The sequence below is a fragment of the Primulina eburnea genome, chromosome 3, assembly GCF_022965805.1.
Source record: "Primulina eburnea isolate SZY01 chromosome 3, ASM2296580v1, whole genome shotgun sequence".
Taxonomy (NCBI): Eukaryota; Viridiplantae; Streptophyta; class Magnoliopsida; order Lamiales; family Gesneriaceae; genus Primulina; species Primulina eburnea.
The window spans coordinates 12,042,933-12,103,880 of record NC_133103.1 but is presented as its reverse complement, the minus strand read 5'-3'; the positions used below and the strand labels follow the sequence as shown (position 1 = coordinate 12,103,880).

General features: G+C 34.0%; 8 protein-coding genes and 1 pseudogene across 9 annotated transcripts; 7 read left to right on the top strand and 2 right to left on the bottom strand.

The window, feature by feature from the left end:
• The first annotated feature begins 1,599 nt into the window (after nt 1–1,599).
• LOC140826462 (phototropic-responsive NPH3 family protein NPY4-like) lies at nt 1,600–5,510 on the top strand. The gene is made up of 5 exons (XM_073188770.1): nt 1,600–1,895; nt 2,360–2,703; nt 3,113–3,182; nt 3,282–4,457; nt 4,699–5,510. The coding sequence occupies exons 2-5, from the start codon at nt 2,642–2,644 to the stop codon at nt 5,080–5,082; spliced, it is 1,692 nt and encodes a 563-aa protein (XP_073044871.1). The 5' UTR covers nt 1,600–1,895; nt 2,360–2,641; the 3' UTR covers nt 5,083–5,510.
• A 1,136-nt stretch (nt 5,511–6,646) lies between these two features.
• LOC140826461 (uncharacterized) lies at nt 6,647–9,211 on the top strand. Its single transcript, XM_073188769.1, has 2 exons — nt 6,647–6,855; nt 7,019–9,211. Exon 2 carries the CDS (start codon nt 7,335–7,337, stop codon nt 8,394–8,396), a length of 1,062 nt encoding a protein of 353 aa, XP_073044870.1. The 5' UTR covers nt 6,647–6,855; nt 7,019–7,334; the 3' UTR covers nt 8,397–9,211.
• A 3,394-nt stretch (nt 9,212–12,605) lies between these two features.
• On the top strand, nt 12,606–13,574 carry LOC140828248 (uncharacterized). Its single transcript, XM_073191234.1, has 2 exons — nt 12,606–12,874; nt 12,943–13,574. The coding sequence occupies exons 1-2, from the start codon at nt 12,794–12,796 to the stop codon at nt 13,378–13,380; spliced, it is 519 nt and encodes a 172-aa protein (XP_073047335.1). The 5' UTR covers nt 12,606–12,793; the 3' UTR covers nt 13,381–13,574.
• Nucleotides 13,575–15,591: 2,017 nt separating this feature from the next.
• Nucleotides 15,592–18,908, bottom strand: LOC140826459 (BTB/POZ domain-containing protein SR1IP1). 2 transcript variants are annotated; one of them, XM_073188767.1, is made up of 6 exons: nt 18,520–18,908; nt 18,211–18,280; nt 17,272–17,886; nt 16,651–17,190; nt 16,387–16,530; nt 15,592–16,319 (listed from the first exon to the last, which is right to left on the bottom strand). In XM_073188767.1, exons 1-6 carry the CDS (start codon nt 18,609–18,611, stop codon nt 15,795–15,797), a joined length of 1,986 nt encoding a protein of 661 aa, XP_073044868.1. In that variant the 5' UTR covers nt 18,612–18,908; the 3' UTR covers nt 15,592–15,794. The 2 variants fall into 2 exon arrangements, with proteins under 2 accessions (XP_073044868.1, XP_073044869.1); XM_073188768.1 differs by lacking the exon at nt 16,387–16,530 and having other exon boundaries at nt 18,520–18,884.
• A 1,579-nt stretch (nt 18,909–20,487) lies between these two features.
• Nucleotides 20,488–31,417, top strand: LOC140826457 (casein kinase II subunit alpha-2). Its single transcript, XM_073188765.1, has 10 exons — nt 20,488–20,764; nt 26,300–26,429; nt 26,822–27,016; nt 28,257–28,414; nt 29,263–29,353; nt 29,431–29,496; nt 30,510–30,592; nt 30,835–30,898; nt 31,004–31,072; nt 31,160–31,417. Exons 1-10 carry the CDS (start codon nt 20,679–20,681, stop codon nt 31,217–31,219), a joined length of 1,002 nt encoding a protein of 333 aa, XP_073044866.1. The 5' UTR covers nt 20,488–20,678; the 3' UTR covers nt 31,220–31,417.
• Nucleotides 31,418–32,116: 699 nt separating this feature from the next.
• Nucleotides 32,117–34,370, bottom strand: LOC140826458 (uncharacterized protein At2g23090). The gene is made up of 3 exons (XM_073188766.1): nt 34,063–34,370; nt 33,928–33,968; nt 32,117–32,438 (listed from the first exon to the last, which is right to left on the bottom strand). The coding sequence occupies exons 1-3, from the start codon at nt 34,136–34,138 to the stop codon at nt 32,319–32,321; spliced, it is 237 nt and encodes a 78-aa protein (XP_073044867.1). The 5' UTR covers nt 34,139–34,370; the 3' UTR covers nt 32,117–32,318.
• A 1,830-nt stretch (nt 34,371–36,200) lies between these two features.
• On the top strand, nt 36,201–37,446 carry LOC140826456 (karrikin insensitive 2 receptor CA-like). Its single transcript, XM_073188764.1, has one exon. The coding sequence runs from the start codon at nt 36,446–36,448 to the stop codon at nt 37,259–37,261; it is 816 nt and encodes a 271-aa protein (XP_073044865.1). The 5' UTR covers nt 36,201–36,445; the 3' UTR covers nt 37,262–37,446.
• A 3,232-nt stretch (nt 37,447–40,678) lies between these two features.
• On the top strand, nt 40,679–53,775 carry LOC140826455 (suppressor of RPS4-RLD 1). Its single transcript, XM_073188763.1, has 23 exons — nt 40,679–40,942; nt 41,393–41,502; nt 42,267–42,958; nt 43,701–43,745; nt 43,897–43,998; nt 44,073–44,153; nt 45,478–45,544; nt 45,926–46,026; nt 46,126–46,233; nt 46,929–46,999; nt 47,489–47,545; nt 47,963–48,071; nt 48,194–48,274; nt 48,998–49,084; nt 49,571–49,777; nt 50,672–51,003; nt 51,372–51,458; nt 51,596–51,695; nt 52,149–52,240; nt 52,341–52,379; nt 52,505–52,595; nt 53,100–53,197; nt 53,278–53,775. Exons 1-23 carry the CDS (start codon nt 40,818–40,820, stop codon nt 53,564–53,566), a joined length of 3,171 nt encoding a protein of 1,056 aa, XP_073044864.1. The 5' UTR covers nt 40,679–40,817; the 3' UTR covers nt 53,567–53,775.
• A 6,584-nt stretch (nt 53,776–60,359) lies between these two features.
• LOC140826454 (uncharacterized) overlaps nt 60,360–60,948 on the top strand; it is a 1,364-nt pseudogene continuing 775 nt past the window's right edge.

The window sequence follows — 60,948 nt, the reverse complement described above, 5'->3', positions numbered from 1 at the left end:
CATCCATTAATAACTTAAATAATACACGACTAATAAATTTGAAAAGTCTAATAAAATTGTGTGAATTTACATATGTCCTTATTTTCATTAAATAATATTAATAAATACATGTCTTCTTTTGTTCGTTTTCAGGTATTAATGAATTTTATAATAATTGAAGAAAAATGAAATAAAATTTTTGGGAATGAAATTTACAGTTTTTTTTTTTAAAATTATATCTTTAATGAAATTTTAAATAAGCGACATAATGTCAGTAGTTTAACTCACGAAAACTTCACATGAGTCACTCATCCCAATACTACCCTCACTATTGCACACTTAACCTAACAAAAATGAATGATAATGAAAGATTTATCTTTTAGTTCGAATGTTGCTTAATCTTTATTTCAAAAGTTATATTTGTTACCCACGACGCAATATTTATTTCTTATAATTGTGATTTACCGTGCAAAGCTCTATACCAAGCAAATGGTGAACATAATGAGGATTGCATTGACGTGGATGTCAATTTTCCAAATTGTAAACCCTATGCATGACAAACACAAATAATTATTTGATACAATAAGAAAACACTTCAAAAGAATCAAAATGAGTTTAAATTAATTTTATGTGTAATAATTACTCTTATGTACATCAAATGGACAGAAAAAGAGAAATAAAAATGAATTCAAATCGTTTTTGTATAAAACAAATTACCAATACACAACCCAAGTTTTAAATCACACTAAAAAAAGGTATTCATTACTTTACTTCTTTATGTTAAAGGTATAAAATAACAATCACAATTGAAGATGAGAATGAGATGGCAAGAATAACATATTTGGAAAAGTTGCAGCGTCTTTTGTTGGATGTTCTATTGAAGATTTCATTCAAATTCATGACCAGGTATAAGATAGAACAAATAATGATTTATATCTACATAAATAATGCATCTAACAATAAAAATTTTCAATGCAGAATTTACTAAATAACCCATATAAAGATTCGCTAAATCAACCAAGCTCCAAGCTCCACACATTCTTGTTCAAGTTGGATAATTCAGTAGAAAAACGTGATGAAGTGTTAAAAATTGTGGCAGAAGCTATTGAGATACATGAAAATTATCCAACAACAAATGTCAATATCAAGAAATGGAGATCTCAGAAGATTATCAAGCCAACTAAACAAAGCAGTGTACCCCCAAAGGTAGAAAAATCAAATGAAATAAACATCAACAAAAATATGAAGATCCATGAAGACGAAGATGAAATATAGATTCCAGATGAAGAGCCAATTGCTGAGTACAAAAAAAGAGATAAAAAGATAAAAACCGACATGCACAAAAAGATTTCAAGAGGTCTTCAAATCAAAGAGTAAAAAATGTTATGATTTCATTTGTAACCAAATAATTAATTATTTATCTATTAAAAGTTATTCTAATTTAAAAAAAAATTGAACATATTTAAATAAAATAATCATATACAAATTATATCTATTTCTTAACGTGCAACGCACGTGTATTTATCTAGTATATATATATATATATATATATATATATATATATATATATATATATATATATATATATATATATATATATATATATATATATGTGCATATTTGTGTGCCTTGGAAAATGGGTATTTTGATCCTAGATGTTAAAAGTGAAAGCGAGGGGAGAAAAAAGGAGCGAGCCTGGGGGGCGGTGGTGCTGATTCGTAAGTGATATATAAACTGTGGGAACATTCTTAGCTTGGCCTTTTGTGAACATGGTGTTACGGTGGTGGCCGGCATAGTTTCGACACAGCGCATGTGTTTTTTCTCCTTTGGTTTTTTTGACAGTGGGTTTTCCTTTTCCTTTGCTCGTATTGTATAGCATTGTTTTGCTTCATTGGGCATGGAATCTTTGTATGGAGGTCAGTTCCGTTGAGTACACCAAACGTGGTCAGAGTTTTTTTGTTTCTTTACTTTTTCTTTCAATATCTTCTCGTGGGTGTTGGGTTTCTAGTACCTGAATGCATATGGGTTTTCGGGTTTTAGTTAGAATATGGTATTTCCTGATAGAAACTATGATAAAGATGTCACCTTACTGAGTTTATTCCATTTTCTACGTAGGTTTCTACTTTCTTGAATGAATGGATTCTTATCTAATTACGATGTTTATGTTTGTTCTTGTTTCTTGCAACTTTGATGATCATGTGATTTATTCTTAGGTATTATTAATTGTTTAGGAAATTTTGTTTCTTTAAACGCTGGAATTTCAGAGAACAAATGTGTTGGTTTTAGTGCTGGTTTGTTTTCATGTTTCAGTACATTCCAAATAATCTGCGATTTTGATTTTGGTCTTCCACTAATACCGAGATTATGTTGGCTTTTTCAGGTGTCCATTACTCCATTGGTGAAAGGAAAATCTTACCGAGTATTGTGGTTTCTTGGCCTTGACTTAGAAAAAATTAACTTGAGATTATCACGTCCTCAGAATAGAGATTATATAGTTTCGGAGATAATATTCCAAGGTTGTGTTTAGGTATTCCCTCTTTTGTTTTGGTTTGGGGCTATCCTGTTTTTGTTTTTCAACTTCGTTTTGAGGTTTAAGTTCTTGAAAAAAGTTGGGAATCGGGAGCTGAGATTCTTGAAGGTGAAAGGAAATTAGCCTGCCAGTATGAAGTTTATGAAGCTTGGATCCAAGCCTGATCAGTTTCAGACAGATGGGGACAATATCAGGTTTCTCAAAATTTCTTGTAATCTTAGTTTTACTGTGGAACTTGGTTTATTTTCCCAATATTCAGTATGTTCCCTATTCTTTTATTTTCTTTCTTTTTTAATGAAAAGTAAATTCACTATTCGGTATGGTTAGGTTTCGCGTTGAGATTTAAATGAATCATTTGATATTTGGTCACCATTTCTCCTCTTGCTGTTTTTCTTGTGAAACTTGGGACTTGGGAGCCCTAGAATTTCAAGCTGACAATGCCTTATGAGAGGACAGGAAGTTCATTATTTTCTTGTGCTTGATTTTGGTTGTTTTTCATCAATTCTGTGTACAGAGCCATTTCTTCAATGCCAAAGTATGATTTGGGAAGAGCAAGTATATCAATTTTGTTCTGAATATGATCCTTAGTAGCCTATTTTTCAGGTATGTGGCTACAGAATTGGCTACTGATATTGTCGTTAGTGTTGGAGATTTCAAGTTCCATCTCCACAAGGTATAATTAATCTCTTTGTACAGAAAATATGCTCCACGCAGCATTTGATGCTGCGCATTTCTGGTATTTATCTCAAATCTTTACTTCTCTGTTGTACAGTTTCCTCTTCTTTCCAAGAGTTCTCACCTTCAGAAGCTCGTATCCAGTACAAGCGATGAAACAAATGATGAAATTGACGTCCATGATATTCCAGGCGGACCTGCTGCGTTCGAAATTTGTGTTAAGTTTTGTTATGGCATGGTTGTAACACTAAATGCATATAACGTTGTATCAGCACGCTGTGCGGCAGAGTATCTAGAGATGTTCGAGATCGTTGAAAAAGGGAATCTTGTTTACAAGATCGATGTTTTTCTTACTTCCAGCATTTTCCGAAGCTGGAAAGACTCGATCATCGTACTTCAGACAACTAAATCTCTTCTTCCATGGTCCGAGGAATTGAAAATTGTTAACCACTGCTTAGATTCGATAGCTAATAGAGCTTCGACCAACCCTTCAAAAGTCGACTTTTCATATGATTTTAATCGTAAGAAGCTCCTGTCCGAAAATGAAATCACCCTCCATTGGAATGGTGTGAAAAAACAGCAAACTGTGCCGAAAGACTGGTGGGTGGAAGACCTCTGTGAGCTTCATATAGATTTGTATAAGCGAGTTATAACTATTATTAAAGCTAAAGGAAGAATATCTGCAGAGGGGATCGGAGAATCACTAAAACATTACATTTTAAGAAGGGTGCCAGGTTTCAATAAGGGTGTTATCCAAGGTGGTGATGCCTTGAAGTGCCGGTACTTGGTTGATACCATTATATGGTTGCTTCCCTTGGAAAAAAACTCCATCTCTTGCGGTTTTTTGCTCAAGTTATTACACATGTCTTTAGAGCTAAATTGTGGAGAAACTGGAAGATGCGAGCTGATGCAAAGAATTGCATGCCAACTTGAAGAGGCATCTGTGGCTGATTTTCTAGTTTGTTCACCAAGTGGTGAGAGGACCACATACGATATAAATGTAGTACACGAGCTAGTTGAAAAGTTTTTAATGCTAGAACATAGCTCGCAGAGCCATTTCACAAGTGATCACGGGTACCCAGAGACATTTACCGGATGTAACTCAGATGCATCAAAGATGAAGGTGGCTAGATTAGTTGATGGCTATCTGGCCGAAGCTGCGAAAGATTCGTCATTGTCATTGTCTAGATTTGTCAATCTTTTTGAAATTGTTTCGAGCTTTCCAAGATCAACCCATGATGGAATATACCGGGCTATTGACATATTCATGAAGGTTTATGGCTACAATCCTCTTGTACTCTGTGTTTTTCTCGATTCTCCTTCGTGCTAGCGTGAATAAAAGAATTCAGATGAGAGTGAGACTTGACGAGGGGATGAGAACGGAAAATTAAATAGATTTTGGGGAGGTCGAATCTAGCAGTTTTAGAAATTAAACAATAAACTTTTGTTTTTTATAGTTATGAGACGGGTCCTTCTGTTTGATTTAGGTGACTAATCGATATGTCTTGTTACAGGAACACCCGGGGTTGAGCAAAAGTGAGAAAAAGAACATTTGCAGGTTAATGGACTGCAAGAAACTATCAGCGGACGCGTGTGCGCATGCTGTGCAAAATGAGAGGCTTCCTCTTCGAGTAGTTGTGCAGGTTCTTTTCTTTGACCAAACCAGAGCCGCAGCAGCAGCATCTGGCGGAAGCAGCACACCTGATTTACCAGGCTCTAGTAGGACTTTGCTCCCTGGCGAATCATACGAGAGCTCTAGTAGATCTGCAACAACCAACACAGACGAGGATTGGGATGGTGACCAGATGACAAAGGAACTCAAGGCTCTAAAGGAACCAGGAACGAAAGTGGGCCAAGTAACGGTACAGATGCAGAAAAACTTGCTCCCAAGAAGGTGAAAAGGATATTTTCGAGACTCTAGGCGAACAAAGACAGACAAAGCGAAAACAGTAGCTAGGATACGTCGGAGAGCATTGCATCCACGACTGTCGAATAGAGAAGATCGACCTCTTCAAGAAACAGGAGACATCCCTCGTCTTAAAACGAGATTTTAAGACAATGCCTTAGCTTGTTGATTTAGGATGTTTGAATCCTTCTGAGTTCGGAAATCAGGCATGGGAATGATTTGTTAACGTAAGTATGTGTCTTTGGCGTTTTTCTTGGCCCAATGGTAAGTGTTAGCATTGGTAAGAGGCATGTTGATTTAAGTTGTAGGGTTCTCTTTACTTTATGGTTTATTTTTCCATTGCAGTAATAGATTAATTAGTGTATATGCAGTTTATACTTGACCAAAAATGCAAGCTAAACGTTCTAGCTGATGATGATTGTCACATTAATCGTTTGATAAAATTGAGAAATGATTCAAAATTTCAAATGAAGAGAGAGCCTTCCTTGCATGGTGATCCCAAACTTGTATTCAATGAAATACTTCATCAGGTTCGTATCACGTGTTTATATAATTTTTTTACGAAAATTTTACATTGGGTTTATTCAAATTTTATTACAAACTGACATATTATTGAGAATGGATTCTACAGTAAGGGATGATGTGCCAGAAATTTTTTTTTTTTAAGTTTTTATATATACTTTTTAATTATTATTTTTTCCATTTTTGGATTTTTTGTTTTAATCTTTCTTTTACTCCCACTCAAAATTTCCATTTTTAAATATTTTTTTTCTCTTTTTAGAATATATTATACTTCTATCTTTTTCCATCCAAAAACCCATAATAATTTGGAAGTCAAACAGAACCTTCACCCACACACAAACCTGTCAAAAGATGAATTCATTACATGACCAAATTACACGAGCACTATTCAACAACATACTTTAAAGTTCTTTTTTTAAAAAAAATAAAAATAAAAATAAATTTCCATTAATACAGTGTCATATCGTATTTTACATCTTTTGACAAAAACAAAGGGATTGCATCTCCGAACTACACATTACTCCTCATTTGCAAAAAAAATTCGTGTCAATTTATGTACAACATGATTTGCTGATCGTGCTCTAAAATCCATTTTAATGTATAAAGGATATTTAAATTTGAAATATTTTAATTATGTTACACGAAAATATAGTTTTACTCTATAATAAGTTCAATTGATCATATGTTAAGTTCGAACTCTATTGAATTGGTTCCATTTATTTCTCTTAAAATAGAGAATTTTTAATTCAAATTTATCTTAAATCATCGTATATTTATGATGTTTGAGTTTGATATGTAGATACATGAATTAGTAAAATCTATGAATTATAATTTATTTTTCCACATTATTTACTGACAAAAATTTATTTCTTAATTTTTATTTATAATTTAATCAGTTTAACAGTTATTATTTAATATAATGTACAATAAAATTTAATTTCAACATTAAATTTCAATTTAAATCGGATTATTAAAAAAAAAAAAACAGCGTATGAAACTGAAGTGAGTTCTATCTCATAATGAGGACACGTGCCTTTGACCATGGTATGACTTGAGAGAAGAAGCTTCCATGGCCAACGCTTACGTGCCCTAATCCTCTTTTCTCTCTCTAATTCCACCCTCGAAGCTCGATCACCACTGCGCCCCTCGCCCTATGTTTTCCAGTTTTAAATTCTGAACGGTTGTGAAGAAGAGCGAGTTAATCTTACCTCAGAATCGCAAGTGACTGCTTCGATTGAATCTGGTCAGTTTTGTTTTGATCTTTAAATGAAATGCTCCATTGGCTTTTATGGGTTCTTTGTTCTTCATAGATTGAGGTTTCTGGAGATGGTTTTTACTTCGGTATTGGAATTTCGAACTGGGATTGATTAAATTTTGACTTTTTTTGGTTGTCTGTCTTTTTTCAGCGTGTGGCACTGAATTATGTAGTCGGGTTGGCTCGTTCAGTCATTGTGTTGGACGGGTTTTCGTGCGTAATTGAAATGATGTAATGTTTTTGGGAGTTTGATTTGCGTGAGGATTTGTTCGTTCTGCAGAATTAAAGTCGAATGTTAATCAACAAGAACTGTTGACCGTTCTCACTGAGGTCGACACTTGATGGAAACAGAGAAGAATTAGGGTTTCTGAATCAAGATGATGGGTTGGTCTGAATTTTCAATATCTTATAGATTTGATTGATTGTGTTTCATTTTTATGGTTATATGAGTTTTGGAGCCAATTGAAATGCCAGGAGATCGGCATTACTCTCGAATTGATACTATTGAGCTAAAACTTCACGTCGAAAGGAGACTCGGTCGGCAAAAATCTGAGAAGTATTTTAATCTTTTGAGTAGGTACCTGAGCCTCAAGCTTAATAAATCAGAGTTTGATAAGCTCTGTATTGGATTGTTGGGGAGGGAAAATGTCACTCTTCACAATGGACTTATTCGAGCAATTATCAGCAACGCTTATGCTGCCAAGAATCCTCCTCCTGAGCATGGGAAAGGGGAGAATATTTCATTGAATGTGAAAGTTCCGAATGGGTACCAAAGAAGTATTCTTCAATCTCTTTGCCGAGATGTGTTTCCTCAGTCTCCTAGAAAGGGGAGAACTCCCACTCTTCGAGATCGTAAACCCAAGGATAGACCAACCTTACTTGGGCCTCATGGGAAGGTCGATAATGTGGCATGTGAAGATTCAATACCGAAGGTCCAGGAACATCAGAGTGCTACGGAGCTTTTATCTCTAGGTAGTAAGCCTCCTGTCGAAGTTACATCCGTGGAAGACGGTGAAGAGGTGGACCAGGATTTCGGAAGTCCTGTAGTTAATAGAAAAAGCCCTCTTAGAGCTCCATTTGGAGTTTCTCTTCACACTAAAGGAACGAGAAAAGTGTTATGCCACGGATCAGCGCCTTTTGTTGAAATTGACACTTGCTATAACAATGGTGCGCTTCCGGACTTTAGTTCCTTAGGGAAGAGGTTGGAACAAAAGGTGAGAATGGAAGGATTGAATATATCGACAGACTGTGTCAATGTATTGAATAATGGGATGGATGTATTTATGAAGAGATTACTCAAACCTTGCCTCGATTTAGCCGCCTCAAGATCCGAATACAAGCTCCCGGACAAAGTTCAGCATCAAATTAAGAATGGGGTGAGCTCAATGACACATGTACAGAAGTCTAACAGATTGTTTACTTTGTCGACGTCAGACTTCCGAGTTGCAATGGAATCAAATCCCCGGAGTCTTGGAGAAGACTGGCCGGTGCTGCTCGAGAAGATTTCCTTGCATGCTTCAGAAGATTAAACGGGTGGATAATGTGTTAGTTTATATGTTGATTTTTTACTGTGGTTCTAGAGGCTCTGCTATCAGGGTCATTGACACCATTCATGTGATCTTAGTTGGTCTAAAGCTACAGAAAATTTTGGATGAAGTTGGTTAGATTGTATATATGCCACCGGGCTGATTGTTTCTGGAGTCCTATTTCTTACCTCGTAAAGTATAAAGCAAAGGGATAGGGACAACACGTGTAAGATTGCTTCCATTACATATAGATAAGGGGTCTTCTTCAGCTAACGTGATACTTTGCTCATGTCAATGAAAGTTTAATCTTTTGATAAATATCCTGACATTTTTTCCCGTGTGCATATGGTACGTGGTTAACATTTGATATCGAGATGGAAATTTTTTATTTTTTATTTTTTTATTTTTGTTCCTGGATTCCTCGATATTTCAGGTTAGGTATGCATTGCATGGGGGTTTGGGGTTGCGGTATATATGTTTTTTTGTAATATCTTGTTAAAACTCTTGGGCTAGCCTGCTAGCTAGTGGTGAATAATGGGGGACATCGGAAGGTAAGCGGTGTCAAAATTTCAAGCGAACCATTGAAGCTATCAGTGTGATTAATCAGACCAAGTACCAAGCATTTTCAGTAAACCTATTTCATTCCTGAATTTGCGTGCTACGAGTCCTAGCATTGGTATGAGTTCGTTGACCGTGTAACGCCGATACGCGACGATCCATCTTGATGACGAATTCCACGATAATAAGAAATGGGAATGAATCATTCAATGTCTGCTCGGTCTCCCCTCTTCAATTCCCCGTCTCTGTTATACGTTCTGTTGAAGCATATTTTTTATCATATAACATAGATTGGAAAAATATGACTTTGTCTCCCATATTTTGAAAATCTTGTACTACTTTTTTTTTTCTTTTACCATAAAGTTTTGTAGTACTTGATATTGCTCTTTTATGCGATCTCGTTGGCATTATACCTGCGTGTGTGTGTGTATATATATATATATATATATGTGCAAACGGCAATTGCATCCCATAAACACAAACCATTTCAGTAATGCACCTTAAGGGGGTGTATTCAACGTGGGAAATTTATTGACTTTTAACGACTTTTGTAGATTTTAAAAATCTAGAGGTATTCAATCAAGACTTTTGCATACTCTATAGAAGTCTTGTGGTATTCAAAATAGACTTTCATGGAGTTTTAAAAAGTCAAGTGGTATTCAACATTGATTTTTATAAACTCTATAAAAGTCTACATGTATTCAAATTTTCCATGGACTTTTAATAACTCCATGAAATTCATTGACATACAAACATTAAAGCCTAAGGTACAACTACAAATTGTAAAAAATTGTATTTGGTTCACCCCAAAGATTTGAATGGATTTTTAAAACTTCTAACTCTCTCTGTCGCTTCACATCACATATCTTCATATATTCTCTCCTCTCATCTATTTCTATCACTCTCTCAAATTTTCGAAGTGTATCTCTATATATATTTTCATCTTTCTTTTTCAAATTTTTTATTTTTTGGCTGATTGTTCATTTAATAATTTTTTATTTTAATAACACGGGGAAATTTTGAATTATAGAATTGATTTTGGGATTTTTAATTTATGATTTATACAAATTAATGTAATATTCAATAATAATAAAAGATGATCAAAAAAATGTTGTTTAATTCTTAATAATTGAATAGTTTCGTAACAACAATGATTTTTTAAATTCATTTTCGTATTTTTAATTAATATGTAAGCTATGATATTTTTATACAAAATTATATTAATACAATAATAAATAATATTATTTTTACATTCATATTATCAATTTAAAAATAAGATTACATGTTAATCAATTAATGTATTTTAAAAAATTTACGAACATGCATATAAACCCACATATATATACATGTAAGGATTAAACGATTTAACTTTTAAATAAGTACATTTATTTATTGATATAAATATTAAAAATAATTTCAAATTGAATATGTTATATATGTCAATTAATTATTGGTTCAAAGAAATTAAGTACAAAATTTATAAAATTCTATAAAAAAAAATCTACAAAATTCTATAAAAATCTTGTAAAAAAGTCTACATAAATCCACATAAATCTGTTTATAAATATGTGAGATTCCATAAAAGTCAATAAAAATTTATCAAATCCATAAAAGTCTATCATTTAAAAAAGTCATTAAAAGTTATCAAAACTCTGAATTGAATACACCCCACTAAATTTAAATGTTGAATCTTAACCATGCTCATTTCTCATAATATATCACAACAATTTAATAAATTATTAATTTCAGTATGATTGAATTTTATTACGAGATTTAAGCTGAACAAAATTTGTGTGTGCAATTAGGTGCGGATACAATATATGTAATAGTTTCAATTAAAAAAATTGAATCAATTACTTTAACCATTTTAAATTTATTTATTCTAAGATAATTAAATCACTTTAATTATTTCATTTTATTTGAACCTTTCATATTTATTTATATACTTGTATAGATATCTTCTCTTTTTATCATTTTTTAAAATTTCTTGATATATATCGTGTTCACTCAAACAATTTTAATTATTAGATCGATTTAAAAAATAAGTAAAGCAAATAAACATGATCAAAATTGAACTTATTTTTTATGAAATGATCTCATATATCTATATTCGTTAGACGGGTCGACTGGTCCATATTTAGGGTCAAAAATATTATTTTTGACGTAAAAATAATATATTTTCATGGGTCGGATCGGATAAAATATTTTTCTCACAAAACGATGTTACTAGAGTTTTTGTGATCAAAACTAAACGGTGGAGTTTTAATAGCTGTACACAATAATGCACATGCATGCATGCGTTGTCAATTGTCATATATAAAGTAGAATGTATTAACTTATATTTGTTTCGTTTTTATTAAGCTTAGAAGTTAACCTAGGAAGTCATTCGATTTGGCCGACGTTATTTATTTAGAGAATGTAGGCGAGCATCTATTTTTATTGCACTGATTGAATTTTATTTTGTTTCTAAAATACATTATCAAAAGACACGAATGAAAACTCCGCCCATAAAAATTTATGACCATGTCTAGATTGTGTACGTGGTTCCATTAACAAGGAAAATAATTAAATTATGAACCCCATATATACCACTCACTCACATGGACATTGCAACTTTTAATTATGTGTAAAACTCAAATAAAAATCATTAAATCCCCGCAATGAATCAAAAGATGAATGAACCCTTTTAGTTAATTTATTTTTTTAATACAAATTGGCCGCAGTGCGTGTTTTTAAAGAATCATGCATGCTAAACTGATTCATTGTACCTGATAATTAATGTATTGCTTTGTCCAAATATGTGATTTCCACTCTTTTTCTTGTCGCATCTACAGCTCTGGTCTTTCAATTCTACTCTTTCAAAAAAAGAACAAAAGAAAATAGTGATGAAATCGTGCTTTGATATTTGCTCAAATTTTATATTTAAAACTAATACTTAATTAGAACCATTAGAAAAATACAAGGATTTTTCACAAATAAAAGAAGGATTTTTGAAAAATTAAGGAGAGTACAGGAGCCAAAACCAATTTAAGATGGACCGACTATAAGATCTTCAGTTTCAGACAATGTCTTAAGTTGGATACCTTATTATAACATTGATATCTCTCAACTTTTTTTTAAAAAAAAAATTAAGATTGTCGAGTTATTTGGTATACATTTTACTTGATTTTCTCTATTTTTGTTTTCTCGAGATGAAATTTCGGCGGAATTTGATGCTTCAATTAATAATTATTTTCTTTTACATTCATATTGACGACAATGGGAATGTAGGAAGATTATGGGTCAAAAAATTATTTTCCCTAATAATAAATGCTAAAATAAAAATTATTGTCAATTTATTTTCGTCAATATTGTGTTTTTTTAGGTTATCAACTTTCTATTTCATCAATACTTCTCTATATAATAACATTATTAGGGTGAGTCTCATGTGAGACCGTCTCACGGATCTTAATATATGAGACAGGTCAATCCTACTAATATTCATAATAAAAAATAATATTTTTTTGTTGAGAACCCAAATAAGAGATTCGTCTCACGAATACGATCCGTGAGACCATCTCACACAAGTAATTTGCCACATTATTAAATTATTTATTAAATGAAGAAATTTATAGTCGGGTTAAAAAAATACAATATTAAACAAGGATGGCGTAGATAATAAATACACCGCCCCCCACGTTTACGCTTGTCTTTATTGTTGTGGATTTCCTGGGTTTTCTTCTGTCAAAAGTAGAGGTCCCAAGTACAAACATAGGAGCATCATATTCCATACATGTTAATTTCCAAACATAAAGCCTTGATTTAGCAAGAAATTGGTGATATTCTTCGTCTCTTGATTTAAAATGGAGAAGCTTCTAAATCCATATGACCAGGAGAACATGAGAAAGGCAATGTTAAGGCATGAGGAAACATTTCGGGAACAGGTAAATTATGTTTTCCCCCCAATTCTTGAATCCGAATTCGAATATAACTAGAACCGATTTTTCCCCAGGTGAATGAACTGCATCGTCTGTATCGAACCCAAAAGATTCTGATGAAAGATCTTGCTAGATTACAGCGAGACGGCGCGTCGCATCCCTGCTGGAATAATGATTCCAGGGCCCGGAAATTTGTTGAGCCGGGGAATAGGGCAGGAGACTATAATTTTACGGAAGCAGGTGAAGATGGTAGAGTTTTAGAAGATGAAGATGATCGGAGTACTGATCTTGAGCTGACTTTAGGTCCGAGAAGCTATTATCAGAGGAAGATCAAAGCTGCTGAGCTAGGTACAGATGTATCAGGTTTCGGGCCGGGTTTTTCTACTTCTTCTTCAAGTGGGTCAACTAGCTGTCTCAAGAGAACAAAAGAAGGATTCTCGAGCCAGCAGAATCAAGAACGATTGGATAATTCCCATTGCGTTTTTCAGGTTTTGAGCTTGAATATGACTTGAACATGGGCAAAAAAAATTAACCCACGAGAAGATAAAAAAGAAAAATCACCTTGCTTTTTAAACTTTTAACATCAATTGTAAATCTATCTTATGCAACATTCTATGTATCATTTATGCAATATTTCTAATTAACGAGTCGTGACTTCTTTTAACTTTTTATAGTCAATACATGTGGTAAATTTCTATCAGTGGTACACAGATTGTTACACAAAAACATCATAGGAGATTTCTTCTGGTGACGATTGTTAATGTTCATTGCCAAACTGATTATGTGATCAAAGATTACTGCGTTTTAACTTCTAATCAAATTCTTGGGCTTTTTCTTCTAATTCGTGCTAGTTTTTATGTAACTAATCATACTACGGTTTCTCCATGCGTCCCTTGTTCCATTCATGAATTGCTTAATCCAATATGAATACGAACACTTCACATCTATTCCCGTGATTTAAAAACTTACCATTTTTGTAAAGCTGTTTGGTTTAATTCAACCATTGGAATTAGAGCTCTCTCTACGAATCATAAGCCGCCGATCCAACTAGCTAAGTCAATTACATGAATATGGAAAAGTGTTGATTTTTTGTTATATTCGGAAATGGGAGAATATTTACATGTATATCTCGAACTCGAGTCTTTATCCCAAAACGGGTCCCAGCAAACTTAAGATCATTGTTTTATGAATTATTTTATGTATAATAATCTTACTACACATGCTTAGAATTGATGAGTTGCTTGAACGAGATTGTGTAGGCCTGGTTTTTTTTTTAAAAAAAATATCTATGGGTGGAATCCGAAGCAGCCAGCAATGTCCCAGATGACTCACATGCAGAAAAGGACAATGCGTGATTTGGAACATTAATTTTTATCAACAATGATTGACATAAGAATCAGACAAAACCAAAAATAACAATAATAATAAGAATAATTCCCAGTCTCTTATTTATTTTTTTGGAAGTCCTTGAAAAATCCAAGCTAATTCAAGTTGTTGGGAAGATTCATTGTATAATCATAAAAATCTTTTAAAAAAGCTCTTAATAAATGGTAAAGAAATAACCAATTGCATATTATTGAAGCCACCATCGCATCTAATACAAGACTTGGTGACCGAATAATAAATTCCTATATATACATCATCTTAAAAAATTAAAATTTCATATATCCAACATATTATGTATTAAAAAATACAAATTAATTGCGTGTGTAATAAATTAGTAGTTTAAAATTACAAAAAAAATGGTATGTTAACAAATATTAAAGAAGAAAAAAAAATTATTATTTTTTTCTCGAACTAAGGGATCAAATAGTAGTTATGATCCCTCTTATCCAAGAAAGTAAGAGAGGTGATATTTTTACTAAATACCTAACGGGGGGAATCTGATCTACACATATTGTTCCACTTTCTTGAAATAACTAATATATATATATATATATATATATATATATATATATATAATATATATATATATACAAAAAAATGTCCATTTGAACTGTTTTGATGTGTCTGCCACCAAATGGACACGAGATTCCGTTTCATAATAAACAAATCAAGTTTTGCCTAAATTACAAAATTAAGGAATCCGACCTAATTAAAATTATTATCTATTTCCCGTCATTGTTTAGGACGTTGACATGAGATCGCAGCTAGCTGTACCGTTCCTTTCCAACTCTGCTGATTCATTAGGATTACTACGAGATTTTAGGATTATGAATTAGTATATTAATATTATATTTTTAAATATTATTATATTTAAGAGAGATTAATTATACTGAAGATAAAATTGTTATTTATTAGATTTCAGTGGAGAGCCTAGCTACCGGACCACAAGTACTCTTCTTGTTTTTATAGAGGATACATCCAATTTCTATTTTCCAGCTCGAAATTCATCAGTTTCCTTCCAATCGAAGTATATATATTTAGATAATGTTTCAAATTGTTGAATTTGGTGTGATGTATCTTGTAGAAAATTATATATGCTAACAAATAATGAAATAAATGAGACACAAGAAATTTACGTGGTTCGATAACTTGCCTACATCCACGGGAAAATGGAGCAACAATATATATACTATGGAGAACCTCGATTCTTTATGGTTGTTTCATATTGATTTGCTCTTCCAAATCACCACGTACAAAAGTTGTTTTGACATTTAGTTACTCTAGTTCCAAGTCAAAATGATAAACAATTGAAAGAAGTGTACAGATTGAAAAAAATGTAAAGAAGAAACACGACCTTGAAGCCCACACTAGTATTCCTCACGTATGGAGATAATATACAGAAATAAAATCTCGTGTTCAAATGCAGATTCAACACTATAGATACACCACACAGGCACATAGAAAAACGCATAACTCTGACCCGCAAACCATATTCATATTTAAAAAACCATATTCATATTTAATACTTCATGGAACAGTGTCATGATATCGAGTGTCTCCTATCTTTACTCGGTCGATTTCTACCTTTCCAACTCGGTATGATCCCATCCATACGAATGAACCTACCAAGTTTTCTGGAAACCGAGCCCACGAACGATGGTTTCTTCTCACCGGATGCGGCTCGGCTGATCACCACGGGACTGACAACTGCTGGCGTAGTACTATTTGAACTTTTTTCCATTTCATCTAATCTCATTTTCATTTTCACCAGCTCCTGTTTTAAGTCCTGATTTTCCCTACGTAGAGACGAGGCCTGGTCTCCTACAGGGTGAATGTCAATGGTGGAGGGGTTTAACGTTGCTAAAAGGGTGGGGGATTCTGTACTTTGGCAACCATCCGTTGCTTCCCTTAACCGCTGTTGCTCGTAATAAAGAACTTGGACGACGGTCTGAACCGGGAGCCTGTCATTTTGTGCGGCGTGAGCACATGCCTCGCGTGAAAGTTTTTGGCAGTCCATTATGCTGCACACTTTCTTTTTCTCCATATCACTTGAACCAGGATGAGCCTAAACATACAGAAAATTATACAAGAATCTATTATTCAATATTTGTTGCCTATAGATCATTTCATACCAAAAGCTGTAACTGTTTGCAGCTGCTGCGCCTTGTGTGGCTGTCTATGTTACATAGCAATCGAAACCAGATATTCAGGTTATTAGATTGTTGAAATATTTGAGTGGCTCTACTACTAATAAATAGTAGCCTTTGATGCAAATCCTACAATGTACAATTCAAATTTTTACATACATATTTGTCATAAAGTCGACGACGCCACGGCCAACTGAATCGGTTAATTAGTGTGACTTATAATAAACAAAAACAAAGGAATATACCGACCTTCAAGAAAATGTCGATGGCCCGGTACATACTATCATCTGTTATCCTGAACTGTTCAGGGATAAGTTCTGCAAGACTAACAAATTTCAAAACTGATAAATTTCTATCAGAAGCGACTTCAGAGAGGTAGCCCTCCATCAATCGTGTTACGCGTTCCATATCGTTTGCAGAAGGGGGACTAGTATGTTCATCTGCATTGTATCCCGTTTTATTCACCTCTCTTTCAAACTCGAAAAAATATGTTGTGATCCGTTGCACGGTCTCAACATCGAGTAATGTATCACCTGTGAATAAATGAGATGGGATCAGCAGATCATCTAGCACGGCCTGTCCCAATTGAGAAGCCATTCTCTTCTCCAAATCAAGCCGGCAAGAAACTGTTGTTTCCAAACATATTGAAGCTCGAAGAAGCATCGACAGGAAGCTAACTGACATCACGTTTTTTCCTCTAGGAAGAAGGCTAACTATTGTTTCTAAAACTACCCTTTTCTCATGTTCCTGTTTTGGTTGGATCTTCTTCCTACCCTTCCCAAATATTTCCTGGAACCAGGAAAGAAAAACCATGTCATATTGGCAGTTCATGTAATCGAAAACTCAAAATTTTATGGGACAAGGCCTCACCAAACCTAGAAGAGATTTCTCTGCATATATCATTAGTATCGGGGCGAGGGCGTATTGCTTGAATCCCCTTGCCATCATAGCCATGAGGACCCTTTGGAACATATCGATTCGTAACACCGCCAAATCTTCTGCCCACCAGTCGACGACTGGTTTTGAGCTATGTCCAGGCGAGGGAATCAAGTCATTTAGGCCACTATCTGACCTGATTGGTGCACAGAAATGGCTGTCCTTACATGCCACTGTTGAAATAGTATCGATGCTTCTGCTCACAAGGCGTACCTTTTCTGCTATGGGAAGAAGGTTTTCAGAAGAATGTAGAATGGATATTGCGCCTGAGAGGCTCTTTAAAGCCACTTGATTTATGTAGGATTCGGTTCGGCTGATCAAATTTCCAACCGAGTGTTCCTCTGTCATTTCAAGATACTCGGCTGCACATCTAAGCATGGCGATGTTCTCTGTGGTGATTTCAAAGTTTATACCGTAGCAGAACTTTGCTGCAAGTTCAAATGCTTCTCCACCACCAGGAATATCGGGTATTTCGACTGTGGAATGATCAGTATGGTCGGATTCTGAGAGTTTTTGCATCATGTATCCACATTTTGTGACCAAAGGAAACTGGAATTTGATCCAAAAAATTACACACGTATATTAAATTTATTGGGCTCGAACAATTTCACACATAATGAACTCTCATTTCTTTTTTTCCTTTCCATTCCATAACCAATAACTTATGAAATAACAAATAAAATTCTCCAAAAACAATCCCCTTAAAATTGGTAGAAATCAATCAAAAGTCAGTAGCATTTCCGGAACAGAACAAAAAAATTAATTCGGAGATGAACCATATTTCGTCCTCGTTCCACATATCTAATTCTTTCAAACTATCACAACAATATAATGAAACTATGCTATGAAAAGGACGGAAAATTTAATCTGTACCTTATGCAAAGAAAAGGAAGTTCCTCCCGCATTAACTGTTAAATCGCTGGGAATTTCTTGGGAAAAGATCCTGTTAAATATCGAAACTTTCATTTCAAATTTTCACACACAATGACACAAATGATGACAAGAGTATTCATGTTCTTGAATAGCTAATCAAATTCTAGCATCCGGAACAATCCGGGAAACAACCCAAGTTTCAAATTTTACGTGTATTAAACAAAGTTTTGTCTCGTTTCATACGGTACGGAATCTCGATGATACCTCCAAATAACAAGGCAATTAAAGTAAAAGAGGAAGAAAGCCAACCATTCGGTAGTCCTCTCCATTGCAGTGGAAATAAGCTCTTTTTTCTTAGCAGACATGTCCGATGTATTCTGCTCCTGCTCAAGATCCACCATTGAAGTGTACTACAAAACTATTTAAAGGGGCTATGAAGAGGTAAATGTACGACTGATTTTCATGGAAAATTCCCGTTTACGGGTAATAATAAGTGATGATTATTGTCTTTTTACTGACAATTTCTTACTCACTCCACTCAGAAGAAGAGAGGACTGAGAATCAACAGGACAACCATATTTTTTGCAGTTTATTTGGTATGACTTCCCATAAATCTACTGTTTTATCACATATATGTTGAATCCCCATTTTAGGCCTTCGATGAAGGAACAAGAGCTAAATTCCTTTGATTTCAACTTGACGAAGAATTCTATTAACTACAGATTTCAAACCGAATAATTTGAGTTCGAATATTCTTTGAAATTTATGAAAAATATCCAATTGTTTCGCATACATATTAAATAATATTTGAGTCGATTTTTTTTAAAATTCGCAAATATGTTTGAGTTATTTGCTAACAATTCTCCTCTTCTCGAAGTATTTATCGTTTTACATTTCAGATATTATCAAGTATGTCAACGTTAAAACATATCGTATGGAAAAATAAATAAATAATGTATTAATTTTCATATGTTTTCAAACTAGTAGTATATATTGGATAATATGTGGGCAAATGAAGGGCTAATAGATATGTTAAGATTTGGTTTAGAACGTGTGGTGGAGACATGGATGAGAAAGAATGCCTAGTTTTTGGATTTTTCTTGAAATATTAGTAGGTATATATATATATTTATATATTATTTACTGATCCTGGTATGAAGAAGAATATATATTATATTTCATGTATTCCGATATAAAAACTATATAAAATTTTACATAAATTTACAAAATCTAATAATTAATACCCACAAAAATATATCATTCTATCTAACATAGAAATAAGCATTTATTTATTCCTTACCAAAAAAGAAGAAGAAACATTTAATATTTTTGTTGGCAACGATAAAATGCCCTGGCATGGCACAGCTAAGTTGCATTATGTAGGGCAAAAGAGAAAATAAAGGCGAAAATGGAATTAAAATTTATATATATATATATATATATATATATATATATATATATATATATATTGTGATGATCAACTATTATTTTTTATTGTACCCGGGAATATCAATAAATATATCCAAATTGTAAACAAAAATTAATTACACTATTAATCTAATTATTCATGAGACATATTCTTTATTATATTTATTAGATTTGAATCGTTAGAATTTTTTAAATATTTTAATTGATATTTATAAATATACTCGAGGTAGGCAAAAATTTGTGTGAGACGGTATCACAGATCGTATTTGTGAGACGCGTCTCTTATTTGGGTCACCCATGAAAAAGTATTACTTTTTATGCTAAGAGTATTACTTTTTATTGTGAATATAGATAGGGTTGATCCGTCTCATAGATTATGATCCGTGAGATGGTCTCACATGAGACTCACTCCTCGATGTATTGGTTGATAAGTTCGATTACTAAATTTGAACAAAATAAATCAAATCTAAATTCAATTTAACGCACAATTTGGGTTCAATTCATAGAACCAGCTAGAAATATAAAAGTATAATATTCTAAGATTCTCGGTACGGATGTCATATAATTCCATTGATCCATTGCTAAATTTTACAGTACTTTCGAAAACTCCACTAAAAAAAAAAAACAGAATAGTTTCCCATCAAAATTTGTTATATGTCATTATTTATTAAAATTTTTTTTATTTATGAGACGAGTTAATTTATCTATATTTATAATAAAAAATAATATTTATAACATAAAAATAATATTTTTTTAATGAATTTATTAAATAAAATACTTGTCTACTGAATTAATTGGTTAAAAGTTTTTTGAAGAAAGAAAAGCACAGGTATAAAAATCAGGAATTAAACATTTTCCCCCACATTCAATTTCCAACATTCGAGAGCCAGTAGATTACGCCACTGGCGCACCACCCCCTACTCTTACTCCGCATCTCGCTCGTGTGCGCCTTGGTCTCCTGGCGTGCGCCGGTTGCACAGCTCCCTGCTTTACTGTCCACTCCCGCCGCTGCCCTACCCTCGCAGATCTACAGCTCGGTGATGTCGAAAGCGAAGGTCTACGCGGATGTCAACGTTATTCGCCCTAGGGAATACTGGGATTACGAAAATCTCACCGTTCAATGGAGGTAAACGTTCCTTAATCCTATTTAACTTTCGATTTTATGTTATTAAGGCAGAACTGGAGTTTTAAAATTCTTTTTCTGTGATATTTTTGTAAAGGAGATTCTTAATGATTATTGTATCTTAGTAGTTGATGATGTTCAACTTGTTTAGTATTATGGGTTTACTGCTGTTTGCATGAATGATGATCATAATTGGATGATGCATAGTCGCAAATTATTATTTTTTACTTGATTGAATTTATATACAGCGGTTTTCTCTAGGCATTTTACCCGGTCCACTGGAATTTGATCAAAGCTGCTAGAACTGCAATTTGAATGTTATGTTTCAAAGCCGATTTTGATCATATCTGGATTAGGAAATCAATATACGATTTTTTTATATGTAAAACAATTCTTGAAGCCAAAAATAAATAAGCACTTTTTTCGATATTATCTTCCATTCACTTCATATTGTTGAAAAAGAGATTGAAGATCAAAAGAGAGGAAGACACGTGAATTGGTGGTGAGGAACTTCACCTGATTTCCAAAATGTTTATTAACTCCAACTGAACTATCCTACCTAAACTACCTTCTATTTATACACAAAGAAAGACAGAAAGCGTTATAAATACAAAAGCGCTTTTAACTCCTAAACTCGGTATTTTTAGACTCCCCTTCAAGCTTGGAATATATCAAGCATTCCAAGCTTGGATAGAAGGTATTGGTGCTGGGCTTTTCCAAGTGCTTTGGTGAACAAGTCGGCTGGTTGCTCTTCTGTTGGAACATAGGACGTTTTAATCAGCTTCTCACATATTTTTTCTCGTATTAGATGGCAATCAATTTCTATATGTTTCGTTCTTTCATGATACATCGGATTGGCCGCAATGTGCAAAGCCGCAGTGTTATCACAGTGGATAATCACGGGCAGTGTCAATTCCATTCCCATGTCTTTTAGAACTCCTACTATCCAGACCACTTCACACGTCGTATTTGCCATGGCCCTATATTCTGCTTCTGCTGAGGATCTTGATACGGTGGTTTGTTTCTTGGTTTTCCATGACAGCAGCGAGCATCCAATTTTAATACAATATCCAGTGATCGATCTTCTGGTCATAGGGCATGTTCCCCAGTCTGAATCACAATATGCAGTTAGATTAGATGACCTTTTGGCAGTGAGTAAAATTCCCTTCCCAGGTGAGGATTTTAGATATCTCAACACCTTCAATGCAGCCTCCAAATGTGATGTTTTCGGATTATTCATGAATTGACTCAATGTTTGCACTGCGTAGCATATGTCCGGTCTTGTGACAGTTAGATATATAAGTCTACCTATTAATCTTCTGTACTCACCCGCATTGTCCAGCAGAGGGTCATCCCTATCATTTTTCTTTGCACTGTCATCAAAGGACTTTGAAGTGAACTTGACATTTTGCTCCATAGGTGTACTACAGGCCTTAGAATCTGCCAAGCCTGCATCCGATATTAGTTCAAGAGCATACTTTCGTTGATTCAAACATATACCATTCTTTGATCGAGCAACCTCTATACCAAGGAAATATTTCAATACTCCCAAATCCTTGATTTTGATGTGGCTGTGTAAATGCTTCTTTAATGTATCAATTGAACCTTGATGATTGCCTGTGATCACTATATCATCTACATACACCAGCAAGATAGTAATAGCCTTTTCCTCACTATATCATCTACATACACCAGCAAGATAGTAATAGCCTTTTCCTCTTTCTTAACAAACATGGAGTGATCGTGCTTAGATTGAAGAAATCCAGCAGTTTTCATGATTGAGGCAAATTTAATATTCCATTGCCTTGATGCTTGCTTTAAACCATATAAAGACTTCATCAACTTACACTACTTTTGTTCCTTGGATCTCCCCTTGACTTTGAAGACTCTCACAACTCTCCCCTTGGCTTCGAAGTCCCTGAGGAAGAGTCATATAAATCTCTTCATCAAGATCCCCTTGAAGAAACGCATTCATAACATCCATTTGATACAATGGCCATTGGGACATAGCCGCAACACTAAGAAGGCATCTAACAGTTGTAATCTTAGCTACGGGGGAGAAAGTATCATGAAAATCCACCCCATACAGCTGAGTATAACCCTTAGCAACGAGTTGAGCCTTATACCGATCCACACTGCCATCAGGATGATATTTAATCTTGTAAACCCATTTACTGCCGATGGGAACTTTTCCTGATGGCAAATCAACAATTTTCCAGGTGTGGTTATGAGACAGAGCTTGTATCTCAAGGTCCATAGCCGATACCCAACGGGGATCAATCACTGCCTCATGATAGGAGGTTGGTTCACGTGTGGCAGAGATATGAGAAATGAAAGAATTGTATCGAGGAGATAACCGATCATAAGTGAGGGAAGAAGAAGAACATACATAATCGTGTGACCATATGGGAGGCCGAAGAGTGCGAGTAGAACGCCTAGGAATATATGTATCAGAAGTGGCTGGTGGTAAGGAAGATGGAGGCAATGGATCAACAGACAATTCGAGAGGTGGAGTAGGAAATATTGGTTCATTTTGTGGTATATGAGAGAAGGGAAACTTTGTTTCATGAAATACAACGTCACGTGAGACAAAGAATTTATGTGTGAGTAATTCTTGGACCCTATAGCCATTCTGTGAGTTGGAATAACCAAGGAACACACAGGCACGAGCCCTTGGAGCAAATTTATCCCCCTTTGGCAAGATTGATGCATAACAGAGACAGCCCAAAACCCGTAAATGTGAGTAAGAAGGGGAAAAACCAAACAAAACATCAAAAGGTGTTTTGTTGGATAAAAAGAGTGTTGGGGTCCGATTAATCAAGTATGCAGAGGTAAGTACACAATCACCCCAGTACTTATCAGGTAAAGAAGCTTGAAATTTCAGAGATCTAACAACATTGAGGATATGACGATGCTTACGCTCTACTAGACCATTTTGTTGAGGTGTATAGGGACAAGAACTTTGATGCATAATGCCCAAGGACTGAAACAAAGTGGTACATTCTTGTTGAAAAAACTCCATTGCATTATCGGTTCTAATTATCTTGATGACAGTAGAAAATTGAGTCTGAATAAGTGCTATGAATCTCTTAACAGTAGGTAGTACATCAAGTTTTGAGGATATAAAGTAAACCCAAGTCATACGTGTGTGATCGTCGACAATGGTGAGGAAGTACCGTTCCCCATTATATGTAGGTGTGTGTAAGGGTCCCCAAACATGCATATGAATGAGATGAAAAGCATTTGTGGAATGAGATGTTCTTTGCTTCGGAAAAACCGTATGTGTTTGTTTTGACAAAGGACAAATAGCACAATGAGGTAAATCAAAAACACGTGATAAGAAAGGTAGCATTTTCATTCGAGTCATAGAAATGTGTCCTAGACGTTGATGCCATAAAGTTTCTGGTAGTACATCAATGATTTGTGCACCATTTAAAGCTGAAAGTAAGGATTTATACAAAGGTAAGCTATAGGAAGATGAAATGAAATCAGGTTTAGTATCAGAAAATTTCAAACTTGAATTGATGAGATAGTAAAGTCCATGTCACTCTCTACCAATCCCCATGATCATCCCATTTGAGAGGCCCTGAAATATACAAAACCGAGGAAAGAATGTGACAAAACATTGATGATCCGAAGTAAACTTAGAGATGGACAATAGATTGTGATGAAAATCTGGGACAATGAGAACATTTGAGAGGGAACTGGTTTGGTTAACGGGGATAGTGCCTAAACTACTAATCTTTGTGGAACTACCATTTGGCAAGTGTATTGATCCCGTGGTATTGGCAGAGGAATTGAGAACATGAGGCAGACCATGATATCCAATCATGTGATCATTGGCACCAGAATCAAGTACCCATTCAATATTAAGATAAGAAGATTTTCCAGTACCTGCCATGTTTGATGTGGCAGCTGCTTGATCATCATCCACTTTGTCTTTGGCCAAGAGCTTCAAAATGGCAGCATATTGATCAGGAGTAAAGAAGGAACCTGCACTTTTGGTCATACTCGGCTGTTCAGTCTCTCCAGGAGTAGCAGCAGAGGTGTTAGCCTTCCCGATCATTTTTCCTTTGTCATAACCTTCTTTGTTATATTTCTGATTACCACCCTTCCAAGGTCCTTGATAAAATTTGTGTCCAGGAGAATAGCCAACTAATCTGAAGCAATTTTCCTTGTTATGACCAAGCACATTACAGTGCTCACATCTAACATCATTCGTCCTTCTGGTTTGAGCAGAGAAGAAAGCAGAGGATTCATGTTGCTGCGGAGGCATATTCAATAAACTCCGATGTGATTCCTCTTGTTATATGATGGCGAAAGCGTTACTTACAGTAGGAAGTGGATCCATCATCAATATGTGGCTTCGGATATGAGCAAAACTCTCATTAAGTCCCATGAGGTATTGGAGAAGTTTGTGTTGCTGATCATATTCAATAAACTTCTACGAAGATTCACATGAGCAGATTGGTAAAGTTACAAGAGAAGCATATTCACCCCATAGTTGTCTGAGCTTCGAATAATATGTCGAGATTGAGTTGTTGCCTTGTGTGTGGCAGCCGATTTCTCGATGAAGTGCAAAGATCCGCGAACCATTGATTTTGTCAAATCGTTCCTTCAGATCATTCCAAACTATTGAAGCATCAGTGGAATATACAATGCCACCAAAGATTTCCTTCGAAACAACATTCATTATCCAAGATAGCACAATCGCATTGCATCGCTCCCACTGTATTGCCCGATCTGAACCAAGATCTGGTTTCTTACAGCTTCCATCAATGAATGCTAGCTTATTTCTAGCTCGTAGCGCGATTTGCATTACGCGACTCCAAATACCATAATTCTCGGTCCTAATCAGTTGTTCATTAATCAAATTGAGCCCTATAGTATCGGATGAACTCACATAAAGTGGATCCAACAGATCAGTTGCAGAAGATGAAGAAGAAGCCATCGGATCAGAAAAAATGAGGAGCTGATTCCAGAACGTGTCAATTAGGTGCGGAGGAGAAGAACTACGATCGATTCTCCTCGCTCTGATACCATGTTGAAAAAGAGATTGAAGATCAAAAGAGAGGAAGACACGTGAATTGGTGGTGAGGAACTTCACCTGATTTCCAAAATGTTTATTAACTCCAACTGAACTATCCTACCTAAACTACCTTCTATTTATACACAAAGAAAGACAGAAAGCGTTATAAATACAAAAGCGCTTTTAACTCCTAAAGTCGGTATTTTAAGACATATGTTCAATGCTGTAGACTTCCCTTCAGTGTTTTTCTTGTTATCCAAATTTCATTCATGTTATTATTTGAAGTGCTAAATAGAATTGATTATAATTATTATTTTGTTTTATGTAATGCCTTGATATATACCATCATTGAGTAGCCAACTATTCTTAAGCTATTTGAGGTTTGCAAAGTTCTTCAATATTCAGGCATGCATGTTTGAAAAATAAAAGAATGGTATACAAGGAAGTTGTAAGCAAGATTGTGGCATGTTGACTTTATATCTCGGTACAATCTTTGGGTACTTTTGCAGTGACCAGGACGACTATGAAGTTGTCCGCAAAGTTGGCAGGGGGAAATATAGTGAAGTTTTTGAAGGAATAAATGTCAACAGCAATGAGCGCTGCATAATCAAGATTCTGAAACCTGTTAAGAAGAAAAAGGTAAAAGTTGTATTTTTACATTACTCCATAGACCAGAATATTTTGGCAAGTGCTTTTTCAGAGGATATGGTTTGCATTTCATTACGGTTAGTATATTTGAAAGGAGCATTTTGTTGTAATCATCTGCCACCTTGACAAATTTCTGAGGTGGTTATATTAGAATTGCACAATATAAATATATATAGCATTTGTTTTGAAATTCAACTGTATTTATCAATTAGCTACTTAGGTTAATCAGAAGGTGTTGCAATTTGCGATCGAATGAGAATTTTCAAAAAGCACAAATGTTTCAGTTGTTTATAGGATTTATTGTCTATTGGTTTATTACGTTGACTTTGCAGCAGTTTTATCCTGAGCAAAATTTCTTAGTTTATTTTCTGATTTTTTTGCAGATAAAAAGAGAAATCAAGATTCTGCAGAATGTGTGTGGGGGACCCAATATTGTCAAACTTCTCGACATTGTCAGAGATCACCACTCAAAAACTCCTAGCTTGATATTTGAATATGTGAACAGTACAGATTTCAAAGTTTTGTACCCTACATTGACAGATTATGACATACGATACTATATTTATGAGCTTCTCAAGGTGAGAGGAAACCTCATTCAATTTCAGTCCTGCATACTCAGTTTTCTTTTCCGTCCATTTTGTGATTTTTTTTATTTGCTAGTAGGTGATAGATAACTTGTTAATCATTACAAAAATTCTCTTAGCTTCGTGTGGTACCTCGTTCTGGTTGTGTTTACTTTCAGAGATAGACTTGTGTTGGATAACTTATAGTGTGATTGTTAAAATAATAGAATAGGATATAGGGCGATTATGGATAAAAAATAATATTTTAGTTTGATTGATTGAAATTTTGATTAAACAAGATCACAATTTGGAACTTTTCTTTCCATTTATATAGATCAAAGATTGTGAAGGAAGGGCATGTTAGGAGTTTTTTCATTTTCTTTCCATTTATAGAACCACATATCACACTCAAATCAAGGACTAACAGTCATTCACACGTCCAACTATTAACGGGTCTTTGAGTTTAAGAAAATTTTCATTTTTGTAAGTGACCATTCGATGAGTTGGGATAAATAACTCTTATCACATTTTAATTACCCTAAGTAAACACAGCCTTAGTAGAGTAAATTCCATGTTGGACAATATCAGAGACCACAAACTTCTGTCTTCATTTTATTGTCTTGGCAAGAAATGGAAAATTTTTTGTTATTATTTCAGAATCTCTAGCTTTCAATCATATGTTATACCTTTTGGAGAAGTTAGTTAGAATTTCATGCATCAAATATTGGCGATAGACTGAATTTTATTTTTTTCCTATTTTGATTTCTGTGATTTTTCTCAACTTTAGACACCACCTTATCTAAGTAAGTCTTTATATTCTGTTGTCTTGTAACTGCACTTTTCCTTCTTGAACAATTTTGACTGGTATGGGATCCTAATGTGCTACCTATTAGAATTTAGTGATCTGGGCCATCTATTACATTTGATGGAGAATTCCCATTTAGGTGTATGTGAGAAAAAGATAACAGTTGGAACCCCATATTGTTCTGCTGATTTCAAGTCTTTTGAAGGAGAGAGATATGAAAAGGATTTATATGATATTGAGATAATAGTGTTCACGATGCAGTCCCGACTTGTGTTAAAACTTTCATTTTCCAATAGAAGAGTGCTGATAAATTGAGTTGCTGTAAGATGTGTTGGGTGACTCATCTGCTCATATTTGTGCATCAAGATTATATGGTATCACATCTTTTTTTTTTTGACACTTCATGTTTGATAGTAGTCTGAAGACTAAAATTTCTTTATGTTCGTGCAGGCATTGGATTATTGTCATTCACAGGGAATAATGCACAGAGATGTTAAACCTCACAATGTAATGATAGACCATGAGTTGCGAAAGCTACGTTTGATAGATTGGGGCCTTGCAGAATTTTACCACCCTGGCAAGGAATATAATGTTCGTGTAGCTTCAAGGTAATATGTACTTCAGTGAAAAGATGGGAATTCACTAAATCAGTTTCTGCACATGCAACTCTTATCAGCCCTTCCTATTTTTAGCTGTCTTTACGGTTGCCTGGTTTCACTTACAGGAGAAATTTTTCTTTTAGCAGTGATATCTTCTACTTCTAATCTTGCAATCCTGGAATAAAAACTGTGACTACGGACTTTATAATTTTTACCCTATTTTAATCAACTCATAAATGTTATTTGTGTACAACACCTTAAGCAGTTTTATTCCTATGCGTCTGTGCTCTATTTCCTTCTTTTGTATATCCTATGCACGATATAGAAGTGAAAGTGATAGGTTTAGGTTGTGCACTAGAGGAAATGCCCACAACTCCTGATGGTTCTCTGGCTGCAATTTGTGAATTTGTTACTGTTACATCTCCAGATATTTCATGCTTATAGGTCTAGCCATCTTCATTTTGACACTGAAGTAAAATTCATCTGGCACTCCTACCCACCTGCTGTGACTGAAAATATGAATCAGTAAAAATGCATACCTATAGGTGTGGGTGTTTTGCAGTTTACGCTATTTTTCGAAAACAATGCCAAAAAATGACTTAGCTGATAATAACAACACGTTGACTTTGTTAGCTAAAGCCTTGTACCCATATTAAACATCACCTCGTAGAAATGGAAGTTGAATTTAGTTGTAGCAAGTTTTTTTACACATAATGCTATCCTTTTCTATCTTGAATCGACTTTGTGAGGTGATTTGCGCAAGTATGGCTTCGTTTTGTCTTCTTCTTTTTTTATTACCTTCATAAGCTAAAATGTTGTTAGTCCTTTTGAATCCTTGAAATTTATCTTCCACGCAGATACTTTAAGGGTCCAGAACTACTTGTTGATTTGCAAGACTATGACTATTCTTTAGATATGTGGAGCCTTGGTTGCATGTTTGCTGGAATGGTGAGAACTTTAAATGATGCACTGTGGGTGGTCCTCTTTTGGGGTGGTCCTCTTTATTATGTGCTTTCTTGATGTAGATTTTCCGCAAGGAACCTTTCTTTTATGGGCATGACAACCAGGATCAACTTGTTAAAATTGCTAAGGTAATGCAATTTGTCCTATTCCCGAACAATGAGATCTTTTGAACTTTAGCATATGACTCTGTTTCCCTATATTAGTTTTGCCCTGTCCGTATGTGCTTAAATATATCATTAACCTGATTTCTGCAGTGATCTTACACTTTCAAGTGTTAAGAAAATTTCTGATCAAAATAATTAGGATCAGAAATGAGTAACTCAATCCCAACCATGTAATCTCCAGTCCATTTTCAGGATTTTGTTCCAATACATTTTTTTCCAATCTGTCTAATATGTAATTATATTAGTTTATTGACACGGTAGATTAATTAAAAAATTGTTAAACTTTAAAAAAACATTAATGGAAATAATTTAGTATTCAAAATATAATTTTTATTACATTTATAAATGATAACAATTTGAAGTGTTTATTGATCTGATTTTATTAGTGATATGATTGTATATTTTGGTTTCAAGTCATTCAGTTAAACCTTGTCTGTTCCACGCAACCGAATGTAGCTGCATGTTAAGATAAACTTTCCTAATAATACTTGTAGATCAACATATAGATGTTTGTGGTGATAAAAAAAGATAGTAACGGCCTCCTCAATGACGGCAATCCACTTAAAACTAGATTGTTGACCTTCCACTTGTTAACATCTGGAAGTTTTTGGGGAAAGGCAAGTTTCAAACTGATAATGATGTGTAAGTTCACCAAATAAATGTATAGAATAAGGGAACTAAGGCATACGACACTGTTTCATCATCAGCTTTTCTACCTGGCTTTTCTCACGAGTATTGCATTAGTAAGTTACATACTCCGCTGGAAGCAGCTCCTTCCTTCTCAATACCCAGGCATCTATCCAATAAATTTGGGTTTTGAATCGTAGAGTTGCAATGGCCTATGATTTGGATATTGAATACCATAGCCGTAATGTTTTACGAAAGAAGGTTACAATAACAAGGCGCTAGCAGTTTTTGATGAGATTTGAGTTGTTTCCTCATGTAATTTGATATCTGCTTTCGAACTGATGTTTCAGGTGCTTGGGACTGATGAATTGAATGCTTATTTACACAAATATCGTTTGGAGCTTGATCCTCAGCTCGAAGCTCTCGTTGGAAGGTGTGTTAATGCACAACTACAATCAAGTTAAATTGGCACTGCTTCACTCAGAAAAACCCTAGTGTGGGTCACAATACCAAATAAGATTTTCTGTTTTCATCCCTTACCAGATTGATCTCTTATTAGCGATCAGCCTATCAGTGTGGCTCTATTAGATGCTATATAATAAAAATACGAAGTCTGTCTTGGTATAGGGCATCTATACATAAAATAATTAACTTTTCCATTTTTTCATTTGGCAGACATAGCAGGAAACCATGGTCGAAGTTTATAAATGCTGATAATCAGCATCTTGTTTCACCAGAGGTGTGCATACAAATCTTTTTCATTGATTGCATTTTGTTTTACCTCAAAAGATGGGGACAATCGGAGTACAATTTGAGTTGATTTTTATTGTTCTATGAAATGCAGGCCATAGATTTTCTTGACAAACTCCTTCGTTATGATCATCAGGACAGGCTCACTGCAAGAGAGGCAATGGTAGATTTCATCGCTTTTGACTTCTAGTCTATTGCAGCATATTTGGTTGCAGTTTTGAAAATTGATGGTTCTTGACGTTGTTCGCAGGCGCACCCATATTTCTTGCAGGTCAGGGCTGCAGAAAATAGCAGGATAAGGACCCAATAAAATGTTTGGCTCCCTTCGTTCTGAACACCGGAGAGATGTGTATTGAATATCCAACACCTATCCTGGTTGGGTAAAATCTAAGAATGCTCGTGTATTATTGATCTAGAAGTTTGTTGCCTGAGCTGAATTTATTGATACTATACTAAAACCTATGTATTTAACTTTGATTCGATTATCTGAAGACTTCCATTGTGCCAACCTTGGGCGAAGATTTTACTTCTATTTTAATTTGATTTTTTTTTTTTGGAAGAATTTAGTTGATTTTGGATTGGTCCGATATGGGGAAAAATAATTTTTTGTGATTTGATTTTATGTATTGTTTAATCAGTCAGGACTCAGGGGCATGATTTATTTTCGAATATCCAAATATCTACTCAGGGGCATGATTTATTTTCGAATATCCAAATATCTTGATTCCAGCAAGAAGACAAGACTCGAGACATACCTCGACGATAGTCTAGAGAGTCTCTTTTTTTTTTGTTGGGCAACTTACTTTCAAATAAAGAAACAAGAGAAAATTCATGTGCTGGCTCAATCAACTAAATTCAAACAGGGAAACATAGCGGGGAGGAACATCCCCGCTAATCTGCAGCAATAATTTGAGAACCCGTGAGAAAAGGGAAAAAATTGCTGAAATGAAATTATTAAGGTTCGCAGCCGAGAAAGCTCTATTTACCTGAAATACGTGTTCAATTCAAATTCCAATAACATTTTACTTGGTTGGCAACTGCCCACCATCACCAGGCAATCCTACAGATAACATGTTTTTGCCTACGTTTTGTTTCTAATAAAAAGCTGTGTGGTCCAAGTCTATTACAGGAACCACCAATGCTTGAACCATTTGCACGCAATCAAATCAGATAAACATATCTAAAGAACGTTTTTTAGAGAAAGATCCAACACGAAGTAGCAACACTATTAAAAAAAAATTTAGTCATCTTCCGAAGTAATATGCAAGTCCATCAAAGAAAATATAACAAATCAAAATCGTCTTGGTTTTGTAACTAATAAATTATTCGGCTCCACAGGCCTATGCTCACAAGTGCCAACTACACAGAACAGCGCCTCCTTTCCAAGATTTTATAGCCCTCTAGTAAAATCATTGCTTCAGATGGGGGAAACAAGAGTGGAGATCAACTTTGGGATGCTTTGCTTCTGCATGTTCCTTGCACTTCACCTCCGAAGTAGTGCACATGAATGTCTGCATACACACCTTGCACTGCATCGGGCAAAACCAAAAGAAATTCGATGCAGTCACTAACATCTACGATTGATCATCATGAAAACAGTAGCACCTAAAGGCAATTGTCTTCCTAGCCTCGCAGCTGAAAGACAAATTGCACTAAATGCTGCAACATAGCATTTTCAAGTAACTAGAATAACACCCAAAGTACGCACATAGCATCAGGCTATATCATGCATCAAAATATGCAATTTTAGTCGGTGATGAACAAAAATATCTTCAATTTGCACCACAAGTCGTAAAGGTTAGAAAGGATAGTCAAATATCTTGTCTTCAGTAAAAAATTTGTAAAGAAAAAATCCATCAAGATAATCATGTTAAATTCATCTAATAGAAAAAATTCTATTGTACAAGATATTATGAATGTAATAACAGGATTTTAGTTCCGAAAGTAAATGAGTTCTTTCCATAATCTTCATGAGCAAGAAAGTCCTACACTCCTGCTATTGAGAAATAATTCCCAACGACTCCGACCATTTTATAACTCTTCATTTCACTTTTGCTATGACCTGTTAGATTAATATTCTATAAAAAATTCTATTGTACAAGATATTATGAATGTAATAACAGGATTTTGGTTCCGAAAGTAAATGAGTTCTTTCCATAATCTTCATGAGCAAGAAAGTCCTACACTCCTGCTATTGAGAAATAATTCCCAACGACTCCGACCATTTTATAACTCTTCATTTCACTTTTGCTATGACCTGTTAGATTAATATTCTATAAAAAATTCTATTGTACAAGATATTATGAATGTAATAACAGGATTTTGGTTCCGAAAGTAAATGAGTTCTTTCCATAATCTTCATGAGCAAGAAAGTCCTACACTCCTGCTATTGAGAAATAATTCCCAACGACTCCGACCATTTTATAACTCTTCATTTCACTTTTGCTATGACCTGTTAGATTAATATTCTATAAAGGGTAGATCATCCATCCAATAATAAGATTGATCCGCTATTGTGAAGCCATGGGTAGGTTGAGAAAATGATGTCTTTACTTCATTGATGCATGATTAAAAGAATCGTATCATGGAAAACCAGAAGCATATTGTTTGGAGTCCGTGGTTTCCCATAAAGTGGGGAAAATGAGTGGCATAACCGAAAACAGGATTTTTCAGAGAAGACTTAGAAAAACAATGGAAATCTTTTCCAATCAACAAAAATCAGGTCTTCATCATCCAAGGAACCATGATGAAGTGTTGGTGAACGTGATCACTAATAATCATTAATCAATCAAGATTGCACTAATTATATTCAAACAACGTAAATATAGGAATTCAAGTGAAGTTTAGAGCTTCATCAAATGTATTTCCTTCACAAACATAGATTCTTTTCAGGTAGTAGTTTCGCGACCACAGAAAATCTACTGCATAAACTACCAAAACTCAACTTCCAACAAGCACCGCACCGCACCATAAGCACATCGATGACTATTACCTAGACACACGTTTAAAAAAAAGTACCTGGATTGTCATGGCTTTCTTGTTGGAATCTAGCTGGCTCCCTACACAGATCGGATAATTCAGGAATTCAGCACGATAAATAAGAGAAAATTTGAAAATTATTACATAATTTTTTTTTGGGGGGGTGGAAGAGACCTTTTCCAGCAGCTTTCAATTTCTCCAGGTTCTTCTCGCGAGCCATCTTCGATTTTTGAGCGTTCCCACCGCCCATGCTTTTCTATTGCTCTGGTGCGCCTTCGAATCGATTATCAGAAATTGCAAGCCCTAGAAATAGACTCCTCTTCTCTCTTCACTTGAGCTAGAGAAAAAGAAGTAAATTGGTCTGAGGCCAAAACTGGGAATTTATGCACACAAACGCGAGGAAAGTGTTTATTCAGAGTTGTCAAAAAAGGCAACGGGGGCAATATGGGCCGACCCACCATTCGGGAGTGGTGTATCGATCGGTTCGTTTGGATAGGTTGGCTGGCTCACAACCTGTCATTCATCTTGGCCAGAAATGACAAGTGGCCACGAGTTGGGTTCAGGTGAGTTTGGCCAAACCCAGACTCGACCCATCAAACCATTGGACAGGCCCTACTTTAACTCATGAACCAGACAGTTCTAATCCGAATTGAACTCTCGAATCCACCAAAATTATTTTTTAGAAGAGTGGGTGTCTCTCATTATCTGTGACACGAGTCAACTCTACTCATATTCACAATAAAAAGTAATATTTTTAGCATATAAAGTAATACTTTTTCATAGGTGACCAAAATAAGATATCTGTCTCACAATACGACTCATTAGACCATCTCACACAAGTTTTTGTTTTTTTAAAATACAAAATAAAATGTTTTAAAAATAATTAATCATTAAAGTTATTTTTAAATTTTATATTAATAATATTTAAAAAAGTATATTTAAAATTTATCAATTTTTATTCAGTTAATAATTAATAAAAAAATGTAAATGTATATTTTCATATTGAATATATTTATTTCATATTAAAATATTATAAAATAAATGTATGAATAAAATATTATTATTAAATATAAAAATTTATTATTAAGAATGATATATGTGTGTGCATGAGTCGGGTCCGATTAAACTCGAGACTTATCTCGATGGGACGAGTTTGATACGGGGTTGGTTTTCGATCCAGCCATTGTTATTTTTAATATCGATCCGCCATTAATGCAGATTAAAAATTTCTAATAAAACTCGCTTATTTGGCAGAATGGGTAAATTCGACAAGTGTGACTTTTTTGACAATTCTAAATGTATGTATTCTTTGATATTTATAATGAACTCCAAGTAATATAATAAAATTATTGCATGTGTTTAAGTGGATGAATAGATGAATACTTGGTCAGTGATTATAGATGAGTGTGTACGTAGACCTTGCCTAATTTTTGTTTATCTTACCAACGTGTTTTGCAGTTTAATGCATTGACCCGAAATTTACTCAATGCATAGTCTTTATTCTTCAAACATTCCAAATGAGAAGTGTAGCCTTAGATCATATTGAAATATCAAATATCGAGCTTATTATTCACCAACAGTAAGGGGAGTCGGGATTTATGTTGGTAAGATCAAAATCGAGTTATATGGATACTTCAATAGATTAATTAATTTATTTTAAAAAATTTAATTAAAACATAATTTTATTTGGAGAGATAAACCAAAAAAGAGTGTGTCTCATGTGAGACCGTCTTAGACGGATCTTAATCTGTGAGACGGGTCAACCTTAATCATATTCACAATAAAAAGTAATACAATTAGCAAAGTAATACTTTTTCATTGATGATCCAAATAAAAGATCCGTCTCACAAATATGACTCGTACGAACCGTCTCACCCAAGTTTTTACCACCAAAAAAAGACACAGAAAGAGTCTTCGTCAGCCTTGTTCCTATCTATATATTATGTTTGAGAAAAATTTCGTTTTGTGTAATCTTTTTAAATTTGCATATCAAGATTTCATACTGGTTAACTATCATCGAGTTGCTAGCGATATCTCATGAAGATTGGAATTACTTCCTGAATTCGCATTGTTGCAATACGGCGCTTAAATCCTTAACTCATAGGACCAGAAAATATTATCAGGATTCCTTGCCAATGCTGGATTTATTTTGGCCCAGCTTTCTTCAAATTAAAGCAAATGGTATTAGTTTTCAATATCATCTGTTTATGTAATAAAACTTCGTACACCCATCCAAATTATGAACATGCGGGAAGAATAATAAAATCAAGTTACTCAGTTTTGCGAATTTGTGTAATTTACAATTACTTGCAAATAAAACCAGATTTGGTGTCGCTGTTACTAGTTTATCACCAAAACTCTCTTTTAAAACGAGACAGTAATTTAATGACTTAATCAGAAACCTTATCCGAAAATTCATGTGGTGGTTTCTGTTCATCTCTGTCACTGTCCAGACTCTCGTGCCCGTGTCCCAATCTCAGCCTACAACACCCGCAAGTCCACGCATTTCCCACGCCAAACCCGATATACCAACCACCGATCACCATCGAATTTCGAAATGGGAATCGCCGAAGAAGTCCACAACGTGCGGGTACTAGGCTCCGGCGAGCTGCAGACTATAGTCCTTGGCCACGGATTCGGCACCGACCAATCTGTGTGGAAGCACCTCCTGCCGCACCTCGTCGAGGATTATCGCGTGGTGCTCTACGACAACATGGGAGCCGGGACGACGAATCCGGATTACTTTGATTTCGAGAGGTACTCGAGCCTGGAGGGGTACGCGCGCGATTTGATCGCGATACTGGAGGAGCTTCAGGTACAGTCGTCTATATTTGTTGGCCATTCTGTCTCGGCGATGATTGGGGCCATCGCGTCAATTACGCATCCTCATCTTTTCTCCAAGATTGTGGCCATTTCTGCCTCTCCCAGGTATCTGAACGACGTGGATTACTATGGAGGATTCGAAGAAGACGATCTCCAGCAACTATTCAATGCCATGAGATCAAACTACAACGCATGGTGTTCTGGATTCGCGCCCTTGGCCGTCGGAGGAGACATGGAAGGTGTCGCTGTTCAAGAATTTAGTCGAACCTTGTTCAACATGAGACCCGACATAGCCTTAAGCGTAGCACAGACAATATTTCAAAGCGACATGAGACCATATCTAGGCCACGTCGTAGTCCCGTGTCACGTGATACAGAGCATGAATGACTTGGCTGTGCCGGTAGTGGTTTCCGAGTACCTCCACCAAAACCTTGGTGGTAAATCGATCGTCGAGGTTATGTCAACCGATGGTCATTTGCCGCAGTTGAGCTCGCCGGATGTCGTCACTCCGGTGCTTCTCAGGCATATTAGATATGACATTGCGGCTTGATGGCTTTTGACTCTTTTGTGTGTTGTTTTGTTTGCATATGGTTTTGGACATGTAATTCGGTTGTATTCTTTTTTATCTAGTGTTATACACATATATATATATATATATTTATTATTAATAATTAATTTATAAATAATAGTAAGTTTGTATTTTAAATGGATGAATACGAGTGGAGTTTATCTATTTTACATGAATATAAAATCAGTCATTATTGTTAATTATTGTAAAATGACATTTTTGGAATTAAGAAAAAGACTACACCAAATGTGACTACCATTCAATTATCTTGTTTTATTAATAGTATATAGTATAATATAAATGTGTAAATTATTGAGAGTGAATTTCATGTTTGATGCATAAAAAATAAACTTAAAACATTTAAAATTGTAAATTCAAAATTTCAAATTTCTTAATCAAATCATGATAATACACAACATAAAATTACTACACAACATAAATTACTACGTTTATCAAATTTAAGAAGTGGACCACACATTACGTGTGCGTGACAAGAGAATGATATTTTGTTAAAATTTGATGAGCAGATCTTTTGTAGAAAGGTTTTATGAATTTTTATCTGTGAAACGGGGCAACACTATCAATATTCACAATAAAAGTATGACTCTTAGCATAAAAAATAATATTTTTAATGATGATTCAAATAAGATATATGCCTCACAAAATACGACCCGTGAGACCGTCTCACACAATTTTTTATCAAATTTGATTATTACTTTTCATAGTCAAATATATATTTTTATGTGTAATTAATTAAGGGTAAATAAAAAGAATATTTTAGATTTTGAGCGAAATGATTTTCATTTTAAATGGCCTTCATCGTCTATTCATTTATTTTTGCCTGAGGTTCTTGGCTATGAAAATGCTAGGGATGAGATTATACGTACACAATTGTGGCGCTCAAAACATCTCCACGTATGTGACATCATATGCATAAAAATTTTCTTTTCAACAACGTAATCATATAATGTATATACGAAAAAATAGTGCAATCACCACATTATCTACATCAATGTAGCAGAAACAGTATAATAAATACACGCATAACTCAAATAAGACAATAAGCTATATTGTCTCTATACACTATCAGCTACATGACTAATAAATACACGCATAACTCAAATAAGACAATAAGCTATATTGTCTCTATACACTATCAGCTACATGACTGTTTGACTAGACACACCTAATCTTTCACGTCAATATTGTCTCACGGTATAGTCCTGTTCAACATAAACAACCTCCAAAAGGTGAACATATACAACAATCATCATCGTAATATATAACAGTTATATTAATAAAAACATAAAATATAACTGAAATCATAACAGAAAGACAATCAAACCATCAACGACATCACTCTCATACTACCGTAATAACAACATCAGCGATTCGCACCCTAACTCCAATGACAACAATATCAACGATCGAACCGCACTCCTACTCCGGCGACAACAATATCGTTGATCGAACAATATCAACGAGATGTCTCCCAATAAACGATAGCCAATAACATCAACAATAATAAGCAACAACAAATATAATATAAAATCACCTATTTCCGGTGATTTACCATCGTTCAACACAATAGTATTTATCAACACTAAACAATAACAACATATGATCGTACGTCAACACGTACCTGATAATCGAGTATATATAAAATCTGACTATTTCTTTGATCCCGGAACGTGCAATGTATCTAAATAATTCAACAATAATATCAAATCATTGTCACCGTATCAACATAATCATAACAGGCTCAATGCATAACATCAAATGACCCTATAATAATCTATTCAATAGAATATAAAACTCGATTATACATCTTCATCGTTCAACAATTAATATATATATTTAGTTATCAATACTAACATCAAATACACCATAATAAATTGATTTCAAATAATAGGCTATTTTACAACATCCGTTAAATTACGAAAACTTTATATCAACATGTAGCATATACTTCGTAGACTCCGAATATATAATCATAATTAATAACAACTGACAAATAACTATCTAGTTTCAATCCAACGATTAAATCTCTAATTATAATAATTGAGAATAATTCAAAATAACATCACTGTAATATTCTCTTCTTCGTTAAAATCATACACAACTCAACATTCTTCAATTTATATATGATTTAATAATTTATCAAATTTATTCTAGAAATCGACGAATTACAAAAATCATCAAAACTAAAATTTATAGCTCAAATTGAAGATCTCGTATCAACGATCCCAAAACTGAAATTGATTTATCGATTGGACAAATCAATAAGTCGCAAGATCGAAAATTAAAATCGAAAACCTTATTATTTTCTATTTCCTCTGTAAGTCCTCAAAATTTTTAAAAATATTAATTTTTTAATATTATATTATATTAATAAAATAAAATAATATAATATATAAATATTTAACATTTTAACATCGATATATCTATTTGGACCAGTCAAATGATCAAATTTCCAAAACTCAAAACATGAAACTTCTATATTTTTTATCTTTCTATGTTATATCCAAATTTCAAATAATTTGGACTTCTTGTGACCAAAATATATCATATTTTATTTCTTCATAGCAGATATCTGATCTATTGAGATCATTTTGTGCTACTGTTTCTTGCGCTCTTCACAATTATTCACTGCACTCATATTTTACCAAGAAGAGTTTGTAATCTGAAAATAGTCTTTTCAAAACTTTATTGTATCGTATTTTCACTGTGTTGAGTAACTAAGAGTTTCAGTAGGCAAAGGATAAGCCCTACTGAAGTGGGTGTGTACAAGAGTTGTACTGTAAAATTCAAAGTCTTTAGTGATATCTTCTGGAAACAGAAGAAGGGGAGACATAGAAGACTTTATCTTCGAACTTCCATAATCTACTGTCCCTAACATGATTTAACACCTTCTTTATCCGAGAAAGAAAAGAAGAAATTGAAAAGAGTTCATCCACCCCTTCTAAACTCTTCCTCGATCCCCAACAAAATCAAATAAAGCAAAGTTTTACTTCACCCATTACAATTATCCTACAAGTTACAATAAAAATGTATGTATATCCACGTTCTACTTCAAAAGGTCGTGTTTGTGGTGTTTTCGTGGCTTTGCATATTTAAAATAACTTAAAAATCCATATTTAATATGTCAAGTGATATGTAGACCTAAATAAGAGATAAGGTCAAAATTAACATTATTTAAGAATTTTTTTAATCATAAGTTACCATTTATTAATTTATATTTTGAAATTATTTCGATCGGACTGGGCCTGTTGACAACTTTTTATCACGGGCTTTTTCGTGCGGGCTGGGCAGTCTAGTGTCTGACCGCGTTAATTGAAATTACCATGACGTCCTTCCTTTCTATGAGTGATATTTGTCAAAATCTCCTTGTTCCGGCAGCCCGTGGTACTTCTTATTCCAGTTTTCCATATCTGCCCCTCATTTCTCAGTCTCTCCCCAAACACGAGCAAAGAACGAAACTATTACATACAACCTCATCTGATCTATTCATTCCTATTTAATCCAGATTTTGCTGCCAATGGCGACGGCCGCGGCGGCGGAGCGGATTGAGCTTGCTAAGCTGTGCTGCTCGAAGGATTGGTCAAAGGCAATCCGCGTTCTCGATTCTCTCCTTGCTCACTCCTGCGTTATCCAGGACCTCTGGTAATTTTGATTTTGGATTTGTTTTGCTATTTAATTGTTGGTTCTTAAATAATGGGATTTCGTGCAGTGATCTATTATTTTGGTTTTTGGTTATGATGTGTGGCTTTCGGCAATCGAGCGTTTTGCTCTAGCTAATTAGTCATGCTACCTAAACTAACTCCGGATGGTTGGGTTTTGTGAAATGATGTGTTGAATTTGATTTTTGGGCTTTTGTTGTAATGATTTTTAGTTCAGTGGTCAAGCGCTTTTGTTGTAGCCAAGGAGACTTGCTATTTTAGTGCTAACTCTGGAGCACTTGTTTTTTTTAATAAAAAATAAATTCTGTTGTGATGTACTGATGTTGAATTCAGCAATTGAGCATTCGGTTTTAGCTGATTGGAGCTTCGGAAATTGTTCTACTCAATTTGATATACTTTTTATGTTTTCATTGTGGTGATGATGTGAGTTCAGCAATCGAGCATTTTGCTATAGCCAATTGGAGTTGCATAAGCATGCGATAAAGGATTGCGATAAGGCATTAAAGCTTGATCCTGCGCTTATCCAAGCCTATATACTAAAAGGTAATCTTTCTATCATTTATCGACATTTTTAATGAGTTCACTTTGGTTGATGGGAAACAATGGGATCAGATTTCATTAAAAAAATATACTAGGGTCAAGCATGGAATTTGAAATGGTATTTTTCAGTGTCTCTGCTTAGTGTTTGGTGAGGTTCACTGAGTGCCTTAAAATGTGAGTTAGTTTTGGTCAACTTTTTGCTAATACGTGCGCGATATGCAGAAATATAAAGAATTTATGCTAGGGTAGTTATCTTCAAGGTGTATCATTTGTGTTAAATGTTGCAAAGTGAGCATGCATAATTATTGAGGCAAAATGTTGGCAGGTCTTTGTAGTTTATTGGTTTTGGTTTAAAATTGGATTACACATAATAAAACATGATTTTCACTGCCAAATGTAATGTAAACTAAGCATAGATCGTACTTGTTGGATACAACACAATTTTTTAAAGATTTTAAATTGGTGAACCTTCCTTTTATTATATGTCTCATTGCATTCTTTGAATACAGGTATAGAGTTATAAATGTAGGTTATGGAAAAGATGAATGTTGTGCATTCTTTAGGCGAAGTTCTCTCCTATGATTGCCATAACTGTATGATGGGGCTAGTGATTTTTCCAAATCAAAAAAACTTTAGCTGTCACTCGATCAATTTTATTAGTCAATTATTAAATTTAAAAGTTTATTTTATTGTTTTGTTCGACGTGACTTTATATTGAAAATTGAGCGTTCATTTCCTTAACCTGATCTGAATTCTTTGAGTTCCAGGTCACGCATTTTCTGCTCTGGGAAAGAAAGAGGAAGCTCTTTCAGTGTGGGAGCAAGGTTATGAGTATTCTGCTTCTCAGTCTGCAGATCTAAAACAACTTTTGGAGTTGGAAGATCTCGTGAGAATTGCAAAACAAAGTTCTAGTTCTACCTTTTCAAACCATGAGATGGAGTCAGCTGGTTCGTCATTCCAGGCATCTGAATCTATTATTTCAATGGAATCAAGCGAAGTATCCGACAGCCATGTCGGGTCAAATGGAAAACTTGAACCATTCAGCAAGTCAAGTGATCAATGGGAGGTCAATGACAGAGTGAAAAACCAGTCAGGTCTTACTGTCAATGGAATTAAAGTGCTTGACAGACCATCAACCAAAAATCAAGAGAGTCAAGAAAGAAAAACTAATGGGATGTGTGACAAGACTAATGGGATGTCTAACAAGAGTAATGGAATATACGACAAGTTTGCAGGACAGTCTGGGTTGAGTGATTCAGCCGAATCATGCGTTGATTCTTCAGTGCTTTCTAATGATTCTATTGATTTGTCTGATAGCTGCAGTTCATCGATTAATATATCCGACATACATCATGAATTGCTTGACGAGGACAAAAGGAGCAAAAAGTTCTGTGTTGCGCGGATATCAAAGAATAAGTCAATAAATGTAGATTTTAGATTATCAAGGGGCATTGCGCAGGTAATTTCCACCGATTTATTGGTATTATGATAAGTAAAATAGAGCCATTTCTGGTCAGTAATCGTAACTTGAATTAGCGATTTTTGGCTTTCAATGTTTCAGAATTAGTTTGATGTTAATTTTGTTTAATTTTTCCTTGTTATTAAGTAGATAATCCGTTTTGTTTTTACCTTTCATAACTTTCATGTATGCCCCATTTTTCATTTTGGTGCAATTTGACTTTGTATGTATTCAATAAAATGACAGTGAGGGTTCGGAATATGCGTGACTGATGGAAGTTACTTTTGACTGGAAAATTAATGTTCTAAATTTTTTTTGAGGATAATGCAATTTTCTTTTCGGATGTTTCATACTATGTGAAGGAAAAACAACATGAATCCTGGTACTTTTGTCTTTGAGGTTGTGATGTGCCAAAAAGTAATTAGTGAACATGTGATTTTGTGTTATATCCTACTGCTGCTGTTTCATCAATTAGGTGATTTTTTAGCCCATCATCACTTTTCTAAGAAATCGAATAACTTTATCTATGTCATGATAAGTGGGCCATTTACCTTCAAAAGACACCTAGAGCCAGAGTTCTAATGGTTTATTTGAGACTGGGGGAACAAACAATTTTGAAGCTGGTGCTTTGTTAATTAAATGATTCAGCATGTTTCAAGATTGCTGTTGTGTTCTACTCGTCGAAGGATATTGTGAATTTTTTGTTACCCTGTAAGTTATGATGTTTTCTATATTTTTGCAGGTTAATGATGGAAATTATGATCATGCTATATCTATTTTTGACAAGGTCGATAATTTTTTTTCTTTCTTTCCTGTTTTCAAATTTGTCATACAATTCAGAAACTCAATGTCTCTCCATGTTTTGCGGTTGGAAGGCAAAAATAATGTTTGCCGCGATGGTTGTTTCTCAGGCATTCATGTTTTGCTTCATGTTTCAGATACTACAGGAAGATCCTGATTACCCTGAGGCACTAATTGGAAGGGGAACAGCTTACGCTTTTCAACGAGAATTACATACTGCTATTGCTGATTTTACAAAGGTATGTTTCTACAAATCCAGTATTCGGGTAAAACTTAGTCTTTAAAGTTGGAATAACATGGTTGTTTTGAATAGGCAATACAATCAAACTCATTAGCTGGCGAGGCTTGGAAACGTAGAGGGCAAGCCCGAGCGGCCTTGGGAGAATCTGCTGAGGTAGAATCACTTTCTCTTATTTTGAATACATCTTTTTGAAAGGAATTTTTGTTAGTTAAATTTCCTTTGATGTAGTTCCTCTGAAATTGGTTGTGTGTGTTCTTCTGTGACTGAGAAAGCTGGTTTTCCTTTCCTTCCAATCTTTATTGATAAAGACCGCCGGTTCGATCAAATTTAACTTTCTCCGTCAAACCCTCTATAAAATTTCAATCAAAGCAATTTGCAGCATTCATTGTGTGAAAAACTGTATGTTCTACATATTCAAGAAGCAGCAAACAGCCCCCATTCTGGATACCTGAGGTTTCAACATTGTCCTCTGTTTTTATCATTTGATAACTTCATTGAACAATCATTAATTTCACTATTATGCTTTGATACTCTAATCATAGTGATAATTGACTTTCTACATATGTTATATGTCATGACTTCTCTAACTAACTATAAAATTTGTAGCAGTATGTTAATTTGTCATTCTCAGTAGATGTCCACAATTTTTTTTATCGCTTCTTTCTCCAGGAAGCGATTAAGGGTGTTAATGTTTGGCTTTGTTTTCGCTGCTTCCAGTTAGCTGTTTTGAGAAATGATTTTTTGAAAAATATTAGGAAATGAAGTGTACGTTCGGTTTTGATTTTTTTTTTCACAAAAAACTTATAGTTGTCAAATCATATAAACATTTGTTTGGTAACTGATCTTTTAATGGTATGTGGATTTTTTTAGGCCTAAATTGTATAATTTCATATAATATAATATAACAACATTGTTTTTTTTAGGAAATATGAAAACATGAATTAAAAGTAATGGTTTGTTGGGAGATCTGAAAATGAGTTTTTAGAAAATAATATGAAAATAAAATGGCGTTGTCGTTGTTTCTAAAGATGAGAATTGGTTTTAAAGAACAAACCAAACATATTTTAGAAAATTGGTTTTAGAAAATAATAATTGAGATTGACCTTGGTGAGGTTATTTTCAACAACGAGTTGCTTAAGAAGATTATATTTTTACAATCAACTTGGATTGTCATAATGTTGTTGTCCATGGTAGTTTAAGGAGAGCAGAGGATGCCATTCAGTAGAGATTGAATTGAAGATATAGAGATGGTTTGTGGTGAGGCATTGGTTGGGGGTGGGGGGCCGGCCAGCAGTGTTGAAATTTTGTTACCATAAATATCAGCGTATTACATGAGAGTTGCACTGATATTTAGTTTATGATTCACTGGATCCATGTGGAGATATCACAAACTAGTGCTTATGCAAGCACATTCTGTGGGTGTCTTTTTTCGCTTATTTTCGTAGGCATTAACCTTCCCATTATTTCTTGGTGTCAGGCAATTGCTGACTTGACGAAAGCTCTGGAATTTGAGCCAAACTCGGTGGACATATTGCATGAAAGGGGTACTTACGATAACTCAATAATATATGCTGTTTTTTTATGATTTGATCCATATTACCTCAGCCTTTATCATGTTCTTAAAGATCATAGTATTTCAAATTAAATAAAGATAACCCGCGTTCTTGGCTATCTCTTCTAGTCTGAGCAAAGGTGGTTTATTGATTCTATTCAAATAACAGATATATGAGATATTATTTCATGTTGGCCAAGCAGATGATGTCTGCTTTAACATCGTTAGGACTCCAGCATCTAGACTTGTTTGTTGCATGTTGTGCTTGTCATGAAAGATGAAGGCTCCTTCCTTCTTTTGTTTTCCCCCTTTAAATTTCTTGTTACTTTGTTAGGCACTACAGAAATAATCATGTTAATATAAAAACTTGCAGGTATTGTGAATTTTAAATTTAAGGATTACGAAGCTGCTGTTAAAGACTTAACTGCATGTGTAAATGTTGACTCAGATAACAAATCTGCGTACACTTACTTGGTCAGTCCACAACAACTAAGCTTCAGTTACTTATGTTGAGCAAAGTTAATGGCTTACACAAAAAGTGTAGAGGTAAATTGTGTTTGGTTTGTTTTATAGGGTTTGTCTCTATCCTCGCTTGGTGAATATAAAAGAGCTGAAGAGGCACACCTGAAAGCAATCCAAATCGATCAAAATTTCCTTGAGGCTTGGACTCATCTTACACAGGTATTATTGAGTGCATGCATAGTTGTATACAAGTTCTTACCTTTTTCTCCTGCAAAGAATGATTCACAACTTATAGGCATGCAGCATACCCTTAGAAACCAAATAAATATCTTAATTTTTCTGCAAGTAGTAGAGAGCAAATAATGGAAAACAAACTCAATGCTTCCTTTTCATCTGTGTTTCTGAATTTTGGAAACTATAATGATAATGCATGTGGTAAACTAAAATTTGTTACATGCCTCATATGGTAAACTAAAATTTTTTACATGCCTCATGTGGGAGCATTGTTAAATTATAATGAAAACATTTTCATTCAGAGACATCTCTAAGCATCTAAGACTAACCCATCTTCCTTAACATAGGCTAACTAGTCAGACACCAATTATCTTTCATACTTCCATAACCCATTTATTTCACCCTGTGATGATCCACAACAGCCTTTCAACTTGTTCCTTTGCTATGAATGAAGGAACATGGTGATTTTCTGGAAAAATCAATCCATATTTACAATCCATCACAGTTTGTTGTTTCAATATTTGTTAGAATGATATCTCAATTTGTGTAAATTGCAACTTGCTTGTGACACTTAATCCTTTTAGTTACGGAAGTTTGTGAGAGCACATAGATTTCCTACCTGTTATCTGATCAAATCAGATGAACAGTAATTCTAGTTGATGTTTTGAATTTTTTGACAGTTTTATCAAGACATGGCGGATTCAGAAAAGGCTCTACAGTGCCTTCACGATATTCTTCAAATTGATGGCAGGTACACAATTTGTATAATGTTTTAGTTTCCATGCTTATATCTAGTGTTTTCCAATATGAGTGCCGAATGATTGATAAGGTGTTTGAGTGACTGAATACTACGCATTGAGGTAAAACAATTACTTGGTAAATTATGTTCTGAATTTACTTCTTTCCATTATGTTACTTGTTTCGAATTTTGTCACTATGTTTTTCCATTTTTGTTATCTCATCTAGTGCTCCCCGTATGGATTTCTGTTACGGGTATTTAATTAAATATTTATCCTGGGATAAAATTTGTGCATTTCTGTTGAATTTCTTTCTAGATGCTGTCCATCTGGCCACTATCTTTCAACAATTAATCTTTCATCAGTGTTTTAACGAGCCTAGTTGCACGTTTCCCAGCTTTGATAGTGGAAAAGAGTCTCATAAGCTTGAGGGGGTTGAATATAAATAGATTTGATTCATATATGTAGATGAAGCATATTGAAAATTTTATTTTTGTCTGTAGGTTTGCCAAAGCATATCATCTACGTGGGCTACTACTCCACGGGATAGGAGAGCACAGGTAAAAAATTTGGAAGCATCTGTTCTTGATATAGTAATTGTATGAAGCTAGAAGTGCCAGTTGTTGTAAATTACTGTCGAGTGTTTGGAACCGAGATGTAAAATTAAATCTGTTTTGTGATCATGCTTTCTCGCGATTCTGAAGCTTTTGTTTAAGTTATTTTGTAACTTCGATCTTTGAGTACATTTCCTGTCAGTTCTGTTTCATTTCCAATCCAATGTCTTATGTTTTCATGTGTTTAATTATCTCACGTATTTTTAAATAAATCTCAATAATTTAAATATATTTATGTTTTTGTATTATTACGTATCTTTTAAATAGTGTGCTTGGGTTTGATATGACCATCTCTTGCAGAGTGTTTTCATGTATTATATTTTTGACAGATCTCCAAGTCTATTTTCTTATTGATGGTTACAGGAATGCAATTAAGGAATTATCGGCGGGATTGAGCATTGAGAGCTCCAATATTGAATGCCTTTATTTAAGAGCGTCTTGTTATCATGCCATTGGGGAATTCAAAGAGGCGGTATGAGAATTTCTCTCTATTCCCTGTTCCATTTTGCACTTCAACTTTCTCGGTGGTTTTGTTAATATGTAAATATTCTTTTTTAGTTTATAGCCTCACATCTTGTGAATTTCATCGTGCAGGTGAAGGACTATGATGCGGCTTTAGATATTGAACTAGATTCAATGGAAAAATTTGTGCTCCAGTGTTTAGCCTTCTACCAGGTGATTTATTTTTCATTGTGATATCATTGGAAAAAGCTTCAGGTCATTTCTTTTATTACAAGATTTAGTTGATAAAATGTTTGTGTAAATAAGTTCCACAGAGACGCAACTTGTGTGATGTTGAAAAATTTCAGAAGATCCATTGTTTCCCATGGTTCTAATAAAGCTATAAATTTTAAATTGTTTGATAGCATTACTGCAAATGACAAACAAAGATGCATTTACTGTGTCCTTTCCTATCTTGGTTCCTCATACCGTAATGGGTTTTGCTGAATTTAATTAAATAGGTGGTTTCTGAGAGAGATATGCAGAGGTTACAGAGGCAAGATGGAAAAGTGAACCGAAATTCTCTAGTAATTTCATGCCCTAGTTTAATAGACGTTATACCTTTACATTGTTTGATGTCACTGCCTTAGAGTTGTACTCATATATGGTGATCAAATCCTTACCTTTACAGAAGGTGTTGAATTCTTGGTGAATTCAGTCTATATAGAAGTTTCTGGAGGTATATTATGACTGTTTATCTTACAAGTTTAGAGTATAACCACATGAAAATTGTCTAAATATGTGAAGTTTGTTGACACTGACCTAATAAATTGTGGTAGCTGGTCTTGGACAAGCATTTTCTTCATTACTTTGTTGAAATATATGAATCTTATCCAGACATCAGAACTATTGGAGCTAACCATTGCCTCGTGCAACTTTTCTACTATGTTTTTGCAGAAAGAAATTGCTTTATACACGGCTTCAAAGTACAACACTGAATTTAGTTGGTTTAACCTTGATGGTGATATAGATCCCCTATTTAAGGTAAAGTATGATTCATAACCTTTTCTTTCCATATCTATTTCCTTCAGTCACATCATTTTACATGATATTTTTCTTGGATCCCCTAAGTATTTTGTATCACCAATGAACTTTGAATTAGCATAGAACCAAAGAGAAGACCGATATGCATGGCAAGTAAAATAGCTATATAATTCACGCAAAGCATTGTTAGAGATGCTTAGTGGTAAATTGTGTGTGATTAGTAAATGGATGCATTCGTTTACTGTAAATGTTGGATCATGTGTTTTGTTCATTAGTTTGAATGTGAGTTGTGAACGAGCTTCTGGTTGGAGAGGATGGAATTGTGGTTGAATGATGTTTATCCAATTCAATTTAGCTAAAAACATTTGACTGGAGAGAGGATTCATTCTTAAATGAGACTGCAAAAGGGTTATGTATTCAATTTAGCACAGAAAATTTGTTATGTATTCTCGTTTCGTTATTAATAGTCCTCCCTACTTTTCCCAGGAATATTGGTGCAAAAGGCTGCATCCGAAGAATGTTTGTGAAAAAGTGTACAGGCAACCTCCTTTGCGGGATTCTTTAAGAAAGGGAAAGTTGAAAAGGCAAGAATTTGCGCTCACAAAACAAAAGGCTACACTTCTACAATGTGCAGATTCTATCGGCAAGAAGATTCAGTATCATTGCCGAGGATTCCTACGCAATAGACGTCAGGTGATTCACATTCAAATGAGTTGGTATAGAAAAAAGATATAATTTTTCAACATGGTACTGCCCGATTTATTTTTATTTTTATTTTTATTTTCACGAGAAATTACATTATCTTAAGCTTTTGTTCACTTATATGACCAAATTTCCAGACATTGGGCACAATTTAGAAAAAAATTATTTCATGATGATTTCCTTCAATTTATGTACGTCACTCATATGCCTTCCTCCCCTTCAATAAATACCCTGTGAGTTAGATTCTCATTCCCTCACTGCAAGGTGGCGCAAGCCATGCACATGTTTCTAGTTTTTTCTAATCGTTCGGCTAGAATGACATTTGACTACTGAGGATCACATTAGCAATTATTAGTGTTTTATATCTGACGAGGGATATCTAGCGTACTCATTTATTTAACAAGAATTATTTCATGAACTGGGGTGGGTTGTCAAATGAACTACAAACATAAGTACAGATATATATATACAACATATATATTCTGGAACTCAAAACTAGGCTCAGCATGCAACTGGTTTTGTGTCTATGGGAAAGTATAATATGTCAACATACTTTTACTGTGGGTACTACCGGGAAGATAATCTATAATGCAATTAAATTGGAACTTGACCATGCAATGTGATGTGGATTGAGTCATGATTTGATCCTTTGTTTTTCTACCACACATTCTACATGGTTGTGATTCTTGTGGCATTTTCATTACTTTGGAGAGGAAGCAACAGCAACTTGGTATTGTAACAAATACAAGCTTATACAACATACTTAACAATCATTGAAGCCAGTCACTGTTTGCCATTTTATTTCCTTTTTCTTTAACCTGGTGTTGCTGCTATAATTTTATCTTTGTGTTAACTGAACATTCATCTATACATGAAATGCACCAGTACCGAATGGCAGGACTCGCTACTATCGAGATTGCACAGAAGGTTTCAAAAGTGTGGCGTTTGCTTCAAAATGAATGGAAGCAGTCAAATAAAGGCACTTCGAAGCAGGGGAAGAAAGTCAGGAGAAAAGAAAAACCCAATACTAGTCAGAACAGAGGGGGTGCTGGTTGTAGCACTAGCAGTTTTTCTGAAACATCAGTGTCCTATAGCACAACTGATGATAGATCATTTGGACATCCTTCAATGTCATGGCACAATGTTTATTCTTTGGCCGTCAAATGGAGGCAGATATCTGAACCATGTGACCCAGTTGTATGGGTTAACAAGTTGAGGTAATTTTTAGTTTATTTACTACATCAAAGATGGCAAACTTTAAAGGCCTTTCTATCTATGTGTATGTATCGGCCTTGTGATTTTTATGGTTTGTACTTATTCGTGGTTTGAAGATTCTTAATTTGCCCTGGAGACGAAATAATTACAGGCTCGGGGCCACATTTATCTGTTATTTTCCAATCCGTCATGAGTAGAATGAAGGGCTTCTGTGATAGCTAATTAGGAGACAAATTCTGATCATGAGAAATTAAATTGTTAAATATGCATGAATTTGCACATATGCTTATATGTATGTGTATGTATGCATATTGACACAGCAAACCATGGTTGCTGTTGACTCTGATTTTTGAACATTCTTGTGATTTAGTGAGGAGTTCAATTCTGGATTTGGTTCCCACACTCCACTAACTATCGGGCAAGCCAAAGTTGTGCGCTACTTTCCCAATTTTCAAAGGTGAAGAATATATCTTTCTTTCTGATAAGTTGGTGCTTTGTATTTATTTCTTTTAGGAGAAAAAATAATCTTTTTTTCTGTTTTTTTCTAAATTGAACTCTTTTCCGGAAAAAAATATCATTGTTTGCGATATGCAGAGCGTTAAATGTTGCTAAAGAAGCGATAAACAACAATAAGCATGTGCGAGACAAGAAGGACCACATGATAAGTCTTCGCGAAGATGAGAAATTGCAAGAAGTGAGTTATATTGTTCTCGCGTGGACACTTATCATCCACTGTTCTTTTCATTCTTGATTTTCATTGACATTATAACGTTCTCTTGATTTTTGCAAATTAGAAAGTAATTTCTGATTTAGTTATTTATTTTGAAGGGTTAAGGCTTTTAGAAATTTGTTTGATAGGCATGTTGTACTCCTTAAGTAAGGTGAAGAGCCGGGCAACACAATACCGAGATTTAATATTTTGGTCCAAGAAGCTGAGAAATCCATCCGATTTTACTTTTTAGACGCATTTATGATCACTGATCACATTTAGATTTAGTATGGTTCTATTTGGAATCACACTTATCATTCTAAATTACTATTGGGAGAGTCGAGTTTATTGTTGTGGATATTATGGAACATTTTTTTTACTATTTGCGTTGTATATGTGTTAATTACTTACGTTGACCACTTTACATGCAATGCGCAGATACTGAAAGCAGAATCCTGTTCAGATCTTTATAGAACTGTGGGTGGGGACTTCTGGTTGGCTACTTGCTGTAAAAGTACAGCAGTAGAGGGGTATCTTTTTCTTTTAATGTTCCTTAATTATTGTATTCCTTTGTTTTGCGGTCCACTTTTTTAAGTACTCGTGTTTAAATTTCTAGTGTTCTTATTTCAGGAAGGATCTTGAAGGTACGAGAATCACCCTAGTAAAATCGTATGTTACAACTCCTTTTTGGCTACTGTTGATTGATTATATATTTTGACTTATTTATTAATTGATTTTTTGGTGCTGGCTTAATGTCCAAGGGTTATGTTTGCTGATTTATTTCTTTCCTTCAGGGGCGATAATGGTTTTGACTTTGCCATCAAAACGCCTTGCACACCTGCGAGATGGGATGATTTCGAGGTGGAAATGACTTCTTCGTGGGAGGTATCTCTTCCGAACTTGGGGCTTGTCAAGCACTGTCTCGAGTCTTTCATCACCTGCTTCATAAGTCTTCTCTTAAATCATACGACACCATATACACGGATTGAATTCTCCCTTTAGGACATTGGTTGGATTTGGGACAGTGTGCTTTCACCAAATTCAACGATTAGGTTCCGTGACATCTTTTCACGCACTATCATACTTGACTTCATTGATGCTGTTACATACTTGTGCATCTGTGTATGTCATGTTCTTTGGCCTGCGACAATGTGTTGCGTTTGATCCTATATTCTTTCATGGTCTTGGTGGATGAAGAAGCTTTTTGAACCAAAATACTTTTTTTTTTCTGTTTAAACATAAATCGCTTCTTTTAAAAACACAACTTAATAAAGTAAGGTGGTTTTTTAAGCTAAGCATTTATGCATCAAACTAGCTTAGTCTCATTGAATCCTTCTAAATTCCGATCAAGTCTCCGGCTTCCCCGAATTGATGGATTTGTATATGCAGGCACTTTGTGATGCGTATTGTGGTGAAAATTTTGGGTCAACAGATTTTGATGTCCTTGAGAATGTAAGGGAGGCAATTCTAAGAATGACATATTATTGGTAAGCTCAGAACTGCAATTTGAATTATGAATATTTAGGGTTTCGGTTTGTCACGGTTGATATTGAACTACCTTTTTTAGGTATAATTTCACGCCACTGTCTCGAGGATCTGCCGTTGTCGGATTCGTGGTGTTGCTTGGCTTGTTTCTTGCTGCTAATATGGAGTTCACAGGAAGTATTCCAGCTGGCGTCCAGGTGGATTGGGAAGCAATTCTGGAATCAGATCCTATCAACTTTGTATCTTCTGTAAAGAGTTGGATGTATCCTTGTCTCAAGGTCAACACATCATGGAAAGGCTACCCTGACGTGACATCAACTTTCGAAACAACAGGATCAGTACTGGCTGCACTGAGCACATATTCTGATTGAGCAATTTGAATAGGTAAGTCAGACGATCTAGTGTCTGAACTGGAAATTCTTGAATTCTGATTTTTCATAAAATGTCGCAAGTTTGTGTATCAAGGCTTTAAATATATAAACTATATGTGTGTTATGAGTTTCAGGTAGACTCGATAAAAAAATTGTGTAGTTGTCAGGTTTCATAGATTTACTATATAAATTAGTTGCTCTTTTGGTTTCGAATCGGTCCATAGATTGAATCCTACCATTGGTACTCTTCTTAAGAGATGGAGTGACGTGATATTGATAATGTCGACAATATGCTCGATTGCTCTATTAACTCAAGATAGGTGGGTGCACATCCAATAAAGAAGTGAAAATGGTCGAACTAAGCCAGCGGCCACCTTTACCTATTAAAAGGCGGGGCAGGGCCTGGCGCACCACATAGACTCCGCAGGAACTTTGGGGTGGTGATAGGGCTTGAGATGCTCTCTTCTTTAATAGGAATCTTTAAAAACTCTAAGAAAATCTAGAAGTTTTTAAAATGTCAATAGATTTTTAAGTACAAGAATTAAAATTTAAGGTACAACTATAAAAGGACAAAAATGTTTTTGATTCAAGAGAAAATTTGGATGAACATTTAATTGAGAAATATAATAAACTCGTATGCTTTCATTTTTCAAGAATAATATCAATACGAAAACTAATTAATTTGTTCTTTTTTTTTCATATATGTTTTTCTTTTTCTCTAGATTTTTTAAAACATATTTGTTTTATTGTTATCAATAACTTAGAATCGAATATCGTTCATTTTATTTTTTGAGTTGTAATCACGTATATTTATTAAAGAATTAATAAAATTTATTATGCTACATAACAAAAAATACATAATATTTTCTTGGTTCATTATTATTTTTAATAAATAAAAATATTTTTTATAACTTTGGTTAGTTTGTATTTTAATTTTGATTATTGCTCATAATTTATATATATGATAGTGAATAAAACATTTTATTTACTTGAATATATATATATATATATATATATATATATATATATATATATATATATATATATATATATATATATGTTGTGTGTGTGTGTGTGTGTGTGTGAAATATGTGTTTGATACGTTGATATACTTTTAAAAATTTAAGAACACAAATATATAATGATAATTAGATTATATTAAAATTTTATAAAGGTAAACTAATTACAAATATTTTAATATACTTATTTTTAATTTTCATGTATAAATAATATATATTTTTTTATTTATAGACATGTCATAAAAAATTTTGATAAATTTTTTCAAAAAAAATTTACTTAAATGAATGAAATTAAAGTTTGATTAAATATTACTATCGAAAAATATTGTTGCTTATTTTTTTAAAAAATATCAATTAATTAGATAAATATTAGAATTGATTTGAATATTTGAAGTTTAATTATAATAAATTTAGTATTGATTTATTTATCATATTTCATAAATTAAATCAATAAGTAAAAATTTTATATTGAATATTTATATTGACAGATAAAAATATTTTTAAATACATAAAATTTATTCGCGTTCAACAGTTAGTTCAAAGAATTTTAATGAAAAAATCACAGTCATAAATTACAAAATATATAGGGTTCTATGAAAAGTTTATAAATATCTATAAAATTCATGCAAAATAAATGTACAATATATGTGAAAATCTTTAGAAATATGTCATATTCTACCAAGGTTACATATTTATCATAAAAGTATCTTATCTAATAAAGTCAACAAATCTCTACAACTGACACACCTCTTTTTATGCAGGGTGTTGTGAACTTGTATCCGAAACGTCATGAAAAATAGTGCTATTTTATCAATTGATTGTAAATTTATATACTTAAAATAAATAGTCTGCTAGATATTTAGTAAAGTTCGGGTATCAACCAGAATAAGATACAAAAGTAACCTCTGATCTGTTGTCCTCCGTATATATGTATTTTCTTTTTAGGGTAGGTCTCTTGTGAGACGGTCTCACGAATCTTTATCAGTGAAACGAGTCAACACTACTGATATTCACAATAAAAAGTAATATTTTTAGTATAAAAAAATAATATTTTTTCATAGATGACCCAAATAAAAGATCTGTCTCACAAAATACGACTCATAAAATTGTCTCACATAAGTTTTTGCTTTTTTTTTAATATCCGTGACAGAGCAAGGGGGGACTGGATCTGGAACTGAAACGACATAGGTTCCAGAATCAAGATTAATTTGACTTTCAAATAACATAGAAGAATCCATTGTGTTCAGTGTTCCAAAGGAAATCTTCTCGGTACTAAAATCATTATCCCACAATTCAGTAAAAAAACAAAAATATATCTCATATCCTAAACGCTAAAGCTCTAATTTTTCCCTAGTACGTTATTTTCGTGAGAAAGTAAAGTCATGGACCTTTTCTTGTCTAAAATGAAAATTTTACCGATATGGAACTACAGGGCCAACGAATATGTCAAATAGGCATAGAGGAAGGGGACACAGCACAAAATTTTGTACGTCAATAAATAAATGTATAGCATGGACCAGCCTACATTTATGATGCCATGAGAATCCAGCCAAAGATGGCCAGAGCCGCCATCAAGTAAACTTACCCCGTGATCACAGTACATTTTTCTATATATATATATATACGCTAATGCTATTGTGCATGTTCAACGCCTGTATCGTTGTTGCATCTCCACCGAGCATTGTACGTATTTGATGCAACATAGGATAATTTTTATGTTTTCAAAAAATTAGGCTATTAGCTGATGTTTTATAATGCAATTAGACAAATTTCGTGGCATGTTATACGGATTTTTTAAATCAATCTGGTTTGTATATAGACAGAGATAATATCATAACTGTAAAAATCAATGTGAGTCGTATTGTAATCTGAGTAGGTCTCTTGTGAGACGGTCTCACGAATCTTTATATGTGAGACGAGTCAATCTTATCGATATTCACAATAAAAAATAATAACCTTAGCATAAAAAAGTAATTTTTTTCATGGATGACCCAAATAAAAGATCTGTCTCATAAATACGATCTGTTTAATCAAGATGATTTCGAATTATTTGTTATTATCTGTTGTTCGTAAGTTTAATTTGAAAAGTGATATGCCAGAGCATAACTTACAGCAGCATGCAGATCATATATGGAAACCACCTCTCCTTAGTCATTTCAAATTGGGCGTTGATGCGGGTTATGATACCGAGAGTAACAGATGCTCTGATTATTCGTAATCCAGGTAGTGTTCTTGTTGCATAAATTATGGCTACAAGCTCGTAGAGCAATAAAGGTTTCTTCCAATTTACATTTGGTTAGATGATAAGAAATAAGAATGTTCTATTCTCAAATATATATCTACTCACGCACAACTCAGATAACTGAATAATATTAAAATATCGTAGAAAGCATATATATATATATATATATATATATATATATATATATATATATATATATATATATATATATATATATATTAGTTTTGATATCCTGCACACCTACCGTGCACTACTTTTGTGAGCACCAATGATGTGTCACTCACTCATTGGATGTGATGAAATATAGAAAAATTATGCATCCAATTGGTGAGTGACACCTCATTGGTGCTCACAAAGGTGTGCACGGTAGATGTGCATGATATCAAAATTGATATATATATATATAAAATTAAAATATCTTGTATCAAGTTGTCTTGCTCAATATGATGGATTCTCCATAGTGTTGTCTCATTCCTGACTGCTGGTCCCTCACCCTGGGTTCCAGCTGTACGAATGTCTTAGGTCCTAAACTTCATGTATAAATGGTGACAAAATCCTCTGCAGTATTTTGTATTCCAAACTAATTGTAAAATATTTCATTGGTAGATTTTTCAATTAAAAAAATCATCAAAATATAGTTTTAATCATTTATCATATTTAGGATATCGATTTCAATATTTAATTGTATTTTATTCCTATATAGTGAATAATGTGTTTAATTTTTAATAATATGTGAAAATAAGGTTTGTTTAAGCAAAATATAGTACGATTTTTATAATCAAATATAACAGATGATTTGGTCTCGTATGAACCCACGTCGAATAAAACATACTCGGTATGATTTAAATCATTCGGTTGTTTACTAATATGGAACTCAGTCAATAAAATAGATTATCCACTTCCAATAAAAAAAATTGTTAAAAGAATATCTTATTTTTTATTTTTTCATTAATAATATTGAAATATAATAATTTATCGTTTTGTCTTCCGAAACTAAAATATTTGTTTTAATATTGAAATTTATCCCTAAATATTATATAACGGTGTTAAAAGAGTTTATATTATAATAAAATTTTGTTTCCATATAATGTAGAAATCTTTTGTGGAATGAACTCTAGATCAAAGAGAGTATATACACAAGATATCAAGGTTGGGGCGTGCGTGGGGTTTCAAAGAGAAAACAGAGAGCAGAAAATCTTCGCATAAAGAATGACGATATACTTCAGTGAAGCGTGCATGGGGTTTCGTAGAGAAAACAGAGAGCAGTAAATCTTCGCATAAAGAATGACGATTTACTTCAGTGAAGAGTTTGCGTGATTGACTCATACTGCTTGCTGTGTTTCTGTGCGTGTTGGAGACACTGAAAGATAACACTCGTATACAATGTTGGTCAAAGAGTTATTTGTGGCTCCGGTTCAGGCGATAAAGTATTATCTCCGTGGTTTTGGGTTTGGTTTACTTTGGATACAATTTATTTCCTTGAGTTGTTGAGGAAGATAGTTTTCATAAGTTTCACTAATATTAGTTTTTGTAAACTATTTACAATCTTTTAGTGACTATTTTATCATGTGACATTGCACAATAATTTACTCGTGAATATTTTAATTTGTCGTGTTCTACTTATTAAAGTTTATTGGTGTATTAAATTAATATATTATACTGCATGTTGTGAATATGTGTTGACAATACCTGCATACAATACATATAATTTAATTATTTTATGTTTAATAACCCTAAACTTATTATCAGTCAAAAATTTACTTCATGGCCTACACGCCCTCCAAATTCAGGCAAAAAAAAATGTATATAATTTAAAAAAAATGGAACTTCCACACTATGGGTAGCTGGCATTGGATGAATGTGAAAAAAAAAAAAAAGAATTTATTTGTGGGAAAGAACAATAAATATGAAATTCGAAAATCAAGTTGCACGCTGCAACGGCACGAATGTACGTACGATAAATGAAAACATGAGTCGGCCATTGGGTGACACGGCGGGCCAAAATCTAATCACATGCTTAATGGGCCCATTCCCAGCCTGGTTTAGTCTGCTCTTACATATGGGCCCAACCCAATTTTGAAACACTGTAAACAAATGAAATATGTTTTAGTGATTAATATTATTTTGTTTCACATGGTGTTCACGTTGCGAATTTATGGTTTTATTAAATGCGAAATGTTAATATTCATTTAATCACTTCTCTTATTAAATAATTTCAGGCTGTCAAAATTAATTTCTACGCATAAAAAGTGTACTTCGAATAATATATATTTAATAAATAATAATAGTAATAATGATAATTCGATCCATTGTATTTCAATACAATATTTTCCATTTGGTAAATGACATGAAGGATTTTTTTAAAAAAATTAGCAACATTTTTCCTGTATAACAAAAAAAAAATCTTTAACTAAGACGTAATAGTCGAGCACAAATTATTTTATGTTAAAGTATTAAGAAAATATTTTCCAAAATTATTATTTTTGCTCGGATTGTATTTGAATTTTTACACATGATTTATGAAGAAAAATCAGTCACTTACATGGAAAATTCTACGCACTGATGATAAATATCAGAGAGTAAAAAATTATGAAATTATGCTTAAAAATCCATTTGTTTCATATAAAATTTGAAATCCCTCTGGGTTTTGGGATAATTTTTTTTACATCTATTTGGAATTCTTAAAATAGTTTTTAAGATGAATTTTCTCTTATATTTATATAGTGAATCTCTCTAAATTTATTTTGTTATCTCTATTATTTTAATCGAGTTTAAATTAAAGGTGGTTCGGTACCAAAATTATCCCGTCATACCATATAAACCAAATTTTTTGGTATAGAAAAATTATATTTGGACCATATCAATATATTGAGAACATATCAATTATACTGAAAATTTGCTAGAGTAAGTATATGAGACGGTTTCATGAATCTTATATGTGAGATAGATCTACCATACAGATATTCACAATAAGAAGTAATATTAATAGCATAAAAGTAACATTTTTTCATGGATGACCCAAATAAGATATCAGTCTCACAAAATACGACATGTGAAACCATCTCACACATATTTTTTATTAATTTAATATATATATCGATATTTTGATATGTGTCATTATTATAATGTTCAAACCCGAAAAAATATCATGTTTGTTGCAAGAAATAAAAAATAAAGTCAATATTGTTACATAATCTTTAGATAGATCCGATTATATTTTAAAATTGGTCATTTTGAGTTTTTTACCTTCGTTTTCTTACTTTATTCATAATTTCATTATTTAAAAGTATTCTTTTACTTTAAACTTATAAATATTGCTTCTATCAATATAATAAAATTTATGAAATTTCGTAACCTATTTTTGATATGATAGCTGAGGTATTTTTTCCCAATGCTAAAGTAACCAAAATGGAATTTTGAAATGGAAAAATTGTTGGAAAACATTCTGCCCCTGTTCCCAAAAAAATAAAAATAAAAATAAAAAATTAAATAAAATAAAATTCTGCTCTATTTATATCACTCGGTCACTCACTTTTCCACTATTATATTATTTATTTAATTATTCATAATCAGCATTTTCGATTCTCCACTGCTCTCTCCTCTCTCAAAGGAAGAACCCATGGATCGGAAAACCGGATTCCTCCTCGCGTTCATTTGCGTTGTAGCGGCTACCGTCGGCGGCCAGTCACCCTCGGCTGCGCCAACTATTTCACCAGCCGCAACTGCCATTCCAACTCCGACTGCAGCTCCAGTCGCTCCTTCTATTTCAGTTCCTCCGGCAGTAGCTCCCGTAAGTTCTCCACCGACGGTCTCAACTTTTCCGCCAGCTCTCGAGCCGGTGAGTTCACCACCGACAGCCGCTCCTGTTCAGTCGCCTCCATCTCCTGCACCCGAGCTTGGACCTTCACCCGCACCGGCTTCCGCACCGCCTAGCCAGACTCCAACTACAGCGCCCTGCTCCCGCTCCTGAGCTGCTCAGCCCACCTGCGCCACCAACCGGAGCTCCCGAACCTAGCTTCGAGGCAACTGCCCCTGCTCCTTCTACTGTTAAAGATCAGGTACGTGTCATTGTGAATTCCTTGTCCATGTTTCACTCAAGCTTGTAAATCAGTTTTGCACAC

Bases quoted from the DNA above. Each gene is read 5' to 3' on its own strand.
- LOC140828248 (XM_073191234.1), top strand. From the start codon at position 12,794: ATGGAGAAGCTTCTAAATCCATATGACCAGGAGAACATGAGAAAGGCA. The intron at 12,875-12,942 runs GTAAATTATGTT...ATTTTTCCCCAG, and splicing joins AGGAAACATTTCGGGAACAG to GTGAATGAACTGCATCGTCT.
- LOC140826456 (XM_073188764.1), top strand. From the start codon at position 36,446: ATGGGAATCGCCGAAGAAGTCCACAACGTGCGGGTACTAGGCTCCGGC.
- LOC140826459 (XM_073188767.1), bottom strand. From the start codon at position 18,611: ATGGTGGATCTTGAGCAGGAGCAGAATACATCGGACATGTCTGCTAAG. The intron at 17,887-18,210 runs GTACAGATTAAA...ATCAAATTCCAG, and splicing joins CTTCCTTTTCTTTGCATAAG to TTTCCTTTGGTCACAAAATG. The intron at 16,531-16,650 runs GTCGGTATATTC...TGTACATTGTAG, and splicing joins CCATCGACATTTTCTTGAAG to GATTTGCATCAAAGGCTACT.
- LOC140826461 (XM_073188769.1), top strand. From the start codon at position 7,335: ATGCCAGGAGATCGGCATTACTCTCGAATTGATACTATTGAGCTAAAA.
- LOC140826462 (XM_073188770.1), top strand. From the start codon at position 2,642: ATGAAGTTTATGAAGCTTGGATCCAAGCCTGATCAGTTTCAGACAGAT. The intron at 3,183-3,281 runs GTATAATTAATC...TCTGTTGTACAG, and splicing joins TCAAGTTCCATCTCCACAAG to TTTCCTCTTCTTTCCAAGAG. The intron at 4,458-4,698 runs GTTTATGGCTAC...GTCTTGTTACAG, and splicing joins CTATTGACATATTCATGAAG to GAACACCCGGGGTTGAGCAA.
- LOC140826457 (XM_073188765.1), top strand. From the start codon at position 20,679: ATGTCGAAAGCGAAGGTCTACGCGGATGTCAACGTTATTCGCCCTAGG. The intron at 28,415-29,262 runs GTAATATGTACT...TCTTCCACGCAG, and splicing joins AATGTTCGTGTAGCTTCAAG to ATACTTTAAGGGTCCAGAAC. The intron at 29,497-30,509 runs GTAATGCAATTT...CTGATGTTTCAG, and splicing joins AACTTGTTAAAATTGCTAAG to GTGCTTGGGACTGATGAATT.
- LOC140826455 (XM_073188763.1), top strand. From the start codon at position 40,818: ATGGCGACGGCCGCGGCGGCGGAGCGGATTGAGCTTGCTAAGCTGTGC. The intron at 48,072-48,193 runs GTATGAGAATTT...TTCATCGTGCAG, and splicing joins TTGGGGAATTCAAAGAGGCG to GTGAAGGACTATGATGCGGC. The intron at 52,241-52,340 runs GTATCTTTTTCT...TTCTTATTTCAG, and splicing joins AAAAGTACAGCAGTAGAGGG to GAAGGATCTTGAAGGTACGA.
- LOC140826458 (XM_073188766.1), bottom strand. From the start codon at position 34,138: ATGGGCGGTGGGAACGCTCAAAAATCGAAGATGGCTCGCGAGAAGAAC. The intron at 33,969-34,062 runs GTCTCTTCCACC...CGATCTGTGTAG, and splicing joins ATTGAAAGCTGCTGGAAAAG to GGAGCCAGCTAGATTCCAAC. The intron at 32,439-33,927 runs GTACTTTTTTTT...TGCCCGATGCAG, and splicing joins AGAAAGCCATGACAATCCAG to TGCAAGGTGTGTATGCAGAC.